The 72089-nt window shown below is 34.4% G+C and overlaps 2 protein-coding genes and 1 long non-coding RNA gene across 7 annotated transcripts; 1 reads left to right on the top strand and 2 right to left on the bottom strand.

The window, feature by feature from the left end:
- Positions 1-35152: 35152 nt before the first annotated feature.
- LOC145094430 (uncharacterized) lies at positions 35153-36944 on the bottom strand. Its single transcript, XR_013703341.1, has 3 exons — positions 36380-36944; positions 35642-35903; positions 35153-35250 (listed from the first exon to the last, which is right to left on the bottom strand). It is a non-coding gene; the product is annotated as an uncharacterized LOC145094430 (long non-coding RNA).
- Positions 36945-40433: 3489 nt separating this feature from the next.
- Positions 40434-43051, bottom strand: LOC145092281 (uncharacterized). Of its 5 annotated transcripts, none has more exons than XR_013702473.1 (4): positions 42685-43050; positions 41820-42049; positions 40777-40857; positions 40434-40667 (listed from the first exon to the last, which is right to left on the bottom strand). XR_013702473.1 is itself a non-coding variant. In XM_079030210.1 (3 exons), exons 1-3 carry the CDS (start codon positions 42905-42907, stop codon positions 40654-40656), a joined length of 318 nt encoding a protein of 105 aa, XP_078886336.1. In that variant the 5' UTR covers positions 42908-43051; the 3' UTR covers positions 40434-40653. The 5 variants fall into 5 exon arrangements, 1 of the variants encoding a protein (XP_078886336.1); XR_013702475.1 differs by having other exon boundaries at positions 41820-41979; positions 42685-43049; XR_013702474.1 differs by having other exon boundaries at positions 41820-41974; positions 42685-43048.
- Positions 43052-43406: 355 nt separating this feature from the next.
- Positions 43407-44500, top strand: LOC145095257 (uncharacterized). The gene is made up of 4 exons (XM_079033171.1): positions 43407-43410; positions 43658-43861; positions 43910-44006; positions 44149-44500. The coding sequence occupies exons 1-4, from the start codon at positions 43407-43409 to the stop codon at positions 44498-44500; spliced, it is 657 nt and encodes a 218-aa protein (XP_078889297.1).
- The last annotated feature ends 27589 nt before the right edge of the window (positions 44501-72089 follow it).

Raw genomic sequence — 72089 nt, 5'->3', positions numbered from 1 at the left:
ACTAAATCATCGAGGGGCCCACATATATCGCTTTTATCCCACTTTGGGTAAAAGGAACGGATAAACTTCGACTCAATGCTCGCTTGTACTCACTCACCGAATTACACACAACAATAAGTTTCATAACACCAAGTTATTGGTGCGTTTACATATTATCAATGTGTAACCAACTCCCAAGATACAACTCACACATCTCAGTTTCAAGAATATAAGATATTACCGTCTCACCAATCACTCGTGATAAAATCCATGAAGCGATCCAAGTGAGCGTGGGTTTAATCTAATACTCTAATCTTATAGCAGCACTCATGAACTCTACAACAAACTTGAACTATGTCTAAACACTTTACACAATCTACAGATGGACTCACGACAGTCTTCTTTCATACCTACTTCCAAAGAATGAGTGACTGTGGACGGTTTGAATAATCTTATTATTCGGGAAGTCAAAACATGCAAAGTGAAACACAAGAATAATACTAATCCTATATGGCCCCAAACTTTTGAGTAAAAATAAAACACCTTTTATTTAATCACAATTTTGATTACTCATTATTTGTTGTTTCGGTTAATCAACTTCTTACTTGAATTATAACAACAATTGTCCCATGCTCTTAGCATGCACACTATGTTTACCTATGGTCCTTACTTTGTGAAATAGTAACATTTTCAATCATACTCATTTCATAATTCCTAATCCATACCACAAGTGTGAGAATACCAAATTCTTGCCACTTATAGAATATGTTAGATTCTAACATTTTATGTAACGGTCCTTTCGTAATATCATAGCGCCAAAGTCACCAAGACTTTGCCAATTAAATTACAAAGTGCTCTATTGGATATTGTTACAAGACAATTGTGACAACCGTCAAAATTCGAGTCGGTTCTAGATTTGACTAAACTTAGTTGCACGTATAGGCACGACACATACTAGACTTAGTAACTAGAATCTAAGTTATATCCTACTAGGAACTTGGAAACAATTAGAAACAATGGATAATGTACTTAGATTTCACATTAATATGTGAATTCTACAACTACTTAACTGTAGAGGCTATCCATATTCTGGTCACTCTTTGACTTGAACACCATTTCATTAATCATATACACCCATCTTGCACTTGACCTAGTAGTAGAAATTAGGTCATAGTCTTATAGAAACTTAAGTCAAAGTTGAAAACTAGGACTAGTATACTTGATTTCCTCAATTTCGCTTGAATCTCGAAACCACTACATAGAAATGCCAATAATCCAATAAAATAAGTTATAAACATTATCATAACTATAAAAAAGTTATAATACCATAAGATAAATTTAAGTCTCAAAGATTCTGTTGATTTTGATATCCAAAGATTTACGAACTCTTAAAAACCCTAAATGCCTTAAAAACCTAAATTTATGAAATTTAACCTTAAAAATTCTATAAAAATAGTTATGAACCTCATAATATGATCTTATAATAATTAAAATTATAAAAATGCATTCATGGAAAAATAAAATTTAACTCATTAACATTTACCCTTAATTTATAAATCAAAAATTAAGGTTTTATGAATAAAAACTTGATTTTAGTGCACATTTTATATAAAAATTGAGATATTTTATAAAAGAACTTGAATGTTATAAAAGAAAATGAATGAGAAATGGGTATTATACTCAAAAATTCGGATCCCTCTCTCCCCATATCTCTCTCACACTCTCATTCTCCAACACACACACACATCTCTCTTCTTTCTCTCTCTAGAAAACTCTCTCTACCTTCTCTTTAAATTTTTCTCCAAACACCACTCCATTCTCTCTTTCTCCCTCTAAGAACCATGAAATTTTCCAGAAAAAAAAACCCAAGAACACTCCTCAAACTCGAAATCTTCATCATCTTGTGGTGTTCTTGAAGGTAAAATCGATTTCTACTTCACTTTTCCTTCAAGTTTTGCTATTTTTCTTACACTTCTACTTCTTCATCTTCTTCAAACTTGTTTTCTTTTTGTTAAAATGGTTTTTAGAACATCATGGATGTGTTCTAACACCATGCATGTATGATAAACAAGGTTGCATGTTCATGATCTTAGTGCAAAAATCGATTTTAAGGACTAAAACATCAAACTCAAGTTAAGAGTTTTTGAGAAACAAAATTTTGTTCATAAATGCATGTATACATTTTGATAAGTTTTAATCTTTTGATCTCTGGAATCATGACTAAAATATGAGTTTATCATGATATATTTAAAATATTTCAAAAGATTTACTCAACGAAATGATGAAAACTCACTTTTCTAACCAATCATCATGCATACAATCTGCCAGATTTTTTTACCTGACTTTAAACTGTCATATCTCACTCATTTCTTAACCAAAATTCGTGATTCTTTTTCTGAAATATAATATTTTGAGTTAGATTTCAAACACATCTGACCTCACTGGAAAATTCCAATATTTCGATTTTTAACAATTTTTACAAAACTGTTGCTCAAACAGCACTTTCCTTATGAACATTTGTTTTGTGTTGCATGTTCAAAGGGCTTATTCATCACTAAAAATCATTCAAAAATTATTTTGAACTCTTAACATCATGTATTAAGAGGTACAAAACGATCTTGATTTGAAAGTCTTTGTAACATGTTGCAAAAATTCTCAAAGTAACATCAATAATCTTTACCAAAATCACAAGAACCAAGTTTTCTCTATAGTTTATTGAGCCTTTAGGCATGTTTTTCGACATCAAAAATAAGAGTAAAAATTTTCAATGTTATTAAATTGTATGAAGATGTTTTCTGGAAATTTGCAGGTCAATATATATTTTCTTTATTTTTACATGAAAATAATAAGAAAATAGAGTGTTAAATCATATAAAATACTTAAACTAGTAAATAAATTCTTGGAAAATTCTTGGATGATCCTCTAAGTTAATAAACATCTCCCATTAATCTTCATCCATTTTTGTTACTGTTTAATATGGTTTTGAATTTTCTTTTTGTTTATCTCTAATAAATCAAAAACCACATTAGGGAATATACAAATGGTATCTAATAATTTTCTCAGATTGTACTCTCTGTGGAAGACTTATAAAAATATTTCCAGAATTTTTCATAATGTATTCCTATTTTTCTCCGATTTTTTTTATTTATAATGGACTAAAAACAGGAAAAATAGTTTTACTCATCCAAAAATTATGAACATTTACTAGAACACCTTTTAGTACATTAGGAGGCTACATAAAAATTTTGATGATTTTTTTCTTCTGTATACTATTTGTCTCTTATTTTCTAAGATTAAATACACAAAATCGGATTCTATTAGATAAAACCACCTTTAATATTTTTCCCATATTATTTACACTATATATGAACTTTACAAAAATTTTGGTAATTTACTTTAACTTTTTAATAATTATTCTCCAATTAATGATTATTTAAGAGGATAAAACAAAGAAAAATTGAAAGACTAATTGAAAAATATATTTTATATTTTTCCCAGCTTAATAATACTTAATAACAGTAATATAAAAAGTTTGGGTAATTTGGAAACTATTTTCTATTTATTTCAATTTTTATTAAAATAAATGCTCAATAATCATAAAAATAGGTTAAACAGTTTAGAAACCCATTTTTATATTTTTCACAAATTAATTATGTGTAATAACACCTGTAAAAAAAGTTCGGTGAATTTTTGAAACTGTTACCTATTTATTTCTATTTTTATAGAATAAATACACAAAAATTAGAAAATTTGTATTAAATTTTTTGAAAACACATATTAATATTTTTCCTAGATTATGTACGCTGTAAAATAGTTACACAAAAATTATAAGAATTTTTCATGATAATTTACTATTTTTCCATGATTAAATGATTATTCGTGGAATTAAATGGTGAAAAATAGTTAGACAAATCAAAAATTCAAGAAAATTTTTGTTAAAGTATTTGACATCAATTAAAACTGAAATGCAAAGTTTGGGAAAGTTTAGAGCTAAATTGATTTAGTTTTGAATATTTAATCATTGGAACACCTCTAAAATGATAAATATTAGCATTTCAATAATGGAAAATTTCCACTTAAATTGTTATATAACAATTGATTCATTGAAATTAAATTTTCCTAGAAAAATGTTTGTAACTTATCAATATTAAATTTTGTCACACTATTGGCATAATTCTATTGTAGTAGTAAGTATACTAGTGTTAGATTTCGATTAGAGACTCACTAGCGAATACAATTATTGTAGGAATCGATTGTGGTACGAGTAGAGCGTAGTCAAGGCACCATTTGCATCATCTCAATTCATATTGTGAGTATTCACGCACTCCCCTATTTTCAGTTTTTATGTCTTGGGGTGGAAAAGCATGTCCCGAAAAACTATTATTTGTTCGTTGTATTTAAATTGATTTGTATCAAACATGATTGCTATTTTATTGCTATATCTCTCTATGTATGTCTATGCAACACGAAACATGAGAACTTATCGTATTAAGGCCCTTCCCTTATCTCTAACCATTAACTCTTTGAGCCAATGGTCATTATGGATAGCGCTATTAGGAATTGACAACTCCTCACTCGCCCTATTGCTGGAGTGCATGATACCATATTCATCTATGGAACGATAAGCATAGATCTTGATAGGGCTTCAGTTATAGGTTTGGTGGAGAACTCATTGTTTGCTCATACACATACAAACTCGTTACTCATTATAGCAATAAACTTGTTATTTATTATGGCAATAAACTCGTTTATCAAATATAACAATCAACTTTGTTTCTCATTATAGCAATGAACTTTGTTTCTCATTACAACAATGAACTCTATTTCTCATTACAACAACGAACTTTTACTACTGGAAACTTATATACATGTTTTAGCAATGAAATTGTTTGCTCCTTGTAGCAACGAAATTGACAGTTCATTTTAGCAATGAAACTTGTTTGCTCGTTTGAGTAACGAACTTTAACTTCCATGAGAATATGAACGTTGCATCTCATTCGGGCAACATACTTTATCTCTCATGATGACAAAGAACTTTGTTTTTGTACAAACTTATTTTCTCAATTTAACAATATACTTTTATTATTGGAAACTTTATCAAAACATTGATTTCAATTTATGGAACCAATATTATTTTGTTTATCTGTGAGTACTCACCAACTATTTTTATAGTTGACGCTCGTTTTACATGCTTTTTCAGGAATCATCAAGTAGGTGGCACTTAGGGACACATCACTTATAGGAGCATTCGCATGTGTTGTATTTCAATTTTCATTGTAATTTCTTTTAAAAGTTGTTCAAACCCATTATAAATTTGCAATGATTTTTAATACTATGGTTGGTGTTGTCTTTTAACTTTTGCTATGAAACCCTTTATACTGCCACGCCTCATGTTTCCGCTTTAGCGGGGTGTGACAACAATTTCATAGTTATGAAGTCTCATATTCAAAGTACATTCCTTTAAACATCCTTCTTGCATAAAAGTTTCTAATCTAGACATTGATTCTCGATATCCAACTCCCAATATGGAAACATTTCCATATTTTCCATATGACAACTCATTAAATAGAATATTATTTATTCATAATGTCATTATGGTCCATCTATGACTATACTTCCAACTGTCCACAAGTGACCAATCATCGGCGAACCTTAGATTGTCCTTGACAGTTGTTTGGCTATGTTAGTCAAATCCGATTCTATTCCCTTTTTCCCTCTAAATGCCCTAAGCATTTGGAAAATTTTAGAACGGTCAAATATTACAACATATGCGATCAATCCTATACCCGAAGCCTGTGGGATACGATTCATAATGAAAAACATGATACTTTACCACTTTCTTGCTATAATATTGCCATAATATTTCTATTTTCCGTGTTCTCAAAATTTGAACTATGAAGAGGGATGCCTTAATCATAATCGAACTTTGAGAATGCAAATAATAAATATATCCTTGACTAAATTCAATTAAATTATCTCAATCTAAGCTTTTAGATTGGAAACGAAGTATAACATTCACTCCCTTCATTATAGCAAAAACAACTTTTCAACCCCCGCAACTTTGCAAAGTGAAACTTTTGTTTTTCTATAATTAGTATTGCCAACTTGCAATACTTAAATAATAATAATCATGCTCCCACTAACATGATGATTATATCCGTTCCAGCATAACATTTATACTCCCACTAGCTTTGACATGTATTCAGAAAATAGTTGGACTTCTATAAGACAATACTTATTGACTTCCAAAGTTCATATTTCCAATACGATGTGCTTCGATAAGCCTTTTATCTAAGCTTCTCAAACTCACACACCTTTCCTTAGACGGCTCACATGTGTGTCTAAACTAAATCAGAACTTATATTACTAAGTCCCAAATGCTCAGACTAATAGTCAAATCTCACAATTCGAACTATGAAGAGGGATGCCGTAATCATAATCGAATTTGAGAATGCAATTTACATAATCGCTATCTCCTTAAAATCTATATTAGTGAAAGTGTTTCCTCACAATCATTTTCATGAAGGAGAGAAACCTTATGACACTTAAATTTTACGGTGCATGTGTTCATATCCATGTGAATTTTTCATAACCATAATCATAAGATAATGCTCGTGAAAAATTCAAACTCTTATGGACAGAACTTGTTAATTCTTAATTTCTTGCCATCAAGGGTCCCACCATTGCTTCCAAGTTATTTATCAACTCGCCTATGCTAGTCAATGTACTTTCATTGAACAAGGTGTTTGCCTTATGTAGTCTATTGAGAACTTGTAGAACTCATATGCATAATCAACTCAACTGGATTGGCACAGAAACCAGAATACGCCAACACGATAGGTTACAATCCTCAAGTCGTGTGCTAGTGTTTAATAGGTTTACTCTTGATTAGTTCTTGAAACTTTTCAAGATCTTTAAACTCCCACTGGCCTCTTGACATATTAGATTCTCTTGTCAAGAAAACATTTCTTGATAAACAAATATCCAAGAGTTAGTGTGTGTCTATATCAAGACAAAACCTACATGCAATTTGGTACTAGTTGGTCTGTCTCTTGATCAAGACATCACAACTTACCAAAATGTGCAAGTGTAAGAACATTCTTGCTTGAGATTATGTCACTCAAGTCACAATCTTAGAGTATAACTCTAAGACTTGATTTTGGAACAATGTACGATACATCTTATTGACTTAACCATTTCAACAATTCTCCATTCCTCTTCTTAGCCAAACCAGTGCACTAAGGTATCATTAGAGGATGAATTGTAATATGGTTCTTACGATTACCAAGACAATCACAAAACACGATACAAAAGTACTCTCCCTTCTTCTTAGATAGGAGAAACTTTTTATCTTTCTGCCTTCATTGATTCTGCTTATTCGTTCTGCCATGCATTGAAACTTTTCAATGATTTAGAATTACACTTAATCTTGTAAGTATAACCACATTTACTAGACCTTTAATAATCATGACGAATAGTGTTATTGTTATTTATGGTGGACTTGACTAGTGCACAACATTGTGTACTAGTTACTATAGTCCTTCACTTGACTCACATACTTATGTGAACAAGGAATTAGTCTTAATTACTTAAGTACCAAGATTTCCATATATCACACAATACAAGTTGTATGATTCCAAGTTTCTGTCCAATTGAAACTTAGGTGATGGGAATCTTTCCTTACTTAGAATATTATGACACTACCATAAATAGCATGACTAAGAATCACATCCATTTCAACATTGCTAATAATATAAATACACAAACATCAAATTTTCATACATGTTATTGCAAGGATAAATAAATAAGACAAAATCAAATTTTATTTTATTACGGAAAATTTGACCGTACAACGCAACTCAAATGAAAAACTATGCTATTACATTTCTTAGCAATCTGTCCTAACTCTAAAAGTAGCAGCTCCAGAAATCCAATCATCGAATCATGCAATCGAAATCCTTTTCTTCGTGATTAGACTCAACTTACTTCTTCCTTTAAGCTTCCTCTCTTTTCTTCGATTCTACAAAACATCAAAAATGTAATCTTATCACATAATGTATCAAGAATCAAAAATAGGAACTTATAGAGTTAGTTAATGGATTTTACCTGAAGCAGAGTCAAACGTCTTGACTCTCCCATCTCTTATCTCTCTCAGGTAGACAAGACAGCTTCGTCTCCAATGCCCCTTCTCTTGGCAATAAAAGCAAATCGACTCTTTTGGAATAGCACACGAAACTACTTCAGACTTTGCCTTTTTCTTATGATCAAACTTTTCGACCATGGCATGCCTTTCGTTTCCATTGCCTATGTCCATGAAGGTTTGGAAGGTAGATCCACCTATTAACCTTGCTTCTCCGGTGTGCCAAATCATTTCTGATTCAGCAGCAACAAGAAAATAGGTGAGATCGACGAGGGCCAAGTCGTGGTCTATCATATAGTACTCTCTTACGAACTCACTATATGAGTCAGGAAGTGATTGAAGAACCCAGTAAATAGCCAGCTTCTCACAGACAACGACTCCTAACATTCTTAACCTATCAATGTGTGACTTCATCTTTAAGACGTGTGCACATACTAGCTTTCCTTCTTCATGTTTACTTGCCAAAAGGGCTTGACTGAGCTTGAAATTTTCAAGCCTTTAAGCTTGTGGGTTAAGGAGAACAATAGGAGGAAGCGGAGGAAGTGAAGCATGATCTCTTGTTCCTCGATCGAATCGTGGAATATCATCTTCGTGTGGAAAGCTTGTTCCACGGGATTTGGGAAGACCATAGTTGTCATACTTTGACATCTACAAAACGGGAGAAAATTCAAGTTAGTTGATTGATTAATTTAGTCCTTAATAAAACACCCAAATGAGATATTAAGGCTAGGACCCAACACAATATTCTACAACTTGGAAGAGGGATGTCGTAATCCAAATTGCAGAACATTTGAAGGTAAGTAAATGACGATTCACTAATTTTCCACCATGAAAAATGAAAAAGAGATTAAGTTTTAAATGTATTGAAAACTGCTAGATCCTTTGATATTCATTGAACTTTTCAATGACATGTTTAAATTTCGATATGCCCCTCGATTTGTGACTGGGATGCCGAGGATCACAAAACATGGTGTGAATAACCATGCAAACTTACATGGTGCCCCCAATGTTACAGTCACCTATTCGATGTGTTGGTTAACCACACACGCTCCGCCGAACTATGACAAACATCGAGTCACCCTTCGTTACCTTTGCTTAGATCCCATTTAGTGTGTCGGTTAACCACACACGCTCCACTAACGTCTTAGCAAGGTACAAAGTGTAATTTCATGGAATTGCATCAAATTCACTTTTTCCTAAAGTAACTAAAATTGAGAATTTTATAACACATTTAGTTACTTTATAACTCATTATACTTTTAATGGAAAGGGTTTGCCTTATCCTACCCATTCGGCTAACGACCCTCCACTAGTCAAGAGTGCGGTGGGTAAGAGTGGATACCCAATGACGGTCATTTTACAGGCCGCTTCCTTAAACACCTCTTATAGACCAACTTCGTGAATGAGGCCTACTAACGGTAAGACTAGTATTTAAGTTATACATATATAATATTAGACCTTTTAATTTTATATATAGTATAAGGGTGTATTTTACACTTTTAAAATACTATGTGGTCTAATTTAATAAATTACACTTTTAATTTAATTAAATGTAAACCATATCACTATGGATTTATTAACTTTCTTTTAATTATACATTTAATTAATTTAATAAAACCATAAAGGTGCAATTTGAACTTTTCAAAAATTAGGATTTTAGAATTTAACATTTTAAAAACTAAACTTTTAATTAAAATTTAAATTCCAAAACTTGAGGGTAGGTTTGAAACTTTTCAAAACAATTAGGTTTAACTATTTAAATTTCAAAACTAAAATTGTTAAGTTCAAATTTAAACTATAAACTTAAGGGTGTAAATTAAAACTTTTCAAACTTATTAGGTCAAATATTTACTTATAATAATCATATATTATCCATATTTAACTAAATCCATCAATTTTGATAAGGATAATCATTCCAAACATAAAAAATCGATTTTAGGCAATAAAATCGAGTTTTGGTAATTATCCTAATCAGAAATTGGCCAGAAAATCGAAAATCCCGACACCAGACCCTTCAACTCGTCGAGTTCTCTTTGGAACTCATCGAGTTCATGCAACTCGTCGAGTTCTTTGAGAAACTCGGCGAGTTCATCAGACAGTTAGCAAAAAATTTCGATTTTCTGATCTTTGGCAGTTCACAATTGCATCAATTCATTATAAAAACAGCCTAGGCTCTGATACCACTGTTGGGAATTGAGCACTACATCATTCCTATGGTGTACATGCAAACCCTGAAGCTTTGGATCTAGTTTGTCTAATGAACATGCAATAATTATCCAAAGCCATAAACCCTAGATCTAGCATACAATAATCAATATTATCATAATATAGGGTTTAGATCTTTCCTTTGATTGTTTTGTAGCAATAACAATCTATTCTTTCCTGTAATTGGCTTCTGAAAGCTTAGTGTCACAATTGTCACCCCTCTAATGGCTCACAAACACCAAGAGTAAGAGAATGACTTAGGAGAAGAGAAAGAGGCACCAAAAACCGTCCAAGAAACTCCAAGAATGCTTACCCACATTTTTGGGTGCCCTAGGGATCTATTTATACTTATGTGGGCTGCTAGGGTTTTAGGAGAAACCCTAATTCTCTGCTTAGTCCTTAAGCAACCCATGGAACCTTTCTAGAAGGCCCTTGGACGAAAATCATATGGGCTTCCCATAGATTTCGTCCGATCCCCTTCCCAAAAGGAATCCATAGCCCACAATGCAATTATCTTATAATTACAATATCAGTCCCCAAAGTTTAATTAATCCCTTTTAGCCACAGAATTAATTTCTTAACTAATTCTTGTTTAATATTAATCAAACTATATGATTTATCTTTTAATATATTATTCATATAATATATTAATAAATCATAATTAATCTCTTTCTCTACAAATCATCCTATCAAGTTGCTTTGGTGAAGATAACCCAAAAATGATCATGCACAATCGGGTCAAATACTTACCAAATATAGTTACGAGCTTAGACACTAATCCAACAAAATTATGATTCAAAAACTCGATTTTGCATGTCTAAGACCAAAATTCATAATTTTCGAGGATGAAATCGTAGATTAAGGTCGAACCATCTTTGGGGCAGAGTGCCCAAAATTCTAGAAATCTAAAAGAAAGAAAACCAGAGGTAAAGAGAGGTAGTACCTAACTTCGTTAATTGTAATCATAGATGATGAAGGCGACACATGGTGGTTGAAACAGCGACAGACAGTGATGGCATTTGGTGATCAAAGCCAGTGTTATGTCCTTGTGGGTGCTCAATTTTTCTGAACAGAGTCTGAGTTTGATGTCGATGGAGTGGGATAAAGACGATGAATGTTAGTGGTATTGTGTTGATATAATATATGAAACTGATAAGTCTATTTAATTGGGTTATTAATTGATTATTTTTATCATAATTATTTAGAGTTAAATATCCTATTATACATTATCAAACCATTAGTCTACAATTGTCCATATATTCACAAAATCTTTGATAGTTATATATGATCCTAACTCTTTTCTTTCTCTCTCTCTCTCTCTATCTCTCTCTCTCTCTCTCTCTCTCTCTATATATATATATATATATATATAGGATCAAGTAGGAACTCAAAAAATAGTAGGAACCGCAAGGACAATTTTTGATCTTAAGATTGAAAAAATAAATGGGTACGATTTGATTTTATTTATCATCAAAATATCGTGAGATGATATGACATTTTCATAATTAATTGCGAGATTTTGATGATTTTTGGGAAAAGTTAATTGTTTGGAGAGCACAAGTGACAAAAACAAAAGAGAATAAAAGAAAAAAGGAAAAAAATGAAAATTTGGCCATGTGGCCTCTCAAGGAGCTAACATGTGTCCTCACCCATCAGCATGACAAATGTTCAGCCCTTATTGGCTGGTCGGTTTTTTTCCTACCCACATAGTTTTTTTTGCCATAACTATTTTTTTTCTTTGAAAAAAAAATATGTAAAAAACAAATTTCTTAAAATTTAATTCTCTACAAAATTATCACAATCATGAAAAATTGAAAAAAATATTTTTTGTATTTTTTATATTTATATAAAAAAAACTCAGAAAAAAAACATTCTCATCAAATTTAGAAAAATTTAAGGAATATTATGATTCAAAATACTATGTTTAAAAATTTTATGATTTCAAAATAATATGATTAAAAAAAAGTATTAATGAAAAATATTATGATCCTAAATAATCTTCTTATTTAGAATTTTATAATTGTTAAACATTAAAAATTCAAACCGGTATTTAGTTTAAAAAATATAAATAAAAAAGCAAAAAAAAATCAGAAAGTAATAAAAAAATCTCAACTATCTTCAAGTATGTGGTAAAGATATTAACAAAAAAGAAAAAAACGAAAAAAAAATTCTTTAAAAAAAATGAAAAGAGTAAAAAAACGAAAAAATCAAAAAAATAAAAATAAAAACATTAATACTAAGCATATATCTATTTAAAAAATTGATTTTTTTCTTAACGAAAATAAAACCAAAATAAATGAAAAAGAAAAGAAAAATCATTTAAGTGACATTTCATGGCCGTTCAACACACATGATTATTTCCTCGATTCAGTATTACGTTTCATTTACGTGCGTCGCGTGCGAATGCGTCACGACCAAATAAATGGGTTTGACGTTTGTGCCATTGACGAAATGATTGGTAGAGAATAGTCCTCGCGGTTTCGACCAGATCTGGACCATATATATATATATATATATATATATATATATATATATATATATATATATATATATATATATATATATATATCTTAATAAGCATTTAGCCCTAAATGCTTCTGTCCTTGGAACTCAAGTTGGTTTTATTCCGGACAAGAAAGCAAAGCCGGGGACCTAGGTGGGAGGAACTGACTTGACTGGTCAAATTCCGGTGAATTTTAAGAAGTACAACCCTTAAAACATCATATACTATAAATTTATGCATATGTTTTATCCGTTTGAAAAGTCAAATAACATAATACTAAACTTTAAGATAAGAAGGAGAGAATCATTCAATTATTTCACTGAGTCCTTCAATGCATTTGACTAGGTCCCTTAAATATTGATGGAGTTTTTTTTGAATCTTGAAATCTCGGCAAATATATGTGGATTCTGGCCCATTTTCCCTCATATATCGACCCCCATTTCCATTTCCTTGCTCCATATCCACACTATTTCACCGACTTCCTCCATCTTTCCACCTCACTCTAAGATAAATCTTAAATGCCGCCTTCAACCACTTACCCCTTCAACTTAAACCCTGCAAACACACCACCATTATCCATCACCTTCACTGCTAAGATTGGACCACCATCCATCTAGGTATGTTTGTTCTTTTTTATAAAAATATTATATCCGTTACATATTACGCAACATTCTTCACTTCTCTTTTGCTCTGGTCTTTGTGTCATTGTGGTGTTCAGGAAGGAAGAGTTGAAAGATTTGATACAAAGAGTTTTGCATTTTCATATTTGGATCTAATGAAAAATGGTATTCCCTTATCTTTCTGTCTTTTTTCTTTGTTACGTGGATCTGTGCTAAAATTGTTTTTACTCATCGTTCTTCTGCTACTTCACGATCTCTGTTCATGTCCGTCACGAAAAATTACAGATCTGGAAAAACCCTAACCGTCATCACTAGCACCACCGCCCTTCCACATCAACATAGCGTTGGGGTTATTGTTTGTTTTATTATATTATATATTTGATTAATGTTGGTTTTACATTTTTCTGTCTTTATTCGAAAAAAAAATGAACATTTATGGATTTAGGTTTTCACTTTGTTGTTACTGAAGTTTGGAACCCTTGATTCAAAAGTTGAGGTACTTCAAGATTCTGTTTTATATGTTATATTGGTTATTAGTTGATCTGTTTCATAGTTGATATTTTGTCTCTTTTTGATTGTTTTGATTGACGTTTTCTTTTTCAGCAAGACTACATTGGCTTATTTGTTTCATAGCGCCCTTTAATTAGTTTTTTTTTAATGGTTAATTTTATGATGAAGGTACCAAATATTTAATGTGTTTCCAATGAGCATCACAAAAATGTAATTTCAGGGATAAGCGAAGATTCTGATAAGCAATGGGAAGTTGCCCCATATTCACTACATGTTTTATCTCTAAAACTTTGCAACAAACCAATCACCTCATTTTTGAAGAGTTTGTAAAACTCAAATTAAGTTACATATGGTGAAATTTTAAGTGACTTATAAATGACCTTAAAGTTCTAGAAAGCCATGTACGTTAAGGCTATTATTTTACAGATTGTACTTAAAATTTCAAGAGTCCCAGAATTAATAGTATATGCTAGGATCATATGCATTAAACTATTTTCACTGATCCATGGGTTATCCTTGTAAAAGGAATTTATATTTTTGAACAAACAATGATAAATTCTTTTAATAAAGAAAATAAGATGATATTGAAAACAGTCTTAATTATTATTTGTATGTTTACTTTATGTCTATTTTCATGTATAAATGGTGTGTTTTATTATATTTTTGGATATATTTACCTAATTATGGTGTTTATTTTTTATGCTCCACTTTTGGTTAAACTATGCTCAGGCCTTTCAAATGGAATAAGAGGTAATACACCCAAAATAAAAAAATAAAAAAAATAAAAAAAAAGTATTTTGCTATTTCATGATGGGTATGTACCTAAGTGTATGTTTCTTTTTAGTAGATGCACAACTGATATTCAAGAAATTGCTATTTCAAGCGTAATGTTGGATGTAAAGGTTGCAGTGGGAATACCTTGACTACTGCATCCCCCAAAATATTATTATTATTATTTTAGATTGTAACTAGAAAGCTTTGCATTTTGAACTTATATCCCCATGTTACTGATTGTGTACTAGATGTCATTCTAAACGTTATTAAATACTTTTGTACTTGCATTTTGTACTTGTATCCAAACTCTAAATTCTAAACGATTAAGCCTTTAACCATAAATTCATAGCTGTGAATATTAAACACTCTGTTTAAATATATATTTGTCCAAACTCTAAATTCTACATGCAAATGTTTTCTAGCCTTTGGCATTTGTTTTCATGAATGAGGCCACGTTTATCTCATACTTTCATTAATGTTAAGTGATGGTATTGCTATTATATGGTTGTTCTATATAATATTTCATTTCTATTTCCAATATAACGGTGGTATTACACGGTTGTTCTAAATCATTTGTTTTTTTAATGGTTTTCTCTTTTATAAATATAAGAAAACATTATGTCATAAAGTATCAAAATGTTAACATAAAAATGACTCAAAATTTCTTTTGATTTAATTGCATACTAAGTTGCAAATGCATCATGTACATAAATGTCATTTTTTTATTACATGTTAGGCCCCTTTGGTTTGCTAAAATTAACATATTTAGCCGGAAAGATTAATTTCATGATTGAAGGTCCATAAAATTACGCATTTGTGTATTACGTGTTTGGTCCCACTGGTTGCTGAAATCAACAACACATTTAGCTAGGAAGATTAATTTCATGCTTGATGGTCCATAAAACTACACTTTTATAACAGTTTTGGGCCCCTTATTCCACTACCGTTAAAGGGAACCGTTCATGTACCAAACATGTAATTTAATCTAAATAGCGATATGAATGAAACCTTTCAATCTCCATCTAAACAAAAAATCTAGACCTAAGCACTAAGGACATAACAATAGATACCAAACACTTGGACTTATTCGAGATGTTCGTTTTGGTCAGGATCAGAAGAAAAGTGGTGGAACCAAATCATGGAAATGGAAATGAAACTAATCATGGAAGTGGAACTCAACTTTTTTTTTTTGGAACAACATAGAAAGGGAACTCAACTTAATCATGAAAATGATTTTATCATTCACAAAAAATAGTGCATATTTATTTTCAACCGAAAAAAGCAATGTAATTTTATTTCTAGCACAATATAATTAGGAGAAAGAAAATTCATCATTTGTTTCCTAAAACATAGTAAGTATCTCTATTTCATTTTCATAATCAATTTGTCCACCTGCTTTACAAAATAATGGTAAAATAAAACCAATGCAATAGATAACACTAGATATGAAACTATTATGCCGCTGCATCTACATATTTAACTAGAAACTATTCAACAAATGAAACTATCAAATTGAAAACAATCTGCCAAAAGGCTGAAATGACTATCTAACACGAAAAAGGATACTAATTGTCGCATGAAAAATATCTGCTGAAAGGAACTATTTGGCGCCGCTGCATCGCGCGGGTATGCTACTAGTATATATATATATATATATATATATATATATATATATATATATATATATATATATATATATATATATATATATATATATATATATATATATATAGTTAGGTTTATGTGAGACTATCATATTTTGTGCGACATTGAGACGCAATTGTAGCCATTTATATTGGAGAAAAGAATATGTTTATAATGCAAAATAAATGAAAATTTTTAGTTTTTTTAAATATTATTTTCGTAATTTGTTTTATACAATTTTTTTAAAAATAAATAAACAAAAATAAAATAAATTACTATTTTTTTTCGAATTTTATTTATTAAAATTGGTAGATATGATAAAATATTCTAATATTCTACTTAAATTGTTAGATTTTTTAGAATATTCTAATATTCTATTAAATTTTTTTGAATATTTATAGTTTAATATTTTAGTAAAATATTCTGACATTCTAAAAATTCGATTTGAATATTTACAGTGTAATATTCTATTAGAATATTTCACTCATATTTCGAAAAAAAAAAAGCACTGATTTAAAAAAAATTGATAAATTAAATAGCGAAAATAATATTAATTTTTTTTTTATTTTTTTTATAATTTATAAATATTCAAATCAAATTTTTTATCTTCATTTTTCCTTCCTTCGGATTTTAGTCAAACAGAGGAACTTTATTTCTTTAATTTTTACTTCATTGACCACAAATTCATTAATTCCGAATCATGAATCCTTTATAAGGTAAAAAAATACATGAATTATGGAATACAACATCGATTCCCAAATTTACTTCCATAGCCAGAAAATTTTGCATTTCTAACATCAAATTGACTAGAATACTCTAATATAAAAATCCAATTCATCAACCGATTCATTAAAATCAATCTTCAAAGTCTTTGATTTTCCTACCAATCAAACCTAAAAATATGTGATTTTTTCATATGAAACCCAAAATCTGGAATATACGATTTTGTCTCTAGATGCAATTTACAAATGAAACTGAAGAATGTAATACACAGTAATAAGTGAAATTGTGATTAATTTCCCATCCCCTTTGATTACATTACGAGATACCATAAATACAAAGTATAAGTTGGCCAAATACCCAAAAAGGCCTGATACATCTACTGGGATATATAAAATACATAAAGTATGAAAATAATAATACGCTAACAGCCCCCCGTAGTGTGGAACCACGAACGTTCAAACTGGACCGAAAATCGAGAAAAAACGTTGAAGGAAGACTTTTGGTAAAGATATCGGCATATTGAGACGAGGAGGGCACATGAAGAACGCAAACTTGCCTGGTGACAACTTTGTCTAGAACAAAGTGAAGATCAATTTCAATGTGCTTGGTCCGTTGATGTTAAACAAGATTAGATGACATATATACCACACTAATATTGTCACAATAAACAAGTGTGGCACGATGTGGAGATTAGTGTAGCTCACGAAGAAGATTTCGAATCCAAGTTGTTTCAGCAACAACATTAGCAACACCACGGTACTCAGCCTCGACACTGGACCATGTGTTATCTATCAGATGACCAAGACAAGAGGTTGTGCCCAAGAAACACACAATATCCAGAAGTTGATCGTCTAGTAACAGGGCTTCCAGCCCAATCTGCGTCAGTATATGCGATAGGATCTCGATTGGGAGAAGCAGAGATCTGTAGACCATGATCAGATGTACCACAAATATAGAAAAGGATCCGTTTGAGGGATGTGAAATGAGGCTCTCTAGGATCATGCATGTATAAGCATATCTGTTGCACAACATATGTTATGTCTGGACGAGTAAATGTAAAATATTGTAAGGCCCCAGCCAAACTGCGATATAAAGTAAGGTCAGCAATGGGAGGGCCAGAGCTATCAAACTTCACTGAGAGATCTGTTGGAGTAGAGGCTGGCTTAAAATTTTGCATTAAAGCTCGGTTGACAATGTCTTGAGCATATTTTTGTTGAGACAAGAACATGTCGTCTGAAGTTCTGGTAACCGAAATGCCCAAAAAATAGTGAAGGTCACCGAGATCTGACATAGAAAACTCTGAGCTGAGAGCAGATGTGATATGAGAGAGCAGTAGTGGTGAAGAGCCTGTGAGAATGATATCATCCACATATAGAAGCAAGTATGCGATGTCGGAGCCCTTCCTGTATATAAATAATGAAGAATCACACCTGTTGTGCACAAAACCAATCCGTGAAATAAATAAAGTAAATCGTTGAAACCAAGCATGTGGTGCCTGTTTAAGGCCGTATAAAGACCGTTGGAGAAGACACACGTCATCTGGTTTAGACGGATCACGAAAACCAGGAGGTTGTTGTATGTAGACTGTCTCCTAAAGGTGACTATGAAGGAATGCATTCTTCATGTCAAGCTGTCGAATGGGCCACTTGTGAGTGACTGCAATGCTAAGAACCGTGCGAATAGTGGCAGGTTTGACAACTGGACTAATAGTTTCGTCACAGTTGATGCCCGGTTTTTTACTGCGCTCGTTAGCAACAAAACAACCTTTATACCGAGACAAAGAACCATCGGCATTGAATATCTTTTTAAAAAGCCAAATACAATTCACCATGTTAGCAGTGGGAGGTCGTGGCACAAGGATCCAAGTCTGATTAGTAATAAGAGCAGAGTATTCTTCTTGCATTGCTTTAAGCCAGTCTAGGTTTTAAATAGCGTAAAGCGCCTCAAAGCGCTTTGGGCTTTAGGAGTAAAAGCGCTAAGCGCTAAGCGAAAGCGCCCGCTTAGAGCACACGAAGCGCCCGTTATTAAAAAAAATTAAAATATAGAATTTATATATAAATACTTAAAAAAAACATATCCTACATACTGCATAAGGCATCAATTTCACAAGTCAAAAGTCGATTTCAAAAGTTAAAAGTAGCATCAGGCATGGTGATAAAAATAAGGCTCCACAATCACTTCCAATATCCTCTTTCACCTCTTCAGAGGAGAGAGGATGGCAGGAGGCCAAAGATGAATATGGAGAAGAAGAAACATTTTCCCGCCTACTGATGTTGTGTTTGTGTTGTGACGTATGAATTCTCATTTTAATAACCTTACATCCTATGTATCTAATTAAAAAAATAAACTAAAACTGGCCCAGCTAATTAAATAAGCCCAGTATACCAAAAGCGCTATTAAGAGCCGCTTTACCAAATCAGAAAAAGCGGCAAAAGCGCCGACTTAAGCGGTGAGTAAAGGAATCTGAGCGCATTACTAATTCAAAAGCAATTTTTATTGTCATATGAGCGCCTAGCGCTTTAAGCGGTCCAAAGCGCCGCTTTTTAAAACCAAGAAGCCAGTTGGGATCTTGAAATGCCTGTAGATAATTACGGGGAAGAGGAGAACAAGATTCAACATGGAGATTAAGTTTTTTAATGGGTTTCGTGATTCCCCATTTCGCACGAGTAAGCATAGGGTGTTGAGAGGATGCGGGAATCGGAGTTTGGACAGTAGGGGTATTTGATTGAGATAGATCTAGAAGCAGATCAACAGTTATGGTGGAAGGTTGTTCGACAGCCGAGGGAGAGAGGGGGCGTCATGAACATCTGAGGTGGTTGAAATAGTGTTTTCGGAGGAGGGATTGTCACGAATAACGGAGGCAGTGGAAGAAGGAAAAGGAATGTTGGTGATGTTGTCAAGAAACAAATAAGAGGGAAAGATATTTGGTGTCATGGAACCAAAGGAAAAGACCGTTTCATCAAAAACAACGTGTCTTGAAATAATAATTTGCTTAGAATGGAGGTCGAGACATTGATATCCCCTATGGTTGGAGGGATAGCTGAGGAAGACACACGGTTTTGATTTTGGAGAGAGTTTATGTGGAGTGACGATGTGAGGATAACATAAGCACCCAAAGACCCAAAGATGAGTATATGATGGTTTTTGATTGTAAAGTTTTTGAAACGTAATTTCATTTTTCATCTAGTAGAGGGAAGGATGTTTAATAAGTGAACAGCCATGTGAAGAGCTTCAACCCAATAGCCGAGAGGAAGACGAGCATGAAAAAGAAGGGTACGAACCATATTATTGATTGTACGTAACATACGTTCAAATTTACCATTCTGTTGAGATGTGTTAGGACACGAAAAACACATACGTATACCATTTTGATCACAAAAATGATGAAACTGATGGTCATCAAATTCACCCCATTATCACATTGAAAAGCTTTAGCGTCAGTTTTGAATTGATTGAGAATAAGAGAACGAAAGTGCATAAACTTTGAAAACACCTCGGATTTAGCACGAAGGGGATAAACCCATAGATAATGAGTGAAGTTATCAAGAAAAATCACATAATATTTAATTCCACTAATACTAGTAATAGGAGATGCCCACACATCATAATGAGCAATTTCAAAAGGAGATAAAGTACTAGAAGTAGATAAGCTGAAAGGTAACTTGACATGTTTTCCCAACTCACATGCATGACATAGGTTAGACATTTTATTTTTTGGACATGAAATAAAACTATGATCAACAAATTGCTTGAATACATGTTGACCGGGGTGACCGAGACGCTGATGCCAAAGAGACGGAGCAAGGGACATGAGAGCTTGAGGAATCGGAGTGGTGACAGGGTAGAGATCACCCGAGCTATCATGTCGCATGAGAATTTGATGAGTATGAAAATCCTTCACAGAAAAACCAAATTGGTCAAATTCAATAGAACAAGTATTTTCACGAGTAAAGCGACGCACATAAATACGGTTCTTTATAATTTGAGGAGTAACAAGGACATTTGTAAAGTACGATAAGGATTAGAAAACGGAATAGAAGAATGACCAGATTTGGTTATAGGAATTTCAGATCCGTTCCCAACTAAAACAGATGCATAAGAATTCTGATTATTAGTCACTATTGAGAATACCTGCATTCGCGTGAAGGTGAGATGAAGCACCTGTGTCCATAAACCATTCCCCGTTGCTTGGATTATTTAGCGACATAGTTTCAAATGTGTTAGGGATTGTGGTAGCCTGATCTGTAGCAGTAGACGAAAACCAAAAAGATTGTGGAGGTTGTGGGTTGATTAATGCTTGCTGAAATGGACCAGAAGTAGGAGTCGGACTAGTAAAAAAGATTGTTGTTGTTGTTGGGCTGGTAAAAGTGAATTGCACAGCCCACCTTGCTGAAGTGGGGCATGAGAGAATGGGGCTGGAAGTAAACCCTGTTGAGATTGTGAATTTGTTGTCGAGGCTAAGGGATACCAACCAACCCCCACCCCATCGGAGCCTGTTGTTGCTGTGGCTGGGAATAGTTACCGTCAGGATTAAATCGATCGTCGGTCCTGCTGCCGCCGCCTATGCTGCCATGGTTGTTCCAACCACCGCTCCGTCCACCAAAGAATGAATTGTGTGACCTATTGTTTTGAGAGATGGTCTCAGCAGCAAGAACAGACGGAGATGATGAGTTGTCGGAGTGAACATGTTGACTAGTATTGAGTTTTTTTATTGATCTTGTGTCATTTGTTCTTCACATAGTAGCATAGATGTAGTCTCCATGAAGCTAGGTAAAGGAGTTTTCTGCCTGATGGTGGTGGCTATGTATTGAAATTTTGGTGAAAGGCCATGGAGGGTATAGGCGATTAGGGTCCTTTCTGGAATAGGGGCTTCTATGTTTTCAAGGAGATCAGCGAGGCACTTGATCCATGTGCAGTAATCAGCAATAGACGAGTCCCCAATGGTGATGCTGCGTAGTTCCCCCTGGAGTTGGATGGCTTTGGTGTCCTTGTTATCGCAAAACAGTTTTTCAAAAGTCTGCCACAGTTGAAACGCATTAGCCTTTCTTTTTAATGCCATGTGACGAAGAGATGTAGAGAGGGTAGCGTACAACCAAGACTTCACAATCGAATCAATTTGATTCCATTCTTTAGATTCAGATGATGTAGGAGCTTTGTTATTAGGCGGTTCAAGGTGATCAGCCACTCCGTATCCAATACAGTGAGTTTCGAAAACCTCACGCCATATATCATAGTTCATGTGGTCAAGATCTAGAACTAGGGGGACAACATGTTTGATGTTATTCCCGACATGAGGCTTGTCATTGAGAGGAGGAGTAGCACCGTTAGTCATGATGAAAAGAGAAGGTTAAGAAAGAACAGAAGAAATTAAGAGGAAGGAGATGCAGTCGTCGCTAGGGTTATCACAAGGAAGAGCAAAGCTCTGATACCATGCAATTGTGATTAATTTCCCATCCCCTTTGATTACATTACGAGATACAATAAATACAAGAGAAATTTACAAAAATAGCCATTTACACTAATGGCATTACAAAAATAGCCAAAAAAAATCGAAATTACAAAAATAGCCAACGATTTCGCAGATGGAGATGCCCCATTTGCGAAATGAGCATCTCATCTGCGAAAGTACAAGCACCTAAAGCACAGCTGTGCTTTAGGTGCTTGTACTTTCGCAGGTGCTTTTAATTTTTTTTTTTAATTTTTTTGCTGTACATATAGGGGTAAAATCGCAGATGGAATAGGTCCATCTGCGATTTACTCTCACTTTATATGCGAAATCGTGGTTTTTTTTTGTTTTTTTTTTTAAGTTTGACTATGAAATGAATTGGTTTGACTACGAAATCATGTTGCTATATAAAAAGTTTTGTAGAAAAAAATATCATTTTGGTTGTTATTTGTTTAGGAACTCTCTCTACAATTTGCTCAAAAAATGATTGAATATTTGGTTTGTCTTGTAACCGGTGGGAGATGGCAAGTTAATGGAACTAATCTGGAATACATATGTCCACAGGGAGGTATTTCTGAACTTGTTTTGATATTTTCTGAGTATATTAGTTATAGTGATTTTGTATCTTTGGTAAGAAGCAAAATTGGTTTGTTAGACAAATATAGAATTAGTCTTCGTTTCCACCATCCTGAATTAAATTATTATATAGCTATAGTTGAAGACATGGATGTTAGAATGTTGATAAACGTAATCAAATGTAGTGGAGGAAGGGCTGTGAAAGTGTTTGTGGTGGTTGATGAAGTTGAGGAGGTTAATGGGGGTGGTGAAATTGGAAACCAGCTTGTTGGTAATTTATGCAGTTATAAAAGGAGCAACGATCCGATAGGGACTTTCAATACTCCTAGTGTACCTCAGTTTCACAGTGTTGCTGAAAATGTTAATGTTAGTTATTCACCTATTCACTATGTGGATCCTGAGAATTACAAGTCTGTTGGTGATGATGATGTTGGTACATATCTTAATCATGTGGGTGGTCGTTGTGATGATGTTGCCGAACAAGAAGTTAAACTTATGAATAGGCGTGTGGTAGATAAAACTAAAAATAAAAAAAATTCAAGTCAAAAAAATGAAAAAAAATCATGTTTACGGGCATTATGTTGATGTTGGTGATGTATGTTTAGATATAACCGAGCTACAAAGCAATTCCGATAGAGATGAGTTGGGTGATGAAGTTAAAGCTAAGTTTCCCAATAACCTTTTTCACGGTATGCCCCCTGTACCAGTATGGCCAGTTGATATTAATGAAGATATCTCAACATAGATGGTAGACATGAATCTTCAAAAGATTCAATGTGAGAGTATATTTAAGAACAAAGAACTTTTAAAGCGGTGTATTGGTAAAAAATGTCTTCGAGAAGGTTTCCAGACGAGGACAAGTAGATCCACCAAATCAAGGTATGAAGTTGTGTGTGTTTCGAAAAATAGTTCTTGGTTACTAAGAGCAAAAGCAATTAAAAATTCTGATGGACTTTTCCAAGTGAATAAACTTGTTGATGTACACACATGTTCTTCAACATTGTTGCAACCTAATCATCGACAAGCAAACAAATATGTTTTGGGTGAATATGTTGCTGATGTTTTGGCTGAAGACTATAGTAGAATTTATCGGGGAAAAGAAATTGTTAATGATATGAATGCTCAATTGAATATCAATATCTCATACCATCAGGCATGGCGTGCGAAGCAATATGCATTGTTGTCGTTAAGGGGTACGAAAGATGATTCTTTTACCAAACTTCTGGCGTATTGTCACAACTTGGCCAAACATAATCCGGGTACTGTCACACATATTAAAACAGATGCTGATGATCGCTTTGAGTTTTTGTACGTCGCACTCGGTTGCTCGGTTAGTATTATCATATTATATTAATTTTTTAATATTTATTTTGGTGTATTTGAATAGATATACAATGTATTGTAGGTACGCGCTTTTGTCAATTTTTGTAAGCCGACCCTAGTAGTAGATGGAGCTCACCTAAAGGGCGAGTTCAAAGGTACCATGTTACTTGCAGTTACTAAGGACGGACAAAACCAAATATTACCGGTTGCATATGGTATATGCAAAAATGAGTGTACCGATTCTTGGACATGGTTTTTTCAAAAACTACATGATTGCATAGGAAATATGCAGGAGCTTACAATTATATCTGATAGGTCTCCATCTATAGCAACATCCGTTGCCAACATTTTTCCTCATGCTCATCATGGAATATGTGGTGTCCATTTGTATTTCAACATAGTATCTAGATTCGGCAAGAGTAAGACGGTTAAAGGAATTTTTTGGGAGGCGTGTAGGGCGTACACAGTTGATGCTTTTGATGCTGCCATTGATGTTATGAAAAAGACAAAAGAACCAGTATGGGAGTACTTAAAAAGTATAAATCCAGAAACCTGGTCAAGGGCACATTTTAAAGGGAACCGATACAATCTTATGTCGTCCAACAGTGCGGAGTCTATAAATGCATTATCTAGACACGCACGTAAGGTGCCAATACTTATGTTGATCGATTTTTTTCGTGCTACAATGCAACAATGGTGGTTTCAAAGACGTAACTTTGCAGGTATTAAGTAAATTTGTAATATTAATGTTTTATTAGTTTTGATGTTATTGATCTTAACTTCTTCATTTTGGCTGTTTTTTTAGCGGAAGCAACAACAACACTTACCCCTTGGGCGGATGAAGTTGTAAAAGAAAACAAGAAAACTTTTACCAAATGGGATGTTCGCATGATCTCAAATACGAAATGCGAGGTCAAAAAGGGGGCACAAAATGTGATTGTTGATTTTCAACATATGACATGTACATGTAGGCATTGGCAACTTGATGGGATACCTTGTGGTTATGTCATAAGATGTTTAACAGTGAACAATTACCAAGACTGCTCGAGGTTTGCATTAAATGCTTACCTTACCGAAACATTGAGGAAAACATATGAGGAATCAATAAACCCTCTGCCAAAGCCATCCGAATGGGAGATCCCCGATGATTTGATGATTGTTAAGCCACCTATAATGGATAAACGTCAGCCAGGCAGGCCAAGAAACATAGACCGCATTCCATCCCAAGGCGAGGGTCCAATTATAAAAGAGTGTTCTACATATGGTCAACTAGGACACACGAGAAATAATTGTACTGGAAGGGCGTCCGGTAGCAGAGCAGGTCACATAATTTCTACTGCAGAAATAGCATATAATATTGGTGGTTCAGCGGGTTGCTCACAAACCTATAACGCTGATTTTGATATAAAACAACCTTGAAATTTAGAGTAATGACGAGTTGTTAACTTATTATGTATTGTAATATTTTTATTAACTCTTACAAGACATTGCTATGCTTTCATATTTTAGTTAAGTTTGTTGATTATAACAATGAATGAAGCCTTTATATTATAAAATATAGTTTGCAGATTTTTTTTAACAGTTACAACATGTTATTTTAAAAACAACAAACGATCCTTTTGCAACCTAATCTGTTTCATGATAATATTACAACAACTTTGTAACTAATTTTTAAACTCAGGGAACTGCAATGGGTACTTCTCTTTCTCCATTGTTATATAGTCATCCCTAATTCTCATTTTGTCTTCGAAACGATCCTTTTTTACCATAATGTGTATCAACTGCTCATCCTTCTCAGCAAGTCGTTTTTCAGTCGTTTTGATTGCCTTCTTACTCTTTTTTATCCAATCTTTATGCTCTTTGATTTTGTTTTTATTGAGGTCAATCCATTCTTGAGCTTGTTTGCATTCCGATTCAATATCATTAGCAAGTTGAGTGAGAAGTCGGGATGACTCTTTGTCCTCTTCTTGTTGTGCTTCAGCCTTCTTTAATTCTTCAAAATTTTCATGTGACATATATGGCCCGGCTGAAGAGGGTGTAAAAAAGGGTCTACCGAATCATAGTAGTAACAATCTACTTCGTTGCATGAGCAAATTTCGAATTTGTGTGAGGAACTCATAATAAAGTCGATATTGTATTAAACTGGAGCTATAAGTGGTATTTATACATACTAGACAGTAATGAGAAGTCCAACTTTGAAATGACTAGACAGTAATGACAAGTCACTGTAGTAACCTGCACATCGTAGTGGGACCCTTAAGTGACAAGAGATAAATGACAGTTTGACATGACAAAACACTGCATAAAGCTGAAAATCGTAGTCCAAATATAACCATTTCATAGTCAAAGTATTAATTCATAGTCTATTTATTTATATAAATAGATGTTTAAGATCTAAAAACCAAACACCCAAATCACCTAAACGAAACGAACTCCCATTATTAGAAATGTCGTCGAATGCAGCAAGTTCTTCGAATGAAGTACCTGGTTCCAATTCTGAAAGGCCATGGACGACAAACGAGGTGTTAGTTCTAACACGATGATGGCTAAGTGTTAAGGATGGTGTATCGTTACTTGCTCCCCCGCAATGCCTAATTGGTGATGAATGGAGTCGCATAACATCTTTGTTTAACCATGAGATGGGAGAAGGACAAAAAAGAGAAAAATTAGATGTTGTTACTAAGTGGATGGATGTAAAGGAAGAAGTGACATGGTTCAATCGAGCATGTAATTATGCGAAACGTAACAATGTTCGTTATCGTGACGAAGAAGAGTTCTTGGAAGTTGTTACAGAGTTTTACATCTGTGAGCATGACGGCAGAGACTTCGAATATGAGGAAGTTTGGAAGTTTGTTAAAGATAAACAGTATTTCATGTAGACCGCTCTAATTTCTGTTAAGAATAACTCATGGACTTGTGTTTTACGTTAATGCTTTGTTCGTATTATGTCGTTGTTTTACATGTAATTGTTGTAATGTTTTTAATGGTTCATGGAATCCTTGTTACTAATGTATTCTAATGTATTGTGAAAACTAATGCAATGGCCATTTATTAATTCAAGTTAATCATACGAGTTGCTCACATAATAAACTAAAATATATTTTAAACAAACGAAATACATACGAAATACATGAAAATAACCTAGTACATGAAAATAACCTAGTACTCACATAATAAACTAAAATAGATTTTAAACAAACGAAATACATACGAAATACATAAGAAATACATGAAAATAACCTAGTACATGAAAATAACCTAGTACTCACATAATAAACTAAAATAGATTTTAAACAAACGGGATATATTTCAAAATATTCCAAGGGGCTTCAAACTGGAATTCCAACCCGTTACTTAATGACTTGTATTCCTCCTTAGCAGCTTCCAAGATGACCTCCTCAGTAGCATTTAAACGGGTGTCGTCAATTTTGGTATAAAGATCGTTGAATAATAGAACTTCGGTTTTCATTTCATACCATCTTGCTAAGATGTCTAGTTCGTCACGATCGTTTCTTGTAGCCATTCGGTTTTCAGCATTGAAAATATTGGTTAAACGGCTCCAAAACATTGGATCGTTCAACTTGGTTGTCTCGTACACATGAATATAAGCATGTGTAAGAACCAAGAACTCTTCATTGCTCCATGATATAGAACTCATTTTGATTGAAACAAAGAGAGTAGAATCTAAAAAACAATATTTGAACAGCTGTATTGGTTTATTTAATAAAGTATTGCATGTAACTTAAGGTCAATTTATAGTAGTTTCTACACAAAATCGCAGTCCAATTTTCTAATATGTCTGCAATTCATAGTCAAAATTAACTGACGAATGCAGTGTACTATACTTATAACACAACAGATCACTGTTCGAGTTGACAATTCATCCCCGGTCGAATGACAACACAATACATTGTTGCTTGAATTGACAAGCCATTGCACCAGGAAAGTAAGGAGTCGTTATAAATAGATTTCAATATCCGTTGTAATTGTATTGTATTACTTCCCTCCTTGCAATTATGGACTCACCACATATATGGAGGAACGCAGAGGAGTTCGCTTTGGTTCAAGCTTGGATTATAACTGTAGAGGAGGATTTTCCACCGGGTCCCCCACAAGTTCGTGCTGGATCATTTTGGTCTCGTGTCTGTCATTTGTTTCACAATTTAATGAGCCATACTCAATATCGAAGAAGAAGAGATGTCAAAGCGAAGTTTCTGGATATGAAAATAAAGGTGAAACAATTTCAACGTATTTATAACGAGTTAGATAACGAACATGCAAATACGGATGAAGACATTCTACGGCAGGTGGCTTTGGAACTATACCGTTTTGAATATGATGGTAGCGAGTTTACCCACTTAGATGCATGGAATCTTTTAAAGAATGTCCCTTTTTTTAATATGCATGTTGGTTAAGTTAATTGTTTTTCGTTATTTAAGTTGCTTGTTGTTGTATGTGTGTAGTCGTTACTATTTAATAAACGTCCATTTCTTTTAATGTATGTTGTTTCCTAAATAGCCAATACATAGAACGCCATAAAATATAAATGGGGTACATAAATAACTAATACATAATACGACATAAAATATAAACTGGGTACATGGATAACTAATACGTAACACAACACTAAAATAAAAACGGGGTACATAAAAAACTAATACATAATACTATATAAAACATAAAGGTGCTACATGAATAACTACTGCATTGAGAGAGGTAACAGGACCACTGTTTCATTTGGTATTTCCCAATGCACATGTGATGGTATAGTATTCACCAACTCAGATCCATATGCAAGTCGATACACATAATTAGTGAACTTGTAATCAACCGTTCTGTGAATGGACTCAGATGTACAGGTTCTTAGACATGCTATAGCGTGGCCACATGGTATACCGTTTTTTTGCCATTTACCACAACTACATACCCTTCGTTCAAGTTGTACGTTGCTGGTGGCAAAATTGTCATCGACTTCAAATGTATCCCCATACAAACGTCTTGCATTACAATTATAAGACTTGTTGAGACATTTTTGAACCTTACTCTCAACGTAAGGGGTCAACCCACCAGACAACCTCCCTGTAAAATTTTATATTTTAATAAAAATAGTAGCACAATAAAAAAAAACTAAATATAACAATCTCCCTTACCCGCCACTTCGGCCCGTTTAGCATATTTTGATTGTATCGACGTGGTGGTTAACTCGATTATCGTTGTTATAGGAAACTCACGTGTGGATATAGTTTGCAAAATTTCAGGGACGTCAATCGATTTAACATTGTAACGTATTTTTGGGAAAAATGCTCTTGTCCATTTTGAAATCGGTATATCGTCAAGCCAGTAAATTGGACTCATAAGCAAGGTGCAGAAAGGTGGTTTCCTACATGTACTTTGCAACCTTTCCAAACACAAGTAAAAATCATCAACGCTATATGCATTGCATGACTTCCAAAACAACGATTCGACTTCCGTATTGTTATGTACGACAGACTCACGTATCTTTCGAGCTATATCTTTAGGACAATATCCATGATAGGAATCCGGGTAGGCACTCTGAACACCAAAGTATATGTTATCACACAGGTTGCTTATGAAACCAACCTCTATGTCCTATATTTTCAAATATAAAATATGAACACAGGTATTCATATATGTTAATAAAATTTAAAAAATAATGTAGCGTGTAACTAACATGTTCATCATATTTTCTTTGTGACACTATCGGATCATCAAAACTAATGTCGTTCCAAAATTGTTCAGTATTCACTTCTTCAACAAAAACCTCTGTAGGTTGTCGGTTCATAAACACATGCTGCTCCAATGCATGTAGCCGTTTCAACACCTCGTCTAGGTTGTGTTTCCCACTGCCCCAGCCTCTACCATGAGAGCGACCACTGGACGACATACTAGACGAAGATTCGTCTTGTCTCCTAAAATGGTCCCGTACTGGGGATGGAACTGCTTTCCCTTCACCATATACATACTCTTGAAATGACATATAATAACAAGATGTCATCTCACCATCACCCGGTAACATGTTTTGTCTTGGTGGTTGCCCCTCCTAAAAAATTAAACATATTAAAAATGCATATAAAAGTATAATAATCAAGTTTATTAATAATAAACGAAATATTTTTAAACCTGCATCTTTGACCAAATCTTGTTCACGTCAACCCATTTCAATTTTTTTGTTCCACTCCATCATTTCATCCGAGGCAAGTCTTTATTTTTTCTCAATGCAAATCCACATGCACGAACAGCCGAAATCATCTCATATATCCATATCTACAATTTTTTACAATTACAGTAATAAAAGTTAAAATTAAAATAAAAAACATAACAATAAAACAATTTAAATATAAGAAAATTTTTATACCCTTATTGGAGCCGCAAATCCTGAGACGGAGTACTTTAAAGTTTGACCACGCTCAGAAAGTGATAAATAATTATGTATTTTGTTCCATGTATCCTCAAGGTCAACATAAGTAAAATCCCAAAGATAGCTACCCCAAGCGAAGCTAACAAAACAAAAAAACAAAATTGGTTATTATATAAATTATAACTTTAATAAAATAGAACTTTTAACGTAAACAAAATATACCTGTTCCAGAGATCCAAATTCTCAGCAAAAAAAAAAACCAATCTTGTGGCACCTGATCATTAACTTCTTTACCCAAAAAACCTTCACACAAAATGTATATCAAACATACTCTAACTGCATCAACGTCGTCAAGTGTTAGGAATGTTCGATTTAAAATTAAACGTTTCAGGTCGCCGATTTTCACCGAACTATTAGTATGGTCTGGAAATAGCCGTTCACGCAATAAACATCTTTTTTTACTGCTTAATAATATTTCCGACCCTTTTCTCCCAATGTTTTTTGGATACTCCCCAAAATTGAAGCCGGTAATCAAACAAAACTCTTCCGGCCCATAAACCATTTTCGTATTGCCTACTCGAAAATATAATCGTTTTATTCCATCTAGAGATAAAACAGGGTCCGGCCGGATCTGATGAAGGAACATTTTATGAAACAATAATGCGTCCCCTTGTAAACGATGTACATCAATAAAATAACCAAATACGGTATCTCTGAAAATGGCACGTCTGACATCATCTAAAACGTCAAATACTTCCCATATGTTACCGCCCGAGCCTTTTAAGTTCGCAAAGGCTTTCATATTGATAAAACTTAAATCCTGCTGCAAAAAAAAAAACACAAAAACAAATTAGAGAACTAAAAAATATTTTGTTTTTAAAATATATGATTACGAACTGCAATAAGTACATAAACAATTAGTAATGCAAATACAATTTCTTAATTACTAATATATATATTTCCGATAAAAAACAATAACATACACATATATAAACAATTTTCCAAGTTATACAACAAATATATTTACGATAAAAAACAATATCATACATAATTATATAAACATTTTATTAAACAAATTTTCAACTTAAACGACAAATATATTAACGACAAATTTTCAACTTAAACAAATTTTCAACTTAAACGACAAATATATAAACAATTTTTATCTTTCTAATTAAAACTAATATTTTATAACCATATAAACAAACAATTTTTCAAATTAAACGACAACCAAATTAACAATTTCGCAAGTTATACGACAACTTTATACAAATTTTCAACTTATACGACAAACACAAACAATTTCTAACAATATATATACGACAAATTTTCAACTTATATAAATGTTATACTTATACGACAAATATATATACAAACGACTATTTTGCACATACTATAATTTAACTATTTTTCACTTTATATAAACAATTATACGATAAGAATATACAAGTTTTCAGGTTATACAACAACTAAACAAACAACAAAAATAACAAATTGTAAACATTATCTACGCAGTCTCTACTTGTACATTCAAACAAACATTAACAAAATACCATTTAAACTTCTAGTATACTAAAGAAATATTAAAACTATTAAACACAACAAAATTACCCTTTTTTAACACTAAATAATACAAGAAATGATAAAATAAAAAATAACTTTAAACATTAAAAGAGTTAAAATCTAACCATATTTGCGGGATTGTTGACATAATCCTCCATTTTCTTCAAAAACTAGCCAAAATTCCGAGAAGCCCAAAGATAAAGAGAGTTTTTGTGTAGAGAAGAGTGAAAAATGGAGAAAAAAACGTTTATATAGTAAAAAACAAGGGTATTTCGCAGATGAGACTCAATTTCGCAGATGGAGCTTCTCATCTGCGAAAGTACAAGCACCTAAAGCACAGCTGTGCTTTAGGTGCTTGTACTTTCGCAGATGAGAAACTCATTTTGCAGATGGGGCATCTCCATCTGCGAAATCGTTAGCTATTTTTGTAATTTCGATTTTTTTTTGCTATTTTTGTAATGCCATTAGTGTAAATGGCTATTTTTGTAAATTTCTCTAAATACAAAGTATAAGTGGGCCAAATACCTAAAAAGGCCTGATACATCTAATGGGATATATAAAATACATAAAGTATGCACTAAGGAAGAGTGCATTTAATGACATCCTTCAAAACCCCAATCGAACCTTCAAAAACCTAAATTGTATCCCAAAGAACCAAATTAAGATTTACAAGCCGAAGTAAAATTCCTGAGAAACCAACGTTTTTAGATAACCAAAACCGTGGTGGGTGACATTTTTCAAGTTACAGATCGGAAATAGATTGCAATGGTAATCTTCGGGCATAAAGGAGAACGCCGACAGGTCTCCGGATGTGAAGGAGAACGACGATATGCAGTGGTCGTGGTGTTCGTCGGACCTGAAGGAGAGCTTGAAATGTCCTGAGTAGACGGATTCTGGACAAATGGGCTTCTTGAGAGGTTTATGCTTCCGACAACTGTGGCAATATGAAAGAGATTGGAAAATCGATGATGACTGCTTGTGAGGTTTCCGGCGATCAACTGATTAACGGATGAGGCGGCTAGATTTTTTTTTCCAGCTTGGTAGTGCACTGTCGACGATTTCATATAGGATGAATGGGATGTAAAAATTGAAACAGAAGAAGAAAACGGAAGGGCATCGGTGAAGAAAACGGAAGGGCATCGGTGAGTTGAGTTGGTGGCCAGTCTTTAATAAAAAGTTAAGGACCAATCAGGATCACTATTTCAAACAATAACGACGATTAGCCTAATCTACTTTAAAACGACACATGTCATGTTTTCGTTGGATTTCACAAATTAATCTTAATATGTATTTTCTATTGATCTCTTCCATATATATATATATATATATATATATATATATATATATATATATATATATATATATATATAGGGTTAGGTTCATTTGAATGTAATTTTGTAAACTAAAATTTAACAATAATAAATTATTGTGTTAAAAAAAGCTGTAAATATATTTGTGATTGAAAGTAAACTAATATAATTTTTGTTAATTATTTAAAGATAAAAAAAAAAAAATTAATTACATAGATAAAAAGTTATTGGAAAAAAAATTTACAGGGACTTATACCGGTACACTAACAAAGTGAAAGGACTAAATTCCAACTTTAAATAAAAAGCATGAAATTGGATTGCATGAGGTATACGGATTTTTAAATAAAAGATGGTTTACCTGTTACCAAAAAAAAAAAGGAAAAATTTAAAAATTCTTATAAATACTTCTTAATTTTTCGAATATTTATGTTATTTGGATAGGATATTTTTTTTAAATTTTAAATGAAAGATTTTTACAATTACCAAAAAAAATGGAAACTTGAATTTTGAATTCCTTATAAATACTTTCCGAAAAATCAGGAAATATCAAAAATTAAAAATTAGGATATTCTTAAAAATTGTCAAGTGTCAGTTAGCATACTTAGAAATGGGATATTTGGCATTTAAAAGTTTTGTTTATCAGAGGATATATATATATATGGGTGAGATCGGTTGAGAACTCATAGTTTCCCGAGAACTCGAGAACTAAAAGTGGAATGTTGGATAAAAATTAATTCATTAAGAACATGATCGTCATCTTACTAATCTCAATAAATGTTTAATTTTTTATGTTATTGAATATATTAATATAAATGTCTAAAATTTTACATAATATATCAAAATTTTGAATTTTTTTAAAAATAGTAGTTTTCTATTTTTAATTTTAAAAAAGTGCAGATTTTTTTAACTTTTTATAGAATACATGAATTTTAAAAAAAAATTTAATTTGTTTAAAAGAACTGCATATTAAAAAAGAAAACTGCATTTTTTTTTTCAAAAGACTGTAATTTTTTTAAAGAAAAATGCAATTTTTTTCAAAAAAAAAAACTGCTATTTTTTTAAAAAAACTATAAATTTTTTTTAAAAAAGCTACAAGTTTTTTAAAGAAAGTTACATTTTTTTCTAAAATAAACTGCAATTTTTTTTTAAAAAAACTACATATTTTTTTAGAAAATAAAATTTTAAAAATCCTTAAATTTAAAAAAAAAAAAAAAAAAAAAAAAAAAAAAAAAAAACTAAATTATTTTAAAAACATACTAATTTTTTTAACAATAAAAATCAAAGTCTTAAGTTCATATATGCATATTTTATTCAAATGCATATATGCATATTTCTTATACTATAATATTCGTAAGTAAATCATTAAAAAATCTCATTTTTATTAATTAATATATAAACATAATAGTAAAAATATTTTATTCGATACCAAATAAAATATAAAAATTAAAAATGCTACAAATTTCAAAGCGTTTTCATGTCTTCATGTCAATATTTCCTTATTTTCTTCTATTTATCATTTTTCACTTCTTCAATATTCACCACAATCTCTTCCAAATCTACAAAAAAAAATTTTAAAAAAAAAATGATTGATGCAAAAACACTCACGGAAATACATATGTGATTTTCATGTGATTCACATATGAATCACGTCCAATTCACATTTGAATCACATTTACATATGACATCATATGTAAATCACATGTGATTCACATGTAAATCACATGTGATTCACATGTAAATCACACGTGAATCACGTATGATTCACATGTATCACTTATGATTCACATGTGATTCATATGTGAATCGCTAAACGGAAACAAATTAATAATTTTATTTGCTATAAATGGTTAATTGAGATATTTGTATTGCATGTGAATGAGCTGTGCTGATTTTAGCAAGTTTCCTATCTTAATGTTATATAATATTCTAAAGGGAGAAAGAATTTACATTACATATAGTGAAGTGAATGGAGGCAAACGAGATCATCTGGAGTGGTGTGTATGAGAGGTTGATGTAGACCAAGTGTTGAATCTGCTAAAATAGGCAGCCCTGGTGAATCCAAATCTATGTCATCTATCTCCCCATTTTCAGCCAGTGCTTTTTCTAAAGAAGCCTTTGCAACTTTAATGATGTAAATAATCATTATCATTATCAACCAACAAAACCAGAACAATGTCATCTAACACATCACTCATATTTCATATTTCACCTGTTAAATAAACTAGTTATGATTTTCATTAACCTGGTATCATCAGCCCAGAAGCTATAAATACATGCAATTACAGAAAACAACAAAATACATGTTATTTATTTTTTTAAATCTTTAACATTAAAAGAGTTCTTACTACTTAACAAACCTAATCTTATCTACTATTTTACACAAACAAAGATGTATATGGAATTCAACACCAGATTAGTAATTTTAAAACCAACTATTTAGTAAATGGTCCAGGTGTGGAACAAATCTTTCAAATCTAACTTCAATGAGTTTAGTTTAGTTACAATTATATTAACATAATTGTAAATTCCTTAATAGAAAAATGAAAACAAATGATGTTGATGATTTGATCATCTATTCATCACCAAACTACTTTAAGAAACAAATACGATCAATAGACATATAATTCAATTCAAACAACGGATTAACAAACAACAATAAGAAGTCAAAGTTTGATTAATGATTACCTGTGAATCTGTGATAGTAATCGATCATAATTTCAAAATTAACTTTCAGGACCTAATATTCTATTAACCATCGACGTAGTCTTGATCTGTCTCTCTTCCGCTTCGACTCCTTTCTCAGCTGACTCAATTCTTTCATTCGTGATCTCCACCGCTTCTTCCTCTGCCTTCTTCAGCTTCTTCCCCAATTCGAAATAGCCATGTGTCCTCTACCACCGACGGTATATCCATTGCAGTAATTGCCATTGTTTACGTCATAAGAAACAATAGATGTCTCCAGCTCTGGCCATCGGATCGAATCGATGGAGGCGCGACTTTAGGGTATTGTGCCTTGTAGGAAAAGACAAGGGTTATCATGCGTGAGCTCCGGCAAGAGAAAGGGTTTATTAGCAGATTCAAGCTTCTACAAGACATGGCTTCGATTTCAATGAAGAAGCTTTTCTATTTGATATGATGATGGATACCACATTGATCCACCACCGAACAACTAATGGCTTCGGCGATCTACAGATGAAATCGAAGATGAGGATCATACGCTAGAGAGAGAAAGAGTGATAGAGAGATAGAAAGTAATTTGGGGATTTTCTATAAACTGTTAATTTGAATTTTATTAATATTGAGGGATAATATTTTTTTATACCAGCCTTACCCCTAAGGTGTATTGAGAAAAACCTAAAATGCCATCAAATTGAGTTATAATTACAAATATGCCACTTTTAATCTAAGTCATTAAATTGTTTAATCTAACGGTCCACCTTTAGTTCCCGGGTTCTCATGAAACTATGAGTTCTCAAAAGATCCTTCCTCTCTCTCTCTTTCTATATATATATATATATATATATATATATATATATATATATATATATATATATATATATATATATATATATATATATATATCATTACCTATATGTTCAAGATTACTACTTTGGTGCATGTCATCAAGCTGCTTAGTTCCTCCAATAAAGAAAACCGTGGCGACAACTTTTAACATATATGTATATATACTTTAATTTTTTTTTTTCCAATTTTTGGTCCAATTGATCCCTCCTTTTGTGGTCCTTTTTGTTTTCAATTTTCTCTTTAACCAATTTATTTTGTTTATCATTCTTATTTTTGTTTTATTCTTACCTAATAAATTTGGGCTTTATTTTTATTTTACCTGGTGCTTATCCCAAATAATTTTCTTCCCCCACAAGTAATTTTGATATTTGTACTTACACCGCCTTTAGTCATGCTACGTGTTGGCGTTGTATGTTGTCGAGGGTATGGTCCAATTAAAGTAACCGGTTTATCTTTTTGCCCAATTAAATCAATTGGTATTCATTGTTTCAAATATTTATTTATTTGTTGGTTTTTTGTTTACTTTTCACATTACGAGAGTTTCCTTTCATATTCTTATTAAATCTGCGTACTTATTCTGAGGGTTTATAAGGGTTCGAATTAGTTGTGCAGTAGGATTTTACGCATGCTGATCAGGGGGACCTAAGGTATGAGAGGCAATTCTATTTTCATGTCATTTGAGTTTTTATTTATATTTTGTTTCTCCAATTGTTCACGATGTTGCTATTACATGAGAAGTATTATTATGGTTCTTCTTTTACTCGGATTTCAAATGGTTTTCGTTATTGCTTTTTACAAAGAATGGTATCTGATTTGCTAAAGGTCTATACAAATATCTTATTCTAATGGGTTATGAAATTTTTTTGGTTAGTAATATTTGTTTTGTTGCTTATATTCTCCTTAAAATTTTCCTTTTTTTTCTTGTAGATTATCGTCTTCAGGCTTATCTTATGATCAGGTGTTGCCTTTTTTTTCATCTGAAAAGTCTTCAAATATGTTATTATTGGTTACAGATGATGACTGTTTAGTTTCTTATTGCACATCTATATCCATCTGTTCTTTCTCATTGAAAAGGTTGATAAATCTATCATGAAGGATGTTCAGCCTTCTTTGGATTTTGAGGATACGAAAGCATATAGGAAACTTGCTATTTTAAGATGGAAACAACAAAGAGTTGAATGGAAAAAAAGTTACATAAGGAAATCTATTTCAAAGCAAGAAAATCGTAAAAATAAGCATAATATTGTTGGTCATGCAACATGTAGAGCTCTATTAAAGTTCGTTCCTGTTGTAGGTAGAGCTCTATTAAAGTTCGTTCCTGTTGTTGCTGATATCTTACCTTACGTTCCTGACTGTCATCATTGTGGTGCTTTAAAGTTCTATTCAGAAACATCGGGTTTTTGCTGTTTAGTAATCATCTTCCAACAGTCATGATTGAACTTCTAACTTCAGACTGTCATGAAGCAAAGGTTTTTAGAACATATAATAACCATTTCGCTTTTACATCCTTAGGTGTTACATCTAATCCTAAATTCAATAAAAGAGATAGCGGGATTTATACTTTTAGAGTTCAAGGTCAGATGCATCATTTTATAAATGGTTTATACTCTAAGAATGACCGACATAAAAATCTGCAATTATATATTCATGATACCGAACATGAGATCCAAAATAGGTTAATGATTTGTCCACTGATATGTGAAACTCTGGTTCAAAAGTGTATAAAATATCTTCAACATAATCCATACGCTTATTTTTTCCGCAGTTTGAAGAATATTGGAGACTTGGATACTTATAAGATTGTTCTTAAAACTGTTGTTGTTCAAGACCAAAGAGTCTATAATAAACCCGATGTGTCACAGGTTGCTGCAATTTGAGTAGACGGTGAAGATAATGGGGAGTGTGGTCCAAGAGATATCCGAGTTACTACCCATGAAGTTGACTCTAGAAATATAAAGTATTTTTATGGCTATTATGATCCTCTGCGGTATCATTTAATGTTTCCTTTAGGAGAACTAGTCTGGCATCAAGGTATTTAAAAAAAAACAAGCCCATTTAGAAAGCAGGGTTTGCGTTCAGTTGCAGAAAAACTTATTGCTCCCGGTAGTATAGTGCGTGCGGATGACTTATTAAAGATGGAAGAAACTAGTAACATACTTACTTTTTCTATTTTTTATATTTTTTTGGACAAACTGTATTGTGCTTTACTTCTTTTCTCTTTTTATACAGTGCTTGGAAGAAACGCAGATAACCCCAAGGTTGTATATGTTAGAGTGTATTATGCTTATAAGCTTCAGATAAGGCATGATGACACAACTTTTTTACTATATTTTGGTAGATTACTACAACAATATATAGTTGACAGCTACGTTAAATTAGAAACACAAAGACTAGATTTTTTTAGGACACAACAAGAAGAAATAAGACAAGAATTCTTGCAAGGAGTTGTGGATGCAATGGCAAAAGGGAAACAGAGGGTTCTGCTATTGGTAGAAGAATAGTATTACCTTCTAATTTTATTGGTGGCCCTAGAAACATGAGACAAAAATATGTAGATGCAATGGCCTTGGTACAAAAGTTCGGTAAGCCTGATATTTTTTTAACTATGACATGCAATCCTAATTGGCCTGAAATAAAAAAATAAAAATAAAAAATCTTAAACCATATGAAGAAGGCCAAAATAGAGCCGATTTGATTGTTAGAGTTTTTCATGCTAAAGTAGAACAACTTAAACATAAACTTTTCAAGAATAACATTTTCGGCGAAATTTGTGCTTACACTTACGTTATAGAATTCCTGAAAAGAGGACTTCCACATGCACATTTTTTGCTTATCTTAGAAAGTAACTGTAAAAATGCATACACCTGAAGACTTTTACAAAATTGTTTCTGCAGAAATACCATCACAAAGTGCAAACACTACAACTGAAACGACGTTTAGTGGCACACAAAAAGTGCCACTAAAAACCATAAAAGTGCCGCTAAAAACCCCTTCGAAAATCAATGGCACAAAAAAGAAGTGCCACTAAAAACGCTCCCACTAAAGGCCTTTAATGACACTTTTTGTTTGTGTCGCTGCAACCCTTTTGGATTTTAGTGGCACATTTATTTATGCTACTATACCATAAAACTTTTATATTCAGAAATAAATTCAATTCTTTTATAAATTTAAAATGGAATATAAAATAATAGAAAAACAATTAAGATAATAAATGCAAAACACAAAAACATAATTTAAATTAAAACTTAACTTGTTTACCGCAATATTGTAAATATTTAAAACAAAAATATCTTCCAAAAGGCTTAATAAGTATAAACACTATGCTAGTAATTACTTAAAATATTAAACTATCAAACTAATTATTAGTCCACCAAGAAACAAAAAAGTTGACATAGAGATGAAGTTTGAATAATTGCTCGTCTTGTTTATCCAACCTATGAACAATTGCCTACAATATAACCATAATAAATCATATAAAAATATGTAAGAATATCACCAATAAGTACAAAAAACAATGAATCAGATATCACTTGATTATCCTATGTAAAAATACTTACCATTGTTATGATGACTTTCAAATGAGGACCTTTGATATCTTAGAGGAAAGTTATTAGGAACCACAGAAAAACTATTAGAACCTGAAACAAATGTAGAATAATATTGTCACAAACACACAAATATTGTCACAAACACAGGGTATCAAGAATCATTAATTAAATAGCTTTCAAATGGACTATTTCTATAACAGATTCTTAAAAGGACTATTTTGTCATGTTTTTCATATGATAGTGACCATTTCTATAACAATTACTTGCCACAAGGACCGTCTCTGTAATATATTCTTGCCACGGGGACCATTTATGTAATATATCTCTACTTGCAACAAACATTAACTGTTTCGTTTTCATTAAACATATTAATGCTAACATCTTACCAAAAACAAAGAGTTGTGAGTTGTGTCAAATAAGAAACATATATCCTAAGGATAATCGAGTAAATCAAAGACTTATGACTTATAAAAACATTGCAATGCTGAACATTCTATCAAAAACATATTAAACCTATTAGTGCTTAAATTTTTTTAAAAAGAACATGATCCTATTAATGTTATCAGTACAATTACAGTAAAGTATAATCATATTATTGTTGTGGCTGCAAAAAGCAAAATGGCACAAAATATCATTAGTAAAAACTATCATATGAATGGAATTGACAATAGAATAATGAGTCTACGAATAGGTAATGACATGGTAAATCTTGATGGTGGAGTACCATAGTCGCAGAACATTTAACCTAACCTTAAAATAGGAATGTGATCTTAAAAACGTTTTTTAATGACATTGTAAATCCTATTATTGTTGTACATTAAAGACCTAACCATAAAATATAATGTAACAGAATAGTTAACCTAACAAATTAAATTTGAAATTTAGGATCATGAAATTGATGATTGGATGTATCAGCAAATCACACGCAGATAACTATCAAACAAAACATGTAACACTTTTTTTTTGTCATTTATAGGATTCAGCAAAGATCACACATATAAAGCATATTTGTAGAATGTATGTATTTATTAAATGACTAAAAAAATCAATACCTTTTATAGATCATTTATGTAGTTAACCAACCACTTTCTTTATTTTTTCCTCCCCGTTGCTTACTAGTTTGGTGGGAGTTACAACTATGCCCTTCCACACCATTGGCTTTCCATCAAATCCTTCACGAAGAGTGTACAAAAGTGTAATTGACGGCCTAGTCTTCCCCAACATATGTACATAATACAATAAATGTAATTCATTAATAGAATTACGTGTTCTTTATATTTACCTTCATTAATCAAATAAATGATTAATACCTCTCGTATTTGAACAATCAATCATATAGGGAAAAAGATGAATAACAAAGTCATCATATTCTTCACATACAAAATCAGAAAAAAAATGTAAATACAAATTATGATATAACAGTCTTAATTTGTCTTCTAAAGCATTTATGTTTTTTCTCATATAAAATCTGATTTGGGGCTATTTATCATTTTTTTTTCTAGTAGAGTAATCGTGAATACAAAATTACAAAGTCAAATAGACTAGGCTAGCTACTTAGTAGTTTATGTAGAAAGCCGACTACAATACAAATAAAATTGAAAAGATCAAAACAAATTGCTAATCGTGGACACACTTATCGGTCTAATAAACTATATGGTGAATCAATTAATCAAACAAAAGAAGTCACCAAATCTTGAAGCATACACAAATAGAAAAGAAACTCCAAAAAGGAAGTCTAATCACATCAAAGCATGAGTAATTTGGCTATGGTTTAGTGTGGTAACCTGACTATTACCAACTAGCAAAGATTCAAACCAGATCTATATACAAAATTTCAACAAATATATGTACAGAGAGTGGCTAACGATTTGGAAATACCTAAAAATAAACCAAGTTCTTTGGATTCAATAAAATTACCTGATTGACAAATAGTCTGGTCTGAATCTTCTACGAAAGACCAGGTGAACAGAAAAGTAGAACATTCGGGAAGCAGAAAAAAAAGTCTTATGCAGATCGCAAAGACCCAAAGCCATAAGCTCCTTCCGATAGTACAATTCAGAAAATAGTTTTCCGGATTGATGTGGCCAAATGTCCCGGCGGAATTTTTCGGTTTATGCTCTCGACCGGAGACATGAACCATTAGGAATAGCCTGAAATCATAAGCCCTAGAAACGACACCATGTTTACTAGGGATCAGGAGAACGAGGGAGAAGAGCTCTATTTGGGAGCAAGTGATTATGGAGAGTTAGGGTTTTTTCAAATAAGAAAATCATTCCAAAAAAAGAGAGGCAGTCAATATTAGTGCCTGCTTTTACATAAATTAAAATTTTAAAACGTAAAGACAGTGTTACAGAGAAAATATGTGCCACTAAAGACAGTTTTTAGTAGCACAAAAATAATATGCCATTAAAAACTTGTGACACTAAATGTAAGTTTGTTTGTAGTGAAATCCTCATTTGTTTAGTTAGGATGGTTGTGCAACATATGATTCATGGTCCATATTGCTCTTTAAATCCTTTTAACATATGTATGAAAAAGAAGGGTTCTTGTAAAAATCTTTACCCAAAAGACTTTTCTTCTCAGACTATTCAGACACTATTCAGACAGACGATGCATATCCTGTATATCTAGACGTAACGATGGGTCTGAAGTGAAAGTCAGAGGTGCTATTCTTAATAATAAATGGGTTGTTCCGTATAATGCCTATTTGCTTTGTAAATTTAACTGTCAGATTAATATAGAAATTTGTTCATCAATAAAGGCAGTGAAGTGTATATATATATATATATATATATATATATATATATATATATATATATATATATATATATATATATATAAAAGTATATTTGTAAAGGTTCTGATAAGATAAGTTTTAATATTTCTCCAGTTACAAACTCTGTCCTTATAAATGAGATTAATGAGTATCAATCAGGTCGATGGGTTTCTCCTCCTGAAGGTGCATGGAGAATATTTAAATTTCCTTTGGGTGAAATGAAACCAGCTCTTATTCATTTGCCCTTGCATTTAGAAAACTATCAGCCTTTGACATTCAAACTTAAATCAAATTTGGTTAATATTTTGAGTAACTATGGTAAAAGAAAAACTATGTTGACTGAATTTTTTGTTGAAAATGATACAGGAGTTTTAGCAAAAAAGATTAAGCTCACATACAATCAGTTTCCTGATCATTTTGTTTCGAAGGGGGATAAAAAATATGTGGTCACCCCAGCAAATAGGCAACTCAATTGGTTGTATTGTGATTGCCCATCCAACCGAAGGCCAAAGCTATTATCTTAGAATTCTTTTGTCTAGAGTTCGCTGTCCAAAATCGTTTGCTGATTTAAAAATGATTAATGGGGTAACTGTTGCAACCTTTAGAGAATCTGTTTTGTTACGTGGTTATTTACTTGACGATGCTACTCAACAAGTATGTATGCAAGAAGCTTCTACTTTTCATATGCCATATGAGTTGAGAAGGCTTTTTGCTTCACTTTTAGTTTTTACCTGTCCAAATAGTCCGCGCAAGTTGTGGTTATTATTTGAAGATGCAATGATGGAAGACATTTTACGCCACCACAAAGAGACACGCAAAGAATCTAATGCTCGTGCATTTAAAGAGATTGATTGTTTTCTGCAGTCAATGGGAAGACGTCTTCATCAGTTTCATGTTCTACCCCAAAATTCATTTGATCGTTTAATGGAAGATGACACTAGAGAGATTAAAACATAAAAAAAAATATTGTTGTTTCCACTGAAGATTTGGCTGCAATATATACTCTTAATAGAGAACAGAAGGTTGCTTTTGAAATGATAATGGATGCAGTTAGTTGTAATAAACCTGGTTGTTTCTTTATCGATGGTCCAGGTGGCACTGGGAAAACATTCTTATACAGAGCTTTATTGGCTAAAATTAGATCTGAAGGTCATGTTGTCGTGGCTACAGCTACATCAGGTATTGCAGCATCGTTATTGCCTGGTGGCAGAACAGCCCATTCGCGTTTTAAAATACCTTTGGATGCAGCTGAAGGGTTTGTATGTAATGTTAGTAAACAAAACTCTTTAGCAGTGCTGATTAGGATTTGTAAGTTGATTATATGGGATGAGGCTCCAATGGCAAAGAAATCTGCAATTGAATCCTTCGGTAGTCTACTTAGAGATATAATGGACTGTTCAGCTACTTTTGGTGGTAAAGTTGTTGTTCTTGGTGATGATTTTAGATAAACTCTTCTTGTTGTTAGGCTAGGAAGTAAAACACAAACTATTTCTGCTTGTTTAACTAATTCTTATTTATGGCAATTTCTTACCCATTTGCAGCTAACAGAAAACATGCGAGCTCGATCTATTGGATCCTTTTTTTTTCAAGTTTCCTTTTGGCACTTGATTATGTTGGCATTTACTTGAAAGAACCTGTTTTCTCTTACGGTCAGTTGTATGTAGCACTTTCGAGAGCAAAAAGTTTAAACAATATTAAAGTTTTTATAACGGGATCTGCATATGGTAGCTCAAATAATATAACAACTAAGAATATCGTCTATAAAGAGATTTTACAACATGCTCATCAACTGTCAATGTACGTACTTTCCTACAACTTCCTCTTATTTTTCTTTTATTCATATACCCGTTTAATATTCTTTTTACCACATGTAGCTGTTAATCTCTGCAACTAAAACACACGATGCATGGTATTTCATTGCTTTTCAATGAAAAAGGTCAGCTACCTTTTATCAATCGATTTGAATATAAAATATTTTTTTTCTAAACATCTTTGTATTCACATTTGAGGACATCCTTAATCTTTACTCTATTTCTCAGTTCAGTTTTATTAAACATCTTTACATAGTATCTTTTAGGATCTCCCTTGGTTTCATGTTTTACAAAAACAATTAACCTCATTGAAATCAATTTGAACATGACAGTCTTTCTTGCTTTGCATGTGAATATGTATGTGTTTACTTTCTTACAGGCTGTAATCTACTCACATAGTATCGAAACCACACCCCTTTGGAACAGTATTCAATCAGGAAATGACAAAACTTCACCAACAAGATGAAATCTAAACATTAGATCAGGAGATTAGGTAGACTATATCATATATTTAAATATGTAAAGCTTCTAATGTATGCCATTTCGGTATAAGTTTTACTTACTAATCTTTCTTACGTTTACAGTAATTGTTATGTAGAACGAATCAACCTCATTTTGTGCTTACAGTTGAATGTGATACTTGGTTCATGCTTTGGTCAGATGGAAACTTAAACTAGGTTGTTTCTTATATATGGTGGGGTTAATTTTGGTTTGTCATTTCCTGGTCCTTCAACAGTTTCCAACATGAAAGACCCAACAAGCCAATTAAAATTGTTGCTAATCGACTTTTTTTTTTATGTGTCACGTGCTAATTTTGTTATACTACTCATCATTCTCATAAATGTTTTTCATTTATTTGACAGGAAACAGAGGAAATAATGGCTATAAAGATAAACCAAGCGTACTCAATTTGTTAGTATTGATCTAACTCCATAATCACAACAACTCATTGCAACTTTTAGAAAATGGTTTTCTTTTAATTAATCTAATATTCAGTAAATAAGTTACTTATAAATTCTTTACTATATAAATTCTTTACTATAAACTAACTTTTAAGATGCAGAGCTGAATTGTCTATTAATATTAAGATTTAGCTGTTTCGTTTAAAATAATAACAAATTTCCTTTAATTAGCTATAATCGGATAAAGTTGGAAACATTAAATTTTTAGACACGTTTGGAGTTCAGATCTAAGCATTAGAGTACTTGAAATCGAAGGATCATCCGAATGTGTGCAACTAGGGAGAACTCGACAGGTTGCCATGCCAACTCAGTGAGTTGACTCAGGTTTCCCCGACCTTCTGGATACTGTGCAGACTCGACGAGTTGTCTTAACAACTCGGCGAGTTGACTCGGGTTTTCCCGGTTTTTCTGAAGACTGAAGAAACTTGACGAGTTGCTATGTGCACGCGACGAGTTGGGTTAACAAGGACTGTTGACCTTGACCGTTGACTTTGACTTTGACCTTGGTTAACCAAGTTTGATCTTGAGGGTATTGTTGGTAATTCGGGATTTTAATGGAGATAGTCACATGGTGGTTGTAGACAGTTGAGTTCAGAGCTGTGAGTTGTGATTTGATCTTAACGGTTCAGTACTCCTTATGAGGTGAGTTCTCCTCACTATACTAACAGGGGTCGAAGGCACCAAGGCCGACACTTTTGATTATATCTTGGTTATTAGTATGAATGTATGATGTTATGTGTAGCCATCTGTTAGATCTGTATCCTAGAATATAGGATGATGCTATGATTGATGATTTGTTAGGCTTGTATGATTGTTGTATGTGCTAGCTAGCGTTTGATATCTATGTGATGATTGTCTGATTGCCGGTGGGTAGAGGCGGTCCTGCTTTGTGCTCTAGGCCAATAGACCTAGGGCGGCCCGAATAGACTGAAGGCTCAGCGGGCTTACTAGTCAGCCCGAAGGCCCGGAGAACGGTCCAGACATGCTAAAGGCCCATCGAGGCAGTCCAGATATGCTGAAGGCTCTAAGAGTGGGCCAGATAGACTGAAGGCCCGGTTAGGCGGTCCAGTCATGCTGAAGACTCTGTATGCATATCGTTTGTTTATGATAGGGTTCTCGTTTGTATGTCGTTGGTATTTTGGAGGGGGGGACTCACTAAGCTTCGGACTTATAATTTTGGATTATGTTTCAGGTACCTCTGATGATCGCGGGAAGGAGAAAGTTTGATCGTGCACCTCCTCATATTTTGTAATATGGTTGTTACAATGATTTAATTCTTTAAAGGTCATGCTGATCCAAGGACGTCCCAAGACGATTTAACGCTCCGAGCAAAATAAAAAACGAGGCCCTTTCTCTCTCTCTCTCTCTCTCTCTCTCTCTATATATATATATATATATATATATATATATATATATATATACATATTATCGGAATGTTCAGATAAAAACAATTACGAAATCGAAAATGCGTGAAAAAATCTAAGTCACATATATCTTTTTTTTTTTATCGCAAAAGCCACTTGTGTACCGGCACGATGGAGGACCTTAATATTAATTCGTAAATATAAACCACCACCACCACAACTAACACAACCATCATTGGACCACCTATTTCATTTTGCCGCAAAACACTCCATTGTATAGACGTGGCGAAGAAACGTAACGACACGACAAAACATATAGTGTGTGTGTGTGTATATATATATATATATATATAATAACTTAATAATATGCATATATTTATTCATATATGAATATACGGCAAAAAAATATGGTCCATATTTGATCTTATGTACTTAATTATATAATTGTTCTCATTTAAACCTAAGTCTATAACATGCTTTAAACCCTATTATATAAATATAGCAAAGAAAACTAAAAAAATTACATTTATTAGCTTTTTAGAAATAAAATCATCATAAATAGTATGAAGGTTAATTTCATCCAACTTATCTTTTTTTATGCATAATATAACCAAACCATTATTTTTATTTCCAGATATATATTTTCAAGGAAACATATTGTAATATTTTTATATTTATAATAAAATGATAATGTAAAGATTATTAAACAAAATGTGGACTATATATATATATATATATATATATATATATATATATATATATATAACATCGATCGAAATGTATTATTATATTTTAGCAAACAATTTGTCCTTTTTTTTTGTTTTATATATATATATATAGGAAATGAAAGTTAGGAACAGTACCTGACCAGGGTACTGTTCCTCGGGTTACCAGAGGGGTCAGGCCTTTTTTCCCAATCCTTCCGCTCGCTTTATGTTTCTCAGCACAAAACCTCCCATCTTCTCCTATCTTCTTCTTCACCGATCCTGGCTACTTCATCGACCTCTATTACAGCCTCGTCTCCTCTTCTCGCCTGACCATCTTCCCTCCGCTTGCTCCAACGTTTCTTCTTCTTTTGAGAATCATCAACCTCCACCAAGTCCTACCCTACAAACCGAATTTCATAATCGTCGGCCCCCACCACCGACCCACCGCCCCACATACGATTTTATCCAGTAAAATCGGGCAGTTTCATCAACAGACGAGCACACCTAGGTTTGCGTTCTATTCTCTTTAAGTCCTCTATTTCCTTTCTACGGTTCCTTTTTGGTTTCCTCAAGAACATATCAACATGTAACAGGTGTGCGCCCTGTCGACCACCGATGTGGATTGAATCGATGGTCGATTTCATTATTGAAACAGGTTTTCAAGTAGAGGACACAACATAGCATCTGGGGTCGTCGTCGGGACCTTAGCGTACTTTCTGTGGGTCAAGCCTTCCCAGACCAACTCCAGATCTTCAGGTTCGATTGTGTTCTTATATCAACTTCATACCACTTTTGACCAAGAACCCTCAGAATTAACTTCATTTACCGAACGTTTTTTTGTTTGTAGGAAACTGGGCTCATTTATGGGAACAAAAGTAGAAGTAATACTCCTAAAAATTGACTGAGATGATTTTGGGAGAGGGGTAAAGGTAATTTTGTTACTTCACAGAATAGAGAAGGATTCGTGTTAACAACTTACTATGTGTAAAATATCATCACGTCTACAAATTGACAATTTGAACTCACTTATATGACTGATGAGTCTATCGATTTTTTTACTTATGAGATTTTTCTATTGGAATAGGTTTTCAAGTAGATGTGGGTTCCAAAGGGTGGCGTATTTCCTTACATTAGTTTAATCAGGTCAATATTTCCTTGGTCGGACCTTAGTTCTTATTGTTGGTTAGAATGATTTACTTTTGAACCCCCTTTCATTGAGATCGTATATTAGAAAATTTACAACACATTCATGTGAAATAGATCTTCATGTGTGCTTTTTTGATGTTTTCGTCTTCATTTTTTAGTCGAATTGGCAGAGTCCGGGAAAGGTGTGTACTCAATATTTTCTTCCGATATATCATGAAATTTTGATTTCATTTCAAATTGTGGCACGAAGGAAAGCAAGATTAAATGACCTAATTTAACTCAAATGCAATTGTTAAGGGAGAAGATTAAAAGTATGCTTTTGTATTGTTTCTTGCCTTTTCTCCTAAGTTTTCTTCATTTTTATCATACTGGACCAAAATTTAAGATATTTGTAGCTTTTTAACATTCATGGAAGGAATTTTAGTAATTTGGAGTGTGGTATTTCTATAAGTGGATGCAGGTAAGATGTGGATAGAGGTTGTTAATGTTGAAGTGGGTATTGTGTAGACAATAGACCAGCATGGGATTATGTGGCTTGGCATGGGAGCTGTAGCTGAGAAACTATATTCAAAGTATAACCTATACAATGACTGTCTCTATACATTAATTTAAAAAGAAAAATAGGTATAAATGTAAATCAACTTCTGTTTTTCTCCCTCTATTTATCTTAGTGAATCCAGTTCTTCAAAATTACAGGAATATGTTAGAGCTCATGTCTAATAAATCAATGTATGTTTGCCAAAACGCCTTACTCACGTGCCAAATATGGTTGGCTTGCAAAGGACAACTGTAACATCCGGATTTCCAGGTATTATATTTTATCATTTTATTTTTTGAGAAAAAGAGAGGGACTGGACGACTTGAGTCGTAGACTCGTCGAGTAGGACCGCGACTGCTGACTGGATTAATGAACGGACTCGACGAGTCGGAAAGAGTGGACTCGACGAGTCCGCACTGTAAGTTGAACTCGTAATTCCCCAGGCTTGAGCCCTATTTAAAGGACCTTATAGCCCTTTTGTGCGGCTATTTGTCCAGAGAGAGTACCCCCTTAAGAGCTTGAGCGTGTAGAAAGAGAGATAAGGCCATATTGATCGATTTTGGTGTGTTCTAGCATAGGAGAAGTTGTTCCAAGTAAGAGGGAGTCAAGGGAGCTGTGGATCCAGAGTTTCAAGCCCAGATCTACACTATTGAGGTACCAAATCGAGTTCCCTTTCTGTTTAGGGATTAATATCTATGATCTAGGGTTTTCTATACCCCTTTTGACATTGTTATGTTGATTTCATGGTCCATTGTGGTGTTGGACTTCAGATTTGGATCCATAGAGGTCCAGAGAGCTTTCCCCAATCCGCTTTATGTTGGTTTAAGGAAGAAAATAGTCTAGATTGCCATTTTAGAAGCCTTTTGGCCAAAGATAGCCATGTACATGTTGCATGCAGGTCAAGTTTCAACCTTTACGTGGTTTTTGGTCATGAGGAAGCCAGATCTATAGCTTAGGAAAGTGGATCTGACCTCAGGAGGTCATTTTAGTGTTGACATGGGAGTAACTCGCCGAGTTCATAAGTGGACTCGACGAGTTGAGTCGGGTTGCCCCGCGATTCGCGACCTGTAATGACCCGTTGAGTGAAGGGTTGATTCAAAGAGTCGAGTGAGGACCAGGGGCAATAAGGACATGCATGTACTCCCCGAGTCACGCGAGTGCACTCGACCAGTCGGGTCAAAGTTTGACCGTTGACTTTTGTTGACTTTTAGGGTTTAGTCAGTGTTTGGACTTATGAGTCATTAAAGGGGTAGAATGGTCTTTTACCCTTCTCAGAGAACTTATAGAGAGGGGTAGCCTAGCGTTTAGAAGTTGTATTAATTAGAGTAATTATTTATGTGATTAGGCGGAGGCTAGTATAGTATTTCAGAGATCGAGGTTTACCGAGTTACCCGAGGTGAGTCTTCTCACTATACTTTACCTATAGTGGTAATTAGAGTTATGTGACAGAGTATATTGTATGCTATGTGTTATCTATGTGATTCTGTGCTATATGTGATTCAGAGTTTACAGAGTTAGGACCGAATGGTCCACATAGTTAGGACCAGAGGGTCCACAGAGTTATGGGACTGGAGGGTCCCACTGAGACACTTGACCAGAGGGTTATACAGAGTTATAGCCTCGAGTGGCTAATATGTGTTGCATGTGGTATTTTTGGGAACTCACTAAGCATTTATGCATATAGTGTTTGGTGTTATGTGTTTCAGGTACCCGTGAGGATCGCAGGAAGGCGTCGACATGATCAGTACACAGCATGAGGAGGTTTTATATTATGATCTTGGGTTGTGATATATGGATTGATATGTGAAACAATGAGATTTTATAATGTTTATGAATGAAAATATGCTTTTAAAATGTGAAAAATTTGTTTGAGAAATTATGGTGTTACAAGTTGGTATCAAAGCCTTGGTTTGAGGGATTCGGGTGCACTTTCGGGCGTATCTGAACTCAAACTGAGGATTTGAGAGATTTTCAAATTAAAATCACAAGATTTTTCTCAAAGAGTAAAAAGTTTTTGAAAGAGCAGAGCAGAGCAGTGTGTACGATCAGCCAGCGCCCGAACGGTGATTTCCCAAAATACGCTTACATTATGAGTTATGAGATATGTTATAATATGATATGCATGCTAGAGTAGGCGAGGTATTCTTTATTAGGACTAGAGTGGCCTGATTTGTGATGCCTTAGCCTAGGGATTTTGCTGCTAGGAGATGCTTGAGAGTGAGTAGGTAGCAGTGAGGAGCTTATGAGAGATCTGCTAGAGAGTAGTCTATGCATGGCGAGAGTAGAGTACTTGGGACTTGGGATCCTAGGAGGAGGACTTGGGGTGAATACTGATGCGGTGTGGACGGTAGTATTGGGCCTGTACTACCGAAGGCACCGGATCAATGCATAGCCCAAGTAAGAATCCTTAGAGTACTAGGGATCGAGTAGGAATGGGATATCGAGTGTGTGTACACTCGAGCGAGTCTCTGATATTTTGTGTTGTATTTCAGAGAGACATCATGGTTGGGACACGCCACACACCTGAGAGCAGTGGTGTTAGCGATGAGGAGATTCGCAGATTGATTCACGAGGAGGTGGTTGCTGCCATTCGAGCTGAGATACCAGAGATGTTTGGGTCTATCAAGACCACCCTGATCGAGACTTTTGACGAGCGTTACGCTACTCTTACTGATGCTGCGGTTGCTGCGGCCACCGCAGACGTTGCTACTACGAGGCCACAGGGGGTGACTTGTTGTTGTACCGAGAGTTCAGCAACACGAAGCCACCAGAGTTTGATGGGACGCAGGATCTGTAACGCACATAGATCAGGGCTAGTCAATTTAAGGACAGTGAGCGTCAAAAATGACTTTTTTTGGGAAAGATTATTTAGAAGGTGTAATCTTAACTAAGATGTAGTTTATGTTACGAGGTTTCCGAATATATAAAGAATGTCGAAATCCGAGTTATAACGAAGAAGTTATGACCTGTCGAAGTTTCGCGACAAAACCGGCACGACACAACGCGACGTAAATAGTGCATTTACGTTAGAGTGATATTTATCCAAAACAATCTAAATTAGAATTGAATATCTCATCGATAGTAGTGCAACGACGGAAAGATAGACGAAAACAGACGTGAGACGAAGGAGTTATGAGTTTATAACAGAGTTTTCTTGTCCCGACCTACTAAAAATAATATAAAAGTAATATAATTATAATATATTAACAATAAAGTCAAAATTAGCGAATGGAGTCTAAAAGAGAGTTGTAGAGCATAATCTCACCTTCGCGTTGATATAAAGAACGTCGAAAACGGAGTTCGTATGCGAAAGTTATGAATTTCTGAAGTTCGGGGCGCGAAACCCCAAAACTGTCAGATACCATGACGTGGCAAGTCTTCTGACACCTCCGGGAGTCCCCCAGACGTAACTTGCGATGACGCATGTAGTGACGACCAAGCCCACGACGTGGAAAAAGGTGTTACGACGTGGCAAGGGCCAATTTTGCCCTATAAATAGATTTGAAGTGCCAGCCATTTAGGGTTGCTATTTTCTCTTCTCTCTCTCCCGTTTTACCTCGATTTACGTGCAAGAAATATTCCGAAGCCCCGGTATCAACCTGGAGACCCGAAGCAAGTCCTGAAGCCTGAAGATCCCGAGAAGAAAAAGAGTTTCTGAGCCGAAGCTCTGCCCGCGAGAAACCCGGTGTGTGAAGTGATCCCGGTTTCACCGAAGAATACTACTTCTACAAGCCGTAGTGCTGCCCGTTCATCTTCTGATCAAGTGAGTGTATAGTCCCTTTCATAAACACAATTTTAATACAAGTATTGTTTGAATGTATTAAGTATATGTTTTGTGTGAGTGTGTAGTTACTTTCACCTCACACATAGATATGAAGTATTTGCTATGAAATACGTGCTATGTGTTTATATATTGTTTGTTTACTTGAGACAGATGCTGAATGATTGTTTCATACAAGTTTTTAAATGATTAAAACTATATATGTAATTTATATCTACAAATATGTTGGGTAGAACCTAGGTAGATGAAATAGTTGATATAAGACAAAATGATAAGAAGTTTGGATGATATTGATGTTCTAGTCAACTAGTGGAATAGAGATGGTGACCATAGACTGTTCTAGACAATCCAATGAAAAGTTAACAGGTTTGCAACCTGTAGGTGTTTTGAACTCAATATGTTCATTGGGTATTTTTGAACTCTATGTGTTCACTAGGTGTTTTGAACTCAACATGTTCATCAGGTATTTTTGAACTCTATGTGTTCAGTAGGTGTTTTGAACTCAATGTGTTCATTAGGTATTTTGAACTATATGTGTTCACTTGGTGTCCTTGAACTCAATGTGTTCATTAGGTATTTTGAACTATATGTGTTCATTAAGTATTTTAGAACTCAATGTGTTCATTAGGTATTTTTGAACTCTATGTGTTCACTTGGTGTTTGAACTCAATGTGTTCATTAAGTGTTTTTGAACTAGATGTGTTCACTTGGTGTAGTTGAACTAAGTGTGTTCACTAAGTGTTTTAGAACTAAGTATTCACCAGATGTTTTGAATTAAGCGTTCACTAGGAGGGTTCGAACTAGGTGTTCGTTAAGTTTGTTGAACTAAGTGTTTATCGTTTGTAATTTGAGGACCTTGGCAACGATGTGACTTTGTGCCTATACCTTAGGTCAATCCTTACGAATAAATGATAGATGATTCTTAGGGTAGATCCTTAAGATAAATGGAGGTAATGGGGATTGGTAATTGGGTTGATTGTTTGATGATTGAATATATATATATATATATATATATATATATATATATATATATATATATGATATAATATTGTGGGTTGAAAACCCTATACGCTTACCAGGCTTCCAAGCCTGACCCACTCAGTTTAATTGTGTCACAGGTATCAATACGAAGCTGCTTTGCACTGAGAGATTAAAGGAGATGTAAATCACTAGAGTAAATGAATGTATGTTCTGTTTATGCTTATGTGTCTGTATCGGAACATGACATCCCGAGGTTTTATTATTTAATGAAAATACATGCTCTTTGAGAAAGGTTTTGATAAGTTTTTATCATATCATGTTTTGGGAACAAATTCCGCAACCGTTTTCTTTAAACGATTACTCTGATTTTAAAATAAAGCATAAACAAACCGGTCTTTTCTGGCCGTGAAATTTGGGGATGTCATAGGATCCGATCGCTGAGCTGAGATAGATTTCTGATATTGAGGGATGCTTCTATACGTGTTCTTGTCCGGAGCATCTAAGAGTTCGGTTCGCGCTGAACCAGCTTCGCTTGGGGGCGAAGGACTGGTGGAAGTTTGTGACAGCGCACTATTCTTCTGCAGAGCTTGCCGCGGTGACCTGGGAGAGGTTCACCACTATGTTTCGTGATGAGTACGTTCGCCCGGTGGAAAGGGACCGTTTGGCCCAGGAGTTCTTGACCCTCAAGCAGGGTACCGAGTCCATTACAATGATGACCAGGATGTTCCATGAGAGGGCAATGTTCTACCCTGAGCACGTGTCTTCCGATCAGGCACGCATGAGTAGATATTTGAGCATTTTGAGGAGAGACATCCTCGAGTTCGTGGAGAACTCGACGTGCCGGACATTTGCCGAGTTTCAGGAAAATGCCCGGAAGAGGGAGATTAAACTCGAGACTCTGGCCATGGAGGAGGCGGAGTCTCAGGGGAGGGTCTTGCTACAAGTGTGGCAAGAAGGGGCACATGGCCAAGGATTGCCCCAAGGGGTTTGCAGTCTGTTTTCACTGCAACCAGACCAGACACCGAAAGGCTGAGTGTCCGCAGTTGCGGGAGTCATCCCGGGGGGCATCGCAGGGATCCGCCCCTGCTGTCGTTCGAGCTGCAGAGAGTCGGCCAGTGAAGGCCGAGGCGCCAAAGGCTCGCGGGAGAGCGTTCCAATTGACAGCGGAGGAGGTCCGCAGCGCCCGATGTTGTGGCTGGTATGTATTCTTTCATCTAATTTATTTTGAGTTGTGATGTTATGCTTATATTATGATATGCGTAGGCACATTTCTTGTGAGTTTTGTACCTGCTTTGGTGTTATTCGACTCGGGTGCAAGTCGGTATTTTGTGTCGTTAGCCTTTTGTCACCACATCAGTATCTGTCGTGAGGCATTGAGTCGACCTTTGCGAGTTTCCATAGCTGATGAGAGAACGGTGTATGCCACTGATGTGATTCGAGGATGTGGACTCGAGATCTTCGGCGTTGAGTTCCCGATTTATTTGGTCCCGATTGCGATGGGAGATATTTGTGTCATCGTGGGCATGGACTGGTTGAGCAAGTTTGGAGCAGTTATCGACTGCGAGCGACAGTTGGTGACCATATGAGACCCTAGTGGGGGCAGTTCTTACGATTTATGGCGAGGGTGCCCGTTTTGGGTCAGCATTTTGTTCGGTCGCCAGAGCGAGGCAGAGCCTACAGCAGGGATGTAGCGGGTTTGTGGCCTATGTGGTGGATACGTGTCACATCCCCATTTTTCACGGTCAGAAAAGACGGATTTTGTACATGCTTTATAGAAATCAGAGTACTTCTTTTAATAATATGTTGCGGAATTTGTTCCCAGTAAAACATGATAAATACGTTATCAAAGCATTTTTGAAGAAATGTGTTTTTATTCATTTTAAAACGTTTGGGATGTCATTGTTAATACAGAAACATAATCATAAACAGAACTTACATTCACTATCACTAGTGATTTATATCTCCTTAATCTCTCAGTGTAATGTGACTTCATATCGACACCTGTGATATAAATAAACTGAGTGGGTCAGGTTGGGAAACCTGGTGAGTACATAGGGTTTTCAACCCACAATAATATAATTATTATGTTTAAACATTTAAACAATCAACCCAATTACCCATCCCCATTATCTTCTTTATTCTACTCTAAGAATTCAGCTATTTCTCATTTATTTATTCCTAAGGGTTATCCTAAGGAATAGGCACGAAATCCATCGTTGCCAAGCTTTACTCAACAGGCACTAAATCCATAGTTCCCAAGGTTTATCTCTTTTATTGACAATATCGTTTCCGAGACTCCTCTCGCAATACAGGCCAATGGGTTTTATCTTGTTTATCGACGGTATCATTTCCGAGAATCCACTCGCAATACATGTCGATGGGATTTTAGAGTACACCTGGTGAATACACAGTTCAAAACACCTACAGGTTGCGAGCCTGCTAGTGTCCACTGGACTGTCTAGAATTATCCGTGGTTGTCATCCATACTCTGCTGGATGACGGGGCCATCACTTGGGTAAAAGGCTTCTCTCATTGTTCACCTCTCACCCTTACCTCATGGTCTATATTACCTCTTCATCATTTTATTTTTGTCACACAGAAACTATTTCATCTACTCATGTTTTATCCCAACACATTTGTAGATATAAGATAATTATACAGTTTAAATCATTTAAAACATGTATAAAATCATTCATCCAACATAGACAACAAGTATTAAGATAATATGCACACATAGCACATAATTTATGTAAAATACTTCATATTTATGTGTAAGATAAAATGGACCATGCACTCACCTGAAAGGTGGTGACTCGGCACTCGGACAGCGCTTCGATACCCTCAAAACAATTTTCCTTCAATAAAACCTAGTACCAATACTACTAGGGTTTAGTCTCACGATAACCGCGACAAATTAATAGTCTGACTATTATTATTATTATATAAATGTTAAATAACACTCAATATAACTCATAATAATAGCCTAAATAATTATTTTAAGGACCTAATAACATTACTATAATTATTTGAAAGCTATATTAAAAGTTGCGTAAGCGTAGCTGACTTACAGCGAATTTTAAAGAAAATCGGGCTCAACGTTTCGAAACCGAAAGACTCTTTTTTTCTCGGGACTCCGGGAGCCTCGGGGCTTCCTTTGGGTGCTAGGGAGGTTCCCTAGGGTTTAGGAGTGTTTAGGATACTTAGAGAGAGAAGTGAAAAATGTGTGAAAAATGAGGAACTCTCGGCCCCCTTTTATAGCCTGCGAGGCCTCGGATTACGCTGGGCGTAGTCCTTGGCTACGCTGGGCATAAGGCTCGGATAAGGGTGCCACCTCGGACCAGCTGTCTCGCACTACGAAAGAAGATAAGGGCGAGGGTACGCGGGGCGTACTGACTTCGGACGCGGGGCGTATGTGAGGGCGACGTGGCGATCATCGGATGCGAGGATAGATCAGCGATGGACGAACTAGATCGCGCCACGTCATCGGATTTGCAACAGACTTCGCAATTTCATGCTTCAACTTTAAAAATTCGTAACTTTCGCGTACCAGCTCCGTTTTCAACGTTCTTTATATGCACGCGAAGGTGGGAATGCACTCTACAACTTTCGACGTCCGTTTTCGCCCATCTTTTTTAAAAGTTATATTATTAACCGGCCGGGACAGGATTGGTTCGTTAAATTCTCATAACTTCTTCATACGACGTCTGTTTTCGCCCATCTTTTTCTCGTTACGCTACTCTTAACGAGATCTTCGATTCTCGTTTAGGTCGTGTCGGCTTAAAACCGCTCGATCTAATATTCGAATTTCGGGTTGTACACTGCTAAGCTGAAACTTCGAAAAATCATAACTTCCTCATACGAAGTCAGATTTGGGCGTTCGTTTTATGGACGCTCTTGGTTTAACGTATTCTATGACTTTTGTTTAGATCACTAAGGCTAAATCTCGGTCTATCGTAAATTCACTATTTACGCTTCCCGGTATCGTTTCGGTTTCGTCGTGAAAGTTCGACAGGTCATAACTTCTTCGTTATAACTCGGATTTTGGTGTTCTTTATATGTACGGAAACCTTGTAACATATACTACAACTTGTTTAGGACTACTTATTATAAATAATCTTTTGCCTAAAAGTCGTTTTCGACACTTATTGCCTCTGAATTTACTAGCCCGGATCTGCGGGCGTTACAATTATCTCCACCTTAGGATGATTACGTCCCGGAATCATCAACGAAACAGGGCAATATAATGACTCCATACGTTATCTCTTCATCCTAGGTAATAATTGTAACTTCTATGTTGCTTCGAACGGGTATCTAACTCTTGGACTCCTTGACTGCAGGCGGTGCTCGGTCTTGCACCTGCTCGTTAGACTTTCAATCATGACCTTCGTATCACAAGATCATTCTTTATCAGAGACTCCTTCTTCTTCTTAACAAACTTAGGATAAGTTAATTTGATTACTACAATTGACCAATGTGTCATATTCTAATGACCTATCATCGTATGTAACAACGCTTAGACTCAGGTCTCTTAGAGTCAAATTCCGGAATGGAATATGTCTTCCTTCATGGTCTAATGTGATATAATCCCATTTTAACATGTAGCATTTCTAGCCACCAACTTCTTTAACAACGAGCACGATACTTCTATTGATCGCTTTGATTTCAATCGTTTGGTTTAAGTCGGACGTTACATCAAACTTGGTTCTCTGAACCACGTAACCTACTCATCGTAGTCGGACTCAATGTGATATGACCCCTAGGGTCGGACTATCAACAATCTTCTTAGTCATTACTGAAACGATGGTAACAACACACTTGAATAAAACGAAATCAATTACTAGTTTCTTGGTAACCTTGTGACCTTCCCTGATCCAAGTGTGAGTCCTGTGCTTCCGGTAGTATAGGCCTCTACTACCATCCACACCTACTCATACTCGTCCCAAGTATTGTCCCGCAGTTTTTCCAAGTCACCATACAAGAAAATCACATAACAACTTAACACATCAAATATCAAAACGAAGGTTTTTATTATTCCTTGAAACTATTACATAGGTGTTCAAGTTCACCCTAGAATATTCCTCTAATAGGCTACATCATATGATTCTATGGCTACTTCATAACTCGACCTTCAGATATCAATCATTACTCTTCATTGCGTTGTCAGCTGCTTCGTTAGGGATGCTTCTTGGCTTTGGAGGTGCATTCGCTCTTGCTGCTTCACTTTTCTTTGGGCAACCCTTTGATATATGTCCTTTGTTCCTGCATCCGTAACATAACCTCTTGCTGGATGTACAGATATTGGCGTAATGCTCGTTCTTCCCACACTTAAAACAAGTCACTTCTTCATAGAATCTCCCATAGTTCTTCAGTGGTGCCTTTGGCTTTGTAACTCCTTTTCTTTTTGGGCAGTCTTGCTTGAGGTGCCCTTCCTCATTACATTCGTAACACACCGTGGTGTTGAATGTACACTCATCGGCGTAATGCCCATGCTTTCCACACTTAAAACAAGTTACTTTTTCATAGTACCTCCCATGGTGCTTCGGTGGTACACTTGGCTTTGTAGCTCTCATTGGACATTCTAGCTTGAAGTGTCCCTCTTTACTACACTTAAAGCAAACTTCTTCCTCGGTTGGGCATTCGTGGGCATAGTGACCAGTCTTCCCGCATTTGAAGCAGGTTACTTCCTTAGGGCATCTACCGTTGTGTTTCCTTCCATACTTGTCACACCATTTTGCTTCACCTACTCCTCCAGACTTCGAGGACATGTTGTTCTTGTCAGACCTTGAAGACCCCTCAAATTTCCTCTTCTTGCCAACATCAACCTTGTTGGCGATACTACCATTAATCACTTCATCAACAGACTTAGCAACCCAAATGGTCGCCTCAAGAGTGGGTGTCTGGCGTACTGGCACAGTAAGTTCGTCCTTACTTTGTTGAAGTAAACGCCTTGTTTCTTCCATCTGTTGATCTAGCATTATCCGTACCATTGCTTGTACTCCGGCCATCGTGATTGGCCCAGGTACAGCTGCTACCTCTGGCACATGCTCAATCACTAGTGGTTCGGGCTGCGGGTTACTACTTCCAAATCCGCTTCTAGTGCTCACCATGTTGATCTATGCACCAAATCAGACGTTCGGTGTACCGAGGAGAGAATTTAAGATAGGAAAGTTTTATTTACGATAGACGTATAAATCTCCCTATTACTCCGAAAAGTTACATGCCGGTTCTAATACCGTAATTAAACGTTTAGAAACCTGAACACATAAAGTTTCCAGATCCGGTCGGCAATAGACCATAAATCTGATCATATAATGCATATTATAAATCATTTAGCACATAAAAGCATGTTAGGCATCATTCCTAAAATAAACCAGTGCTTGTGTCTATTAAGGTGTATTACCTAAATCTATTAGACACATTCCTCACAATCATTGCTTAGCATTCTAAGTTTAAGTCTAGAAATAAATCCATATTCCTAGTTCGCTTAAACTAATGCTCTGATACCAACTGTGACATCCCCATTTTTCACGACAGAAAAGACTGATTTTATTTATGCTTTATAAAAATCAGAATACTTCTTTTAATAAAAATGTTGCAGAATTTGTTCCCAGTAAAACATGATAAATACGTTATCAAAGCATTTTTGAAGAAATGTATTTTTATTCATTTTAAAACGTTTGGGATGTCATTGTTAATACAGAAACATAAACATAAACATAACTTACATTCATTATCACTAGTGATTTATATTTCCTTAATCTCTCAGTGTAATGTGACTTCATATCGACACATGTGATATAAATAAACTGAGTGGGTCAGGTTGGGAAACCTGGTGAGTACATAGGGTTTTCAACCCACAATAATATAATTATTATGTTTAAACATTTAAACAATCAACCCAATTACCCATCCCCATTATCTTCTTTATTCTACTCTAAGAATTCAGCTATTCCTCGTTTATTTATTCCTAAGGGTTATCCTAAGGAATAGGCACGAAATTCATCGTTGCCAAGCTTTACTCAACAGGCACTAAATCCATAGTTCCCAAGGTTTATCTCGTTTATTGACAGTATTGTTTCCGAGACTCCTCTCGCAATACAGGTCAATGGGTTTTATCTCGTTTATCGACGGTATCGTTTCCGAGAATCCACTCGCAATACATGTCGATGGGTTTTTAGAGTACACCTGGTGAATACACAGTTCAAAACACCTACAGGTTGCGAGCCTGCTAGTGTCCACTGGACTGTCTAGAATAGTCCGTGCTTGTCATCCATCCTCTGCTGGATGACGGGGCCATCACTTGGGTAAAAGGCTTCTCTCATGGTTCACCTCTCACCCTTACCTCATGGTCTATATTACCTCTTCATCATTTTATTTTTTTCACACAGAAACTATTTCATCTACCATGTTTTATCCCAAGACATTCAAAGGAATGTACTTTGAGTGAGAGACATCATATCTAAGGAATTGTATTGTAAAAATTTCCGATAGAGGACTTTGTAATTTCATTGACAATAGTCTTTGTGACCTTGGTGCAGTGACATTATGAAAGGATTATTGCATAAAATGTTAGAATCTAACATATTCCATAAGTGGCAGGAATTCGATATTCTTTCACTTATGAAAAAGGATTAGGAGTTGTGAAATGAGAATGATTGGAAATGTTTTCAATTTGATCTATTTCACAAAGTAAGAACCATAGGTAAACATTGTGTGCATGCTAAGAGCATGGGACAAGTGTAATAATTCAAGTAAGAAGTTGATTACCAGAAACAACAAATAATGAGTAATCAATATGTGATAAATAAAAGGTGTTTTATTTATGCTCAAAGGTTTGAGGCCATATGAGATTAGTATTATTCTTGTGTTTCACTTTGCATGTTTTGACTTCCTGAATAATTTAATTGGTTAAGAACAGTCAAATTATTCGAACGGGCCACAGTCGTTCATATGTTGGAAGTAGGTATGAATGAATACTGTCGTGAATTGGTGTGTGGATTGTCTAAAAGGTATTAGACATAAGCAAATGTTTGCTGCAACGTTCATGAGTGCTTATGAATATGATTTGAGCATTGGATTAAACCCACGCTCACTTGGATCACTCCATAGATTGTTATCACGAGTGATTGGTGAGACGATAACATCTTATATTCTTGTAACCGAGATGTGTGAGTTGTATCTTGCAAATCGGTTGCACATTGATAATACGTAAATGCACTAGTAACTTGGTGTCATAAAACATATTATTGTGTGTAATTCAGTGAGTGAGTGCAAGCAAACATTGTATCAAAGTTTATCCGTTCCTTTTATCCAAAGTAGGATAAAAGCGATATCTTTGGGCCCCTCGATGATTTAGTGATGACAAACGTAAATGCTCGGTCGGGCTAGGGCTAATTTGATTTGTTCAATTAGTCAGTCGTCATAAATCGGAAGTCGAGAAAAAGTACAAAGAGAATGATTTGAAATCATGTCTTACGATATCTAGAATGGAGGAATATATGATCCCTTATCTAAAGGACACGCGTATCTGATAGGATCAGAGTTGACAACGGCTTTGGAAAGCTACGATTGCAGATCAGGATCTGAAGTCATACGCATAATAGTTATTAGACTTATCCAAGTGGGAGACTATTGGATTAGTGTCTAAGTCCATAACTATTTTGGTATGTGCTTGACCCGATGGTGCATGGTCCTTTTGGGTTGCCTTCACCAAAGCAACTTGATAGGATGAATTATGGAGAGAAAGGATTAAATATGATTTATTAATATATTATGAGAATAATATATTAAAGGAGAAATCATATTGTTTAATTAATATTAGTCAAGAATTAATCGGTAATTAGTTTTTGTGACTAAAAGAGATTAATTAAACTTAAGGGACTGGAATTGTAATTATGAGATAATTGCAATTTGGGCCATGGATTGCCTTATATTAAGGAGTGGACGAATTCTATGGGGAAGCCCATAAGAAATCGTCCAAGGCCTTAAGGAAAGGAATCTATGGGTTGCTTAGGGCTTAAGCATCCAAATTAGGGTTTCCTTGTTAGATAACCCTAATAGCCTCCTATATATATATATATATATATATATATATATATATATATATATATATAGATCCCTTATGACCCAAAAACGTGGCTAAGCATCCTTCTAGGGTTTCACACGTTTTAGGGCAGCCTCCATCCTCTCTCCTCTTCATCCTCTTGCTTTTGGTGTTTGTGAACCATTAGAGGAGTGATATTTGTGACTCTAAGCTTTCTAAAGTCAATACAAGGAGGAATTGGGATTGTTATTGCTATATAACAATCAAGGTAACATCTTAAACCCATTCTTATGTTAATATGATTACTTATATGCTAGAATTAGGGTTTATAGTCTTGGATAACTTGCATGTACAATAGAGAAACCTAGATCCAAGCAGTAGGGTTTGTATGAGCACATAGGATGTTCTTATGACCAAAACCCATCAGTGGTATCAGAGCCTAGATTGGTTTCTATTGTATTGATGCCTTGTATGTTGAAAAAATTCGTTTTTTGTGGTTCTGCTTGCTGAACTCGCCGAGTCCATAGATGAACTCGCCGAGTCCATGCTGACTCGACGAGTTCATGCCTGACTCGACGAGTCGGCTAGTCAGAATGAGGGAAAACTGAGATTTCTTGCTGTTTTTGCTTGAGGATACTTGCCTTATCATATTAGATCAATATAAATCCGATTTTTTGATATATATATATATATATATATATATATATATATATATATATATATATGACTATATTCTTGATCTAATTGAAGATATTTATCAATTAATAAAATATTTGTTTCCTTATGTGATAATTGATTAATTATTTTGATTAAATTGGTAAATTGTTTTGCAAGAAATCATTAAATAAATCAAATATGGATAATTATGTGATTAATTATTAATTAAGATTAATTGTTATTTGATCCTTGTGTTATGAAAAGTTTCACATTTTCCCCTTTAGGTTTTATAGTTTAAATTTGACCTCAAAAGTTTTGTTGTTTTGAAATTTAAATAGTTGAAACCTTAATGTTTTGAAAAAAGGTTTCAAAACCTGCCCTCAAGTTTTGGAATTTAAATTTTGATTAATAGTTTAATTTTGATGTAAATTTAAATTCTAAACCCTAATGTTTTGAAATGTTTCAAAACTTGCCCTCAAGTTTTGGTATTTAAAAGTTGATTAAAGGTTTAATTTAGGAATGTTAAATTCTAAAACCCTACTATTGTTTTTGAAAAGTTCAAATCACACCCTTATGGTTTTATTTATTAATTAAGGTGTATAATTAAAAGAGGTTTAATAAATCCATAAAGTTTTTGGTTTAAAATTTAATTGAATTAAAAGTATAATTGTTGAATTTGACCACCTAGTATTTTAAAAGTGTAAAATATACCCTATACTATATATAACATTAAAAGTCTAACATTATATATATGTATGAGTAAAAGTAAGTCTTACCGTTAGTAGGCCTGATTCACGAAGCTGGTCTATAAGGGGTGTTTAAGGAAATTTCCTATAAAATGGCGATTGAATGGGTATCCACTCTTACCCACCGCACTCTTGACTAGTGGAGGGTCGTTAGCCGAACGGGTAGGATAGGACGAAACCTTCCATTATAAGTATAATGAATTACAAAAGTAACGAAATGTTTTACAAATTCCCAATCTTAGTTACTTAGGCAAAAGTGAATTGATGCAATTCCATGAAATTACACTTTGTGCCCTTGCGAAGACGTTAGTGAAGCGTGTGTGGTTTACCGGCACACTAAATGGTTCTAAGCAAAGGTAGCAAAGGGTGACTCAATGTTTGTCATAGTTCGGTGGAGCGTGTGTGGTTTACCGGCACATCGAATAGGTGACTGTAACATGTGAGGGCACCATGTAAGTTTGCATGGTTATTCACACCCGCTTTGTGATCCTCGGCATCCCAGTCAGAAAAAAGAGGGGCATATCGAGATTTAAACATGTCATTGAAATGTTCAATGAATCTCATAGGATCTAGGAGTTTTCATAGATTTAAAACTTAAATTTCTTTTTTTGTTTTTTTTTCATGGTGGAAATTAGTGAATCATCATTCACTTACCTTCAAATGTTCTGCAATTTGAGTTACGACATCCCTCTCCCGAGTTGTAGAATATTGTGTTAGGTCCTAGCCTTAGTATCTCATTTGGGTGATTTACTAAGGACTCAATCAATCAACTAACTTGAATTCGTTTTCTCCCGTTTTTTAGATGTCAAAGTTCGACAACTATGGTCTTCCCAAATCCCGTGGAACAAGCTTTCCACATGAAGATGATACTCCACGATTCGATCGAGGAACAAGAAATCATGCTTCACTTCCTCCACCTCCTCCAATTATTCTCCCTAACTCACAAGTTCAAAGGCTTGAAAAGTTCAAGATCACTCAAGCCCTTTTGGCAAGTAAACAAAAGAAGGAAAGTCGGTGTGTGCACACGTCCTAGGGATGAAGTCACACATTGATAGGTTAAGAATGTTGGGATCCGTTGTCTATGAGGAAATGGCTGTTGATTGCGTTCTTCAGTCACTTTCTAATTCATATAGTGAGTTCGTAAGAGAGTACTATATGATGAACCGCGACGTGACCCTTATAGATCTCACCTATATGCTTATTGCTGCTGAATCAGCAATGGTTTGGCGCAACAGAAAAGCAAAGTTGATTGGTGAATCTTCCTTCAAGACCTCTATGGATATAAGGAAAGAAATTAAGATTAAGAAAGTTCGGTCCATACGAGTTTGAATTTGTCGTAAACTTTAGTTTTGACAAATTCACATGGATAGGAACACATACACCATTAAAATCTAAGTGTCATAAGATTCCCTCCTTCATGAAAATGACTGTGAGGAAATGCTTTCACTAAGAAAGATTTTTTAGAAGATAGTAATTGTGAAATTTTATTCTCGAATTCGATTATGGCTACGGTATCCCTCTCCATAATTTGAATTGTGAGATTTGACAATTAGTCTTAATTGTTTAGACACACATATGAGCTATCTAAGGAAAAGGTGTATAAGTTCAAGAAGCCTTGATAAAAGATTATCAAATCACCAAGTATTAGAAACATGAACTTAAGAAATTCAATAAGTATTGTTTTTCTGAAAGTTAGGCTGTTTCTGAATACATGTCAAAGCTAGTGGGAGCATAAGTGTTATGTTTATAATAATCATCATGATAGTGGGAGCATAAATGTTATGATTGTATGATTATTAAGGCACGTATTGCAAGTTGGCAATATTAATTATAGAAAACAAGAGTTATACCTTGCAAAGTCGTAAGGGTTGTAAAGTTGTTTTGCTATAATTAAGGGAGGGAATATTATGCTTCATTTCAAATCTAAAGGCTTAGGTTGAGAAATGTTAATAAATTTAGTCAAATGTACATAGTGTGTTCTTAAAATTTCGATTATGATTACGACATTCCTCTTCACAATTCGAATTTTGAGAACATAGCAAATAAAATATTATGGCAGAAGATTGATAAAGTATCAAATCTTTATGTAAGACATTATGCATCGTGTCCCATACGCTTCGGGTATAGGATCGATTGCAAATGCTATAATATTTGACCATTCTAATTTTTTTTTCAAATGTCGAGCGCATTTAGAGGGAAAAAGGACAAGAATCGGTTTTGACTAAGATAATTAAACAACTATCAAAGGACAATCCAAAGTTCGCCGAGGATTGGTCGCTTGTGAGTAGTTGGAAGTATAGTATTGGAAATATGGAAATGTTTCCATATTGGATGGACCATATCGACATTATTATGAATAGATAAGATTCTATTAAGAATGAGTTGTCATATGGAAAATATGGAAACGTTTCCATATTGGGAATTGAATATTGAAAATCTATGACTAGATTAGAAACTTTTATGCAAAAGGATGTTCAAAGGAATGTACTTTGAGTGAGAGACATCATATCTAAGAAATTGTATTGTAACAATATCCGATAGAGGACTTTGTAATTTCATTGGAAATAGTCTTTGTGACCAGAAGTAGTTTTTATATATATATATATATATATATATATATATATATATATATATATGGATCATGGATGTGTGTGTGTATGTGTGTAGATGGAATAGATCGAACATAAAACAAGTTTATATGTTAGTAGTTTACCATGGTAGTAGTGCCACAGAACGACAGCTCCAGGAACACCCCATTGACCAGAAATTAAATGACAAGCTTCAATCGTTTCAGGGTCGATGACTGAGGTGTCGTGTGGCCTATGCTTGAAGAGTTCAAAGACTTGGTGACGATGACATTTGATTTCAACTTCACGTGTTATCGTTCCTGTTATAGCCATCTCTATCTCTTTTTCTTGCGAGCACTAGCTAGCTAGTTATCCTCTCTAATGGTAGTACATGAGCAACTGATGCATGAGGCATGCACTTATATAATGGGTGTTGCTAGCTATGTGTTTTTCTACATGTACATCTTCAAGTTTTACATGACATGGAAATTTTAACAAAGATTCATACACCACTTCCACTGTGAGATATACGGCCTTTGATACCGATGAGCGTATACCTTAAACTAGGTGTGAGACCCATGTATTACATGGGTTTACTTAAAAAAAATTAAATATAAAATTTTAACAATTTGAAAATTTTGGATTTATAAGAAAAATGAGAAAAAAATTTATTTATTAAAATTAATGAGACTTTAATGTATTGAATATATTACATATATAAACTTTTTCTAATAAATACCTTACATATATATTACCTTACATATTAAATGTGGAATTTTAATTTGATAAAATGAAAAATACAATAAAATGACAAGTGGAAAATAGAAAATCTAAAAATTTTATAAAATGCCATGTGTCTAAATGAAGGAGAAGAGGACATGTGGCAAAAAACCTTCATTTATTATAGTAGATATTAGGTAGGCTTTTAGTAAAACTATGAAAAGTAATAGGGGCGACACCTTAGGACAACTTGTAGCCGCTAAAGTTATTAGTGGCAATATTTTGTGTCTTGCGACCATATTTGTCTAAAAATTTCCTTGTTATGTAGGAGTTTTAGGGCATTGTGAATCCACAATGCATTGAACTCTATAGAGTTCACTGGAGTAACACATAATCATTCACTATTCCATACAACTCTTTTCATTTTTATCCCACAATGCATTAAACTCTAAAAGTTCAATGGAACATATTAAAAAATATTTATTTAACGATTTAAAGACTTTCATTTTCCCATTGAAGAGTTCAATGGCCATTGAACTCCAAATTCATTGAATGCCAATGTGTTATTTCACAATGGTGGAGTTGTATCCATTGAATGACAAGTAGGCATGAAACCTCATTCAACTCTTCCATTAAACTCCCCATTGTGGATGCTCTTAGAGACATAAAAGAAAACCTAAAAAACTAGACGGTCGAGTTGGGAATGGGGACGAGAGAAATTCACAATAAGGTTAAAGGAAAATCTATAGGAAGTTCTACTATTTTGAAAAATAAGTCTGAAAATTATTTTTGAGAAAAAAAACTCAAGAAATCTGCAAATTTCTTCACAATCCCTTTTGACTTGTTTAGCAAGTAACAACACAATAAATTTTTTTTTTAAAATTTCCTCAAAATTTGTATATTTAATGTAAAATCGTATTTTTATGTATTTATATGTATTATGTTAAGTGTTTATATATATATATATATATATATATATATATATATATATATATATAAAGTGTTTTTTATGTATTTTAAATGCATAAACATATATTTTTACGTATTTTTATGACTTTTTAATATTTATACATATTTTCATATATTTTGGTATGTTTTTCACATAGTTATGTACCTTTTTAAGTTCTTTATATGGTTTTTTAAGTATATTTTTACATATTTTAAAGGGAAAATGATGTATATGCCCTATTATATTTCTAGGGTTACCCATTTATCCATTTAACTTATTTTGTGGCTTTATAAGGAAACGAAGTCGTGAGCAACATGTCTTTTTAGTCACCTTCACCTATTTTAGTAGGTTTCAATGCCACATCAGCAAGATTTTCCCCATCAGCCATGCCATGTCATCGATTACCATTACCCCACCCCATACCCAATACCCTTCTACTCTTCCCTACAAGAACTTCAATTCACTGATGACCATCTCCGGTTCGAACCACCTGTCTATTAATTTGCCCCCTTTTCCATTTGTCACCCATTTCTTTTATACGAATCCTAACCACACTTTCACTCTCGATCTCTTGATCTCTCAACAGAAAACAAAGCAATTCTCTATCTCCAGCCATTCTTGTCGGCCTTAATTGCGACTTTCTCACCACTTCATCTTTTCCTCTCTCCTCTTTCTCTCTATATCTCTACATCGATATATAAATTAGGGTTTTTGGCCCTTTAATTGGTTCTTTTAGATGAGTGCCTTGTCGGGCCTGTTGCTTACAATATTAAAGACTTCGATGAATCATCTGTTGGTACAAGTATTATTGCCACTGCTACAACCGATACTTTTGCTGTTAACGAGCCTCTAGAAGACGTTATTGTTGTTGATTCTGGTGCTTATGGTGGCGACGATAGTGAAATTGGTAAATGAGGTGGAAGTGCAGGGGATTCTCTCAGAAGTTGTTGGCAGGGGAGAGCGGAATCAGGTTGATGGACTGGTTTTATGCGTCCAAGTTTCCGACTCGATTTGGTTTTACGATGGATGGGTATACTGATTGGAAGAATGACCAAAGGCTTGATGATTGTCTTCGCTATTGCATTGTTGCTGGTAAAAAGGTTATTGAAGATGCTGATATTGGTGGTGATATATGCTCTAAGGTTTGTTGTTCTATTGAATTTCAATCGTTTTTCATGCTTGGATCCGATTGCTATTTGGGTAATTTGAACTGTATGAATGGAATTTTGTGGATGTGTGTGGATTTGGGCGATATTAAAAAATTGAAAATCTGTGATGAATTAAAATGACACTGTAACATCCCAAAATTCAAGGCCAAAAATTTGATTTTTAAATACATTATTATATAAAACCATCAGTATAAAAGCATTCATATTAATATCTCATGTCAAAACCAAAGTGTCAATAATCAAAACATATTATCATTAAACCATATCAGAGTGTAATCCCAAAGATCTCATGTGCGGAAAACATAGTGGGATGCGTTGCGATCAAGCCGACTCCTTTCCTTTGGAAACGAGTACCTGAAACCAAAACTGTAAACCGTAAGCACAAAGCTTAGTGAGTTCCCCCATCATACCACATACCATACGATCATATAACATACATATACTGTCAGCCATATCTGGGTGCCCGACCTACCCCTTCGGTCCTCTCGACCGGATACTGCCTAGCATATCTGGGTGCTGGCCTCCCCTTCGGTCCTCTCGACCGGATACTACCTAGCATACCTGGGTGCTGTGCTCCCCTTCGGTCCTCTCGACCGGGTACTGCCTAGCATATCTGGGAGCTGGCCTCTCCTTCGGTATCTTTCAACCGGTAACCGGGGACTATTTCACCCCTAACACTACCACATAAAAGCATAACATAAACACATAAGTCATATACTGCCTAGCATATCTGGGTGCTGGCCTACCCCTTCGGTCCTCTTGACCGGTAAGTGGGGACTATTTCACTCCCTACTACTACCACATAATATCATATCACATATATCATAATCTGTCTAGCATAGTTGGGTACTAATCTACCCCTTCGGCCCTATCGACCGGTAACCGGGGACTATTTCACACCCCTACTACCACTATCACATAACATCATATCATGCTAGCACATAAACATAAAAGGTAGTAGCAAACATAGACAGTTATCACAAAGATAATCATCTAACAACAAATCCTACTGGTGGGCCGGCATTGTGGCCGTAGACCCACCGCTACTGGAAGGTAACTCACCTCACACTGCTGAAGTCCCGTAGACACAATCCCACCCTGCTGAAGTCCCGCAGACTCAACCCCAACTGCTGGCTGACAGATTCCCGATCTGTCAATATTAAAACATCACCCAATTAGAGATTGGGTTCCACTACATAACCAATTACATACTTTGGGTAATTACTATATTACCCCCAGCTTCTCTTATTCAAGCCCAAGGCCCAAAGTCGAATAGGACTCAAAGTCCATCATATGGCCCAATTTTCCAAATTGGGCCCAAACCCCTTACGTGACTTTATTCTAAGGCCCAACATCATATATAATCATTAAGGCCCAACTATGGCCCTATTTTCCAAATTGGGCC

This window comes from Lactuca serriola, chromosome 3 (genome assembly GCF_051521515.1).
Source record: "Lactuca serriola cultivar US96UC23 chromosome 3, Lser_US96UC23_V15, whole genome shotgun sequence".
NCBI classification, from domain to species: Eukaryota; Viridiplantae; Streptophyta; class Magnoliopsida; order Asterales; family Asteraceae; genus Lactuca; species Lactuca serriola.
This window is presented reverse-complemented; position numbering and strand designations above follow the sequence as displayed.

Coding starts and splice junctions, on each gene's coding strand:
- LOC145092281 (XM_079030210.1), bottom strand. CDS start 42,907: ATGGTTCATGTCTCCGGTCGAGAGCATAAACCGAAAAATTCCGCCGGG. Junction 40,858..42,684: donor CCAGACTATTTGTCAATCAG/GTAATTTTATTG, acceptor CATTTGTTTCAG/GTTCTAATAGTTTTTCTGTG.
- LOC145095257 (XM_079033171.1), top strand. Junction 43,862..43,909: donor TAATATTTTGAGTAACTATG/GTAAAAGAAAAA, acceptor AAAATGATACAG/GAGTTTTAGCAAAAAAGATT. Junction 44,007..44,148: donor GTGGTCACCCCAGCAAATAG/GCAACTCAATTG, acceptor TGCAACCTTTAG/AGAATCTGTTTTGTTACGTG.